Source organism: Micromys minutus, assembly GCF_963924665.1.
Source record: "Micromys minutus genome assembly, chromosome: 5".
NCBI classification, from domain to species: Eukaryota; Metazoa; Chordata; class Mammalia; order Rodentia; family Muridae; genus Micromys; species Micromys minutus.
In genome coordinates this window covers 84,259,521-84,331,609 of record NC_137974.1, presented here as the reverse complement: position 1 = coordinate 84,331,609, position 72,089 = coordinate 84,259,521, and the positions used below count along the sequence as shown (strand labels likewise).

The window sequence follows — 72,089 nt, the reverse complement described above, 5'->3', positions numbered from 1 at the left end:
AAGGCAGAACAAGTTCTACCCCAGTCTCATAGGAATCCTTTCAGTTTTTGTTTTGTTTTGTTTTTAAATGACAGAGTGTCCGGGTCTGTAGTAACAAGGATGATGTCGGTCCAAGGTCAAATAAGCCAGTAGGCAGATGATTCTGAAGGTTCTTTTTGCTTTTGGAAGATTGTGGTTCCAGACCTCAGTGTTCATAACCTAGCCTGCCTTGCCTTTGTTTGCTGGTTAGGGTTGGCAAAAGCCAATCCGTTTTCATTCTAATTCCCCATTTCTTCTACACTGCAAATCCCAGCAAGTGATCTGGGTATTTAGCGGCAGAGCTAACCGGCTGGAGGTTGTACTCACCTGGAGCGCCTTCCTAGACTCCAGAAGACAGGCAAGCAGTGGGGTTGGGTGGAGCAGGGAGAGCATGCACCCCCATGTGTGCATCTGCTTGCAGGAGGAGTCTTTGAAATGGCCACTCAGTGCTGAGCTTTCTGCAAAAAAGCTGCTGAGGAACTGAAAATGGCAAATTCCTTTTGGAAAGAACTTTGGCAGTTTACCTCTATCTCTTGCCCATTCACTGACATAAAGTAAGTGTGAGCACTTTACCTGTGAATTTCAAGAATAAGAGAATGTCCCCAAAGGGTCCTTAGCATTTGATGGTTAGGCATTGCAAGTGAATGCCCTGCTCCTGGTATCAAAACCAGGTTTTGTGGTCTCAGTTAAGAGTTGTGTGCCAAGATAAAAGAGCCCCAGAAAAGTCCAGTTTTGCTTTGGAACCTGACCAATGCACTAGGTAGGACCTACAACCCATATGTAAATGTCAATCAATCCGGAATGAGCGTGGTTGGGTTTCTTTATTTACATATTGACCTATAAAAGACTAATCAGGATTGACCTGGTACTGCCCTCTCAGGTTACACTCAAGTGGGCAGCGTATGGGATGTGTAGGAAGAAGCCAGAACTGGGGGAGACGTCAAGGGGCAAGCTGGGTTTCTATATAAAGCCAGTAATAGGAACTGGGGTGGGAATGTTCTCCAGCAGCCAGCCTCTCTCCTTGGCTCTTGGCACACCCTTTCTCCTAGTAAGTAAGGCTGCCATTCACTGTGGATTGCAAGTTATTTTCTTTCTTTCTTTTTATAAAATAAAGCTTCCACTTGAATTCTGTTCTGGTGAATCTTGTTGACATACCCTAAGGATAAGTGGAAAATGCACCATATGAATATGCTTGTGGCTCATTATTTACAGTATTATTTTTAAAAGGCGCATGTGCCTAATGGTATGAAAACCAGTTAAGTAAATTATGGAACATATGCTGGATGGATAGAATATTATGAGGTCATTAAAATTATAATCATGGAGCGTGTAGCGCCACAGAACGATGATGATAGCTATAAATGGAAGAGCAGTTTTTAAATTGTGTGCGCTCTGACGGCAACAAGGAGAGCCCCCTTTCATGCCAGCATACTGCAGGAGAAGCCCTAATAATTACCAGCTGTTGGCTGGGGATAAGACCAGGTGATTTTGTTTCCTTTCTCCATTTAGTAATCTTGTTTTGAATCTTAATGCTACAGTTCCAGGTCACCAGGAGCAAGTGGCCTCTGTCCACTACTATGCATTAACCTATCTGTTACATCACTCGATTTTTCTCCTCTCTGCTCTGACAGTAAGGACTTCCTGTGGTGGAGTCACTACTAGAATCTACTTACACCCTATGTCTTACTTAGGGTTTACTGCTGTGAAGAGACCATGACCAAGGCAACTCCTACAAAGGCAAACATTTAACCTGGGCTGGCTTAAGAGTTTCAGAGGTTTATCATCCACTGACATTATGGCAGAAAGCATAGCAGCATGCAGGCAGACAAGGCTCTAAAGGAGCTGAGAGAGTCCAACATCTTGATTTTAAAGTAGCCAGGAGGAGGGTCTGTCACACTGGCCAGGTGAGACCTCAGAGCACTACCTCCTAAGTTACACACTTCCTTTACAAGGCCACACTTCCTTCAGTGAGGCCATATCTCATAATAGTGCCACTTCCCATGGGCCAAGCGTATTCAAATCACCACAGCCTACATTCCGGTTTGAGCATTGCCAGCAACAGTGCTTCTGGTGGGTCCTTCTGAGATAAGCAATACACTCAAGCCAGTGGTTCTCAGCCTTTAATACAGTTCCTCATGCTGTGGTGATCCCCAGCCATAAAATTATTTTTGTTGATACTTCATAACTGTAATTGTGCTACTGTTATGCATTGTAATGTAAATGTTTGATATGCAGGATGTCTGACACACAGCCCCTGTGAAAGGGTCCTTTAATCCCCCAAAAGGTTGTATTCCACAGGTTGAGAAATTCTGGCCTAAAGGGGCCTGAGGGGATTAGAATAAGTAAACTGAGCATCAGAGAGACGAGCACTGCACATTGTCCTCCTTCCTGAGGACAAGTGAGAAAGAATACTGACCTCAGAAGTTGACAGTGTTCAGAAGTAGGGAGGTATGGGGAAAGGGACAGCTGGGGGAGTTTGGCCAATGGACACTAAGTTACAGTTAGATAGGCTTAAGCTCTAGGGTTTTTTTGTGCAACATGGTGACCACAGTTAAGCAGTAGTGAGTTGTAACATTTCAAAAACAGAAGAATTTTGAAGTTTCTCGCCATAACAATCCTAGAGGTCTGAGAGTTAGAGATAAAGCCTTATTAGAAAAATAGAGAAGCAAAATATAAACCACCTGTTCATAAAAGGAGAGAGGAGAGAGGAAAGGAGAGAGGGAGAGGGAAAGGGTAGAAGAAACCAAAGCAACTACTTTGGCAGCCCAGGCACCATGCCAGGCTGGGTAGTGGGTAAGGCTTTTAAACCCAGCACCTGGGAGGCAGAGGTAGGTGGGTCTCTGAGGTTGAGGGAAGCCTGGTCTACAAAGTGAGTTTCAAGACAGACAGGACTACACATAGAAACCATGTCTTTGGACCACCACCATCCTCCCCCAAAAAAAGAAAGGAAGGAAGGAAGGAAGCCATCAAGCAAACTGCTCTTCTCACCCTGTGATCTGCATTGAGACTGAGCTTTTCCCTGGACACCCAGGCCTTGTATGACCACCACCCCTCCCCTGCTCAGAAGGGGAGTGTTGCGGTAAATATTAAAAGTTGAACCCTTTTATCTTGTGCTAGTGCTGGCACCCGGGCTCTTTCTCTACCATGTGGTCCCCTCACCACCCTCTCTCAGCTCTCTCTGTTTTAGTCTGGAACTTTGGCTACTGGTTTCTGATCAGAGCTACAGGCCACCATGCTGAAACGGCTCACCCCAGTTGCTCCTCTACCAGCCAAGAACTTAGCTCATATTTTCCACAGTCTGGTAAAAACATGACTTACAACCATCAAATTATCAAACAGGTTTATATGTTAAATTTTCATTCCACAAACCCTCTACACAATAAGCTTACAACCAATGGACAAAGATATAGATTGCACATCTATATGAGATACATTAGATCCATAGAAACCCTTAGAAATAATCCTAACAACCTCGCCAAGCTAGAGAAACATGCACATCAGCTTCCATGTTGCCTCTGGAATCTCAGCCTTCCTACCTCCTTTTCCACTTTCCTAGATCTTTCCCCGCCTACCTCTCTACTGTCCAATCATGTATCTCCTTAACTTCAACCTACAGGAGAGTCTTAAGCTCTCAGCGTTTGCCTTCATCTAATTTGAATCAAATGCCTTCTATGTTTCCTCTCCACCCCACTTTTTGGTACATTAGTATTTAGAATTCTTACATGCGATCCAGATCACCTATCAAACACAATTATGAAATGACAACTGACGTCTGGTGGTTGTCATTCAGCTCCAGGGACTGCACAGGTTTGAGATGAAGGGAGTGGATACCTTGTGGTAGTGCTCATCAGGATGGTTTCTTAAGCCCCAGAAGGTTGGCTGCAAGTCTTTTCTAACAGTTTACATAGTCATTAGGATTTAATGGTGCCACAATTACAGAAGCATAGGGAAAGATGAGAATATATGGGTGCTTCTGAAGTGGGAGGGTTTGGAAAGGTAATACATACAGCCGGTACTGTTAGAGGTGGAAAGTGTCCAGGAATCCCTGTGCTTACATCTAGGGGAGGCAGAAATCACATCCTCATATTGAAGTTTTCAAGTTGCTTATTCTGTTGTACACTACTCCATCTTGTGGTTAAACAAGGGTACTAATTAGGATGTTACTATTTCTTGTAGGAAAACCAATGCACAGTAGCTGTTCCCCCATCAGAGAAAGATATATTCTGAGACCCTAGTTCATACCTGAGTATGGATGGCAACAAACAACACACTCTTTCTACTAAAAAAAATTATATGATAGAGCAACTGCAATATTCTGTAATTAAAGACCCATGAATGTACTCATGTTTTCTCTGCGTGTCTCCCCCTCTTCCCCTCCCCTTTTCCTTTCCCCTCCCCCTCTCCCTCTCCATTCTTATGTGTTGTCTGTCTGAATTCCCCACATCAACACTCTTGCACCTTGGGGATACCGTTAAATAAGATGATTGTTCCTTGGGTACCGGTCCTTGTGATATCAATTTAGTTGTTAGCCTAATAACTCACATGGCTACTAAGAAACCAAAGGTATTGTACACATCATGAGTGTCCTGGACACAGGAATGGCACCTTCCAACCAGGACACAGTGATTCTGTTCATCAGGCTACCCAGAGAGGGATGAATTAAAAATGTGTGAAATGTTTACCTCTGAAATTTCCGACTTAACTTTTTTCCATCCTCAGTTCCCCTCAGATAACTGACACAATGGAACTCAGAATTTCAGAAGGATGGTAACTACCACATCTTAGAATGCTTAGCAAATTATGTGACTCTTCAAGCATGCATGCACAGAGCCCTTGGTTCAATCCACAGCACTGCATACTGGTGCACACCCGCAATCTCGGAATGTGGTTGGAAGCAGGAGGGTCAGATGTTCAAGGCCATTTATGGCTACACACCGAGTCTGAGCCCAGCCTGGGCTTCATGAGATCCTGTCACAAAAAAATACACCGATCAATTCAAACTATATAAAAAATATGAACAAGATGTATAAATGTCTGAACATATATAAAGGGAAAAAGCTTTTAAATCATTCATAATCCCGTAGTCTAGAGACACCTGCACACTTGTATCTTAGAAGTCAAATAAAGTGCATACTTTATTAAATAAGAATTTATCTAAGAATAGTAATTGTCCCTTTTAAAATAGTGCTTTTATATGTATAAGTGTTTGCCTGCACGTATGTCTGTGAACCATGCGTGCTCATTGTCCAAGCTGACCAGAAAAGGCCATCAGATCCCTGAGAACTGGAGTTAGACAGTAGTTTGTTAGTCTTTGTGTGGGTGCTTAGAATGGAATCCAGGTTTTCTGGAGGACCAGCCAGTACTCTTAACTGCTAAGATATTTCTTCCCTGCTTTTTTGGCTTCAGTGAATCACTGTCTCAACTCAGTTCAAGGAGGAGAGCTGGTCAGTAGGATGGGCTGACAACTGAGTAATTTCATGACAATTAGGTTAAGTAGCCACTGGTTAGACAGGAACCTCTTGTTAGAGGGAGTATGGAATTACCAACCGGAGCTCAAATCCAAATTTAATGTTTTCATAGTAATTTTGCTGACAGTGCTTTTCTTTCATCTCTACCCACTGGTCTTGCATTGGTCCATGTGTTTATTTTGCTTGCCTGGGAATTGATTTGGTGCGACAGCTGGATCAAACATCTGAGACATTTAACCAAGTGGTTTCTATTCTGAGGATTGTTTTCGTTTGTTCAATACAGGTCATTTCAGTGCCTGGTTTGGTTTTGGAATCCCAGGCTGCTTCTCTTGTCTCCTGAGTTTTGGGGCTACAGATGCTCACCATACCTGTCTCTCCTGAGAACACTCATGAAAGTAGTGCTCCTCGGGGATCAGGGAAGAAGGACTACAACTTTCCTTACAAAGCCTCCAGGTAATGCTGGTGGACATTAACTTGTGTTATCTCTGAGGTTCACTGACATAACTTCAAAAAAAATCCTACTCTTTCTGATTGGCCTGGTTTTCTCCATTGTTATTAATTCTCTCAGTTTTCCCTCTGCTTAGAAATAGACTATAATTTGGCTGTGATCACAATATACATTATATAATTTATCATGCTGGTGGTTATTGGCAGCGCCATCAACTTACAGGGTGTGGTAATAGCCTTTAGATAAATCAAGAATCCCTTCCACTTGATTTTGAGATTAGGCTTTCAAATCAATCCAATTTGTTTTGATCAATCAATTAAGCCAGTCTGTCCCCTTTTCTGCCTCAACTGTTAGTACTCTGGTCTAAGCCGCTATCGGCTGCGACTTGGTACAAGTGACCTGTTGTGTGAGCTCCCAGATTTCTTTAGTTCCCCTGTTCCCTAAAACACCCAAGAGCAGGCTAATCTGTATTCTGGTCACACCGAGCCTCCTGTCACCATGGAATATCAGAGCCTTAAATGAATTTAGTAACTTGCCGAGCTGGCTGATGAATGAAGTACTCTTACCCTATCCCACTGTACTACAGTTCTGCAGGCTTGGGCTTTCTCCTAAAATCAAGGTGTGGGATGAAGACCAGAAGCTCGTGGTTTACAGTGGGGTGTCATGTCCTTGATCAAATCAAGTTGGATCCCTACAAAGCCCCAACATCAACAGGGATTTCAAACAAGATGTCTGGAGCAGGATTCATAGCCAATGGAACGTTGTTAGTGTGGACTTTCAATTGATTCTTTTCACAGGAAAGAGAAACCCCCCAGCCAGGGACTGTTGAGGAAGGAAAGCCTGAATAAACACTCCAGGGAGGTGAGACTCGAGTTCTCCTTTGGGTGGTTTTGAAGTCTGTCCAGGGCCAACAGTGTCAGGGTTCACTTAGGTTTCCTGTCGCCATTCCCAGCAAGGAGAGGCCCAGGCGGCACAAAGACTGACTTCCTGAACATGTATTCTGTGTCACATATTTCGCCAGCCCTTTCTCAACCTTAGGTGACAGGTGAGGTCATATCCCTATCACCTACCACAGCGGTGGCCCGTTCCCATTCCCACTTACAGGCAACACCTCACAGCTAGGACTCAATCACCTTCCAATTGTTTTCTCTGGATTTGTGTTTCTCTAATTAGACTGTAGACCCCGAGGAGAGAAACTCGACTATTTTATAACTTTCTTGATACTGAACATCAACCCGAAGAAGAAGCCAGACAGCACAAGTTAGGGGTGACAGCTCAAGTCAGCAACCCGAAGACGGTTGGCAACGTGGCCCTTTCACTAGCAGGCAAACACTTCTGTGTACAGGTTCTAGGACAGAATAAAGTGGAGTGGAGCCCTACCTGCACCTTGGCTGGGCTTCTAGACAATGACTCTAGGTCTCTCCTCATAGACACTGTAGCGAATGGCCAGGGGTGAGCACATAGGACCAATGAATAAGGCGGGCATGTTCGGGTTCATCCCTACAGAGGGCTGTTAGACATGGTAGGGAGAGGGGTATAACCTGGGACAGGAGGTAAGACACTGTAACCTGGTTAAGACTCAATAGCTGTGGCTTCCGGAGGATTCCGATCACAGGCTATATGCCAGAAATGATGAACATACATCCCCAGAGCACCTTTTGGGAAGATAAAGGGATGTATCCTGGGAACTGTACTTCTGCTCCGGCACAAACTTAGCCAGGATGGCGCTCTTTTCAACCGAGGGAAGCTTCCGTGGGGCGGGGCGGGTGGTGATTAAGAGTAAAGAGGACGGAAGCAGAGAGCGGAGGAGCAGGCAAGCTGCTGGTCTTCTCCAATAAATACCCCTCAGACAGGTCAAACGGGGCGGGGCCTCTTTCACCTATACCAGAGTCCTGAGCTTTTCTGCTGTAACCCAGACTGCAATAAGAACTCAGCCCCCTGGACTTTATCCACTGACCACCGCCATGAGAAACAGGTGATCCTGCAGCTCTCTTCAAATATACAACGTTCTCTGGGAGAGGCCAGCTCCCGGCAGGAAGGAGACCACCATAGAAGGTAAGGCGTCGCTGTGGAGAGTTCCAGAAGCAGCTTTCGTTTGTCTCACAGAGAGACCTCCCACTGTGAGGCCGGCTCCCTGGAGGTTTCAATCAAGTTTAGGAAGGCAACCCAGAGACCTGGGAAATGGGTGTGGGGGGGAAGAACCAAAGCTGATATTCTCCTGCAGTTTTCATTTAGGAACTGTGATTTAAGGGAAAGTAGTGTTAAGACGGAGCCCTGCCTGGATGGTACACCGACTCTGCGGACATCAAGAAGGGTGACAACGGTCCATATGTATTCCTCCTAGGGTCCCCAGAGCCATTGCCAGTAACCATCCAAAGAGTAAGATCTCAGTCTGGAGAAAGATTCCATCCTACCTGGCAAGTGCTGGCTCAGCAATCAGCTCAGCTCCATGCTCTTTACCTCTGTCTGGACCCTACTCCTCTCCCTCCTCCCCCTCCTCTTCACATTACACACCAACAGAATTGGAACCTCAGGCCCTGCTGGTCCAGCAGTAGAACAGAGGCCAGAGTGTCACTTTTCCGTTCTTGTCTCCTTGACCATCAGTCATTTCTTTACCACCTAAAAGGCGCAGGCCCTGTAATCAACACAGGACGTTCATTCTGCTACCAAACCGGGCATGAAGAATGTACGGTTTTTCAGAGGAGGAACTTTAGGTACAAGGTGGCCTGATTTGGAGTTGGAGGATCAGGTTCCAAATTGATTTCCCCAGGGTAGAGCTTTACAGTCCAGTGTTTTACCAAAGTAGGTGGTAATCATCTTTGTGTGTATTTTTTATATTAACACTAATACTTAGCAATGATATTAATAAACATATTAATCCTCAACTCTTTCTATAGACATCAGTATTTATAAAACAATGTAATAGTCTTTTAAAAAATAAATAGCTGTATGTTCCTGGCCAGGAGCTACCTAATATGGTTCTGATGGCTGCCAGACTAAACGACTTTTTGTCTGTGGGGTCCTCTGGGCCAGGACTAGCCTACTCACGTCAACAGGCACGCACACCTGATCTAAACCATCCACCTGCCCTGGCACTCATGTCATTCATTCCGTCCCCAGTAGTCAAGTAACTTGATGCTGAAGGATCAATGCATTAAATGGCTGTCAACTATTTTCAAGAAGACCACCAGCCCAATCTCCTTCTTCTCCATTTTTTCTCCCAAACTCTTATTAGCCAACCATGGACTTCCACTTGACTTGGATGTTAGAGAAAGGACACTCACACCAGCATTTACAGACAACTGTCTGGGAGCCGAGTGTTTCATATGTAGGTACTGAATCCTGGCACCATTTACATATGTGCTTTCTCTCAACCTCACGAGCCACTGAGGTTAGCCAGTGCTGGGGCCGGACTCTGGTCTCAGGGTGGCTTGGGCACTACCTGCATGGCTTAGCAGAACTTACTTGGCGTTGCTGAGTGACACTTTACTCAGTATCTACCTAACAGACTATTGGGGATGGTCAGGCTGAAGGAGGCATTATAGGAATAGGGACTCCCGGGAACCGCTGGGGGTGGCATCTGCCCATGTTTCCATGTTTCCAGGGCCTCATGCCCCTTTCTTAGGCTTGACATTTTGACTGGGCTTCCCTGTACTTCCAGCCAGCTTTCAAATCCCCTCACTGGGACAGCCTCCCGAGCCCTCAGCAAGAGTCTCCCAGTTATCCTGCTTCTAAATGTGGATCAAAGATTTTAGGTACTGTAGCCAGAGGCACATAAACTCAAGCTGACCTCAATGGTCCCTAGCATTTTACTTCCTCTGGCTTTTCTCAAGGTTCTGTCTGATGAGCAGCCTGACTTTATGTTTAAGATCTGCACCAGTTACTGTAATAGCATTACCACGCCTGCCCAGGTGAGCTGGGAAACATGTCTTCCTCTGCACTTCACCGTCTGGACTTGGGCAATTCACCTCTTTCCTCCTGCAAATGGGTTTCTCGGCTTTCTGAAGTTTTTCTTTTTTTTTAAAACATGTTTTCTCTAAGGCTCTGACTGACCACAATTGCTGCTTAGGAAGAGCAGATTTAATAAGGCTCAGAAGCTTGTATTATCCTATGGTGGCCTTAAAGGACCCTCTTACTGAAACCACTCTTCTACTCAGGTCTGATGCTGTTCTGGGTGTGGTCACGTCTCATGGCAGGCTGGCTCTCCAGACTTGCCTCAGATCTTCCCAACCAGTTTTTACAAGGAATTCTTCTCTGGGTAAAGGGCCTGGACTAAGAGGCTGGGTGGATCCCAGGTCAGGCGTACAGACCCTGTGAGGTCTGCCAGGTAACACAGCTGGACAGGACCATCACAAAAGTGTGCTCCTCGTACCACCCCTCCCCATCTTCTGCTTTCTCCCCCTCCCTCTCTCCCTCTTTCTCTCTGATGTGGCCTCCAGATGTTCTTTCTGCCTAAGTCAGGGCTGGCTTTGGCCCTTCCTTGGCTTTATCATCACATCATTTTTGGTTTCCACAACAGCATCGCATCCTTGGCATGGAAGTGACTCAGGTAAGGGTCAGATGGGGACACTCCAGTCAGCACCGTGTCCTCCCAAGGGGAAAGCCCAGTCAGTGCTGGGAGAACCTATGCCCTCTCCACAGATCCACGCCTTAGAGGAACGATGTTGCCTCTCCCGTCACACTGAGCATGCCTAAAGACTATGGCTAATAAGCGCGACTGACCAGACATCACTAGAGGATAGAGCAAGAGGCGCAGGGAGCTCCCTGACTGCAACTTCACCCGACACACTGGACGCTGACACACGCCTCTAGTCTGTTTTCAGTGTAGTGATACCTCTGAAGCATTTGGTGAGGATAAAACACCTCAAAACTCACCCGAGATTTCAAAAAGTAAATTTACCAAGACATCACTACCCGAAACCTCTCTCTAGTAAGGAAGATTGAGAATTACTCTGGAACTTCTGAAGGGGTCGTTTTGTTTAACTAAAGCAGTTGTGTTGTAAGACAGGATCTTCAGCCATCAGGAATAAATGAAATTTAGGTCATTTGTAGTAAAATAAACAGAAGTGGGCATTAATAGGCCAGATTCAGAAAAAAAAATGTTTTTTGTTTGTTTGTTTACAGTGGATCTTACGAAAGACTTGGAAATAAATGCAGGAGGGGTAGAGGTTTGTAACTTGCCGGCTGAGTACAAAGTGCTGAATGTGCGCATTTGAGAATGCTGTACTGAGACATACTTATAAACATAGATAAGCACCCGAATCATTTAATTTGAACTTCTCTGCCACAAACTACTTAATTTTCCCTCAAAGACCCAAAGCAAAGCTGTAAGAAGATAAAAATAATTGTTTCTTCATTTAAGCCAGGGCAGTCAGGACCCTCAGAGCAAAGTTAACTGTCAGCTGTGACAGAAAAGTCCAGCTCCTGGCCAAACACCTCTGTGATGGGTCCCATCCAACCACTCCGCCTGGCAGATCTCACAGGGTCTGTGCACCCGGCTGGGGGTCCACCAGGTCTTTGGCTCCCACTGAGGGATGTCATTTGCATAGCAGCCTTCTCAGCCCAGGCACTTTTACCCAGAGGGACCCTGGTGAACCAAGTCCTTTTCCAAGCACCTGCAGTGAAGCTCCCCTGGGGAGGAGCTCGATGAGACCTGACCCTCAGCTCTCCCCCGTGCTGGTTGGAAATGGATTCCAAAATGGGCCAATATAGAAATCAGTATGTGGTATTGCTTGTTTCATTGCTACCGTGAAATACTGAGATCAAAGTGCTCACAGAAAGGTTTTCTGGGGGGTCTGCAGCTTGGGATTAGAGGGTACAGGGCATTGTGGCAGAGAAGGGCTGGCAGCAGGAGTTTGAGGTACTGGAAATGAGGAAGTAGACCGGTAAGAGCTTTCTGTCCTATGTGATACTGTTACACCAAGTCGGCATAAGGCAAGCATAAATACGGAAAAGTATCTTTTATTCTGGAATAAACGTCATCGCCGAGCCTTATTGCCTTAGACAGTTAACTAGGCCCAGTCCCAGAGGCTTCTAACCTCTGCAGTCTTATCTAGGCCGAGAATGTTTTCAGCCTCTGAGCCTTGCTGCTGAGTAAGGGCTTCCCTTTCTTGTTCTTACTGAACTCTGGTTGGCTGGTCAACTAAGCTGCTCTGGCTCAAACTCCTCTCCACGCTGACCAATTCAATCTGGCTTCTCTCTTAGCCTGACTGAACTACTGTGCTTGGCCTCAAGCTAACTCAAGAACTCTGTTCTAATCTTCTAACTCATTTTCTAGCTCTTGCTGTCTTTACCTGTCTTGCTTGTTCTCTCTTCAACCTGTCTCTGTAAAAGTCTCCTGGTAAATCTCCCCCCTCCCCCGCACTGTTGGACACATGGGCATATCCTATTCAGTTGAATCTAATTCCTCATTTTGTCTCAATTGGACATCACTTTAAAAAGTGGGTGCTTACTTCTACAAAATAACTTTAAATTCACTGTTTGGGATTAAAGGTGTACTGTGAGGGTGTATCAATATTCTAGCCAGAAGGCTTAAAGGTGTGTGCTAAAGATTATTTGTATTTGTGTGTGTGTGTTTGTACGTGCACGTGTATAAAAATTCAGACTTTGAAAAGATATCCTATCCATCTGACTTGAACCCTGGGACACAGTTGAACAAGAGGACATGGAAAGATACTGCACACAGTCACTTAGCTGTGGCGCCTAGCGTAGCTGAACTGTGAGAACAGCACAACAGCAGCTGCCACACTTGGGGGTCGGTGTGGCAGTGCGGACCTGGTGAGGGGTAAGAAGTCTAGGCAGCACAGGGCGAGTCTACACAGCGCACGCACAGCACACGTTAGGAGTCTGCCCCCCATTGCACGCACAGAGGAGGGAACCGTTTGAGATAATGGATGTTATTTCTCTTGACTGCATTAAACTTTTCATTATGTATACCAAGATACTCTACTGTATACCTTAAATATGTAATTAAAAATTTATAAAACTCAAACCCCAAACTAGTCCAAAATGAATTAGCCTCTTCCCTCTTCTGTCCAGAAACCAAAAGCAGACCTGGGCCTCTCACTGGCTGTAGTCCACCAGCCACCCACCACTGGAAGAGCTCGCTAGCTCTGCTGAGAGCCTGCTGTAACCAAATCCTTCCAATCTTTGAACTCTTAGCTCTCAATCCCAAAAGCACACTGCAGGAACTACTGTGTGGACAACTACCTAGCATCAGTGAGCAGTAGTCCGCCTCTGGTGGGCCGCTTCACCTGCAAAATGAGATGACTGTAACTTTCACGTCCAATAGACAAAGATTTTCTAAGTTATACCATTTTATTTCTTAAAAAGTTAAAAAAAAAAAAAAGGAGAAGGAAACCAATATACCTTTTATTGTTTTCAATGGTGATCATAACAAAATAGCACTAAGAAATGAATCGCGTGATAACTTAAAAATGTGTAAGTGCTGCCTCCCTCGGTCAGTGTATACCATGGCCAGGCACAAGGGCACGGAGCTCCTCACTCTCCCGTGAAAAGCCTCAGCGCTTCTTCCAGGTGAACTTTCTTCGGGCACCCTCCTGGCCCGGCTTCTTCCGCTCTCTGATCCGTGGGTCAGGAGTCAGTAGTCCGGCTGCAGCACAAACAGAGAAACAAGTGAGCTGCATGACACCACAGCAACAGATCCAAGAAAGCCCCAGAGGCAGACTGCTCCCACGAGGTACGTGAGCGATTTCAGACACAGCTGACAGCGATGTTTTACCAGGCTTTTTTTCCTGCATCCTAGAATTATGAGTCTCTCGTTGGCTTTTAATATTCTTCAACTGAGGATGCAGCTACTCTTCATATGCTGAAATGTATTCTCCCTGTCTCTGAGGATGACCCTGGAGTTTAGATTCTCATGCTGTCTCCCGGGTGCTGGGGATGCAGGTGTATGTCTGTCACTGTGCCTGGTCAGTGAGGAAGCACAGACAGACAGACACCTGCCACCAGCACAGCTTCTGTGAAAATGATATTCCTTGGCGTTTTATTTGAGAAGTTAAGTAAGTCCAGAGTTATTCTTTGGATAGAACCTGCACTAGAAGAACAACTGCTGCACCTACAGATGTTCTTCCTGTGGACAGGCAAAGCTTGAATGGCCTGTCATGTTTCAGCACGATCTAGCTGAATCACGTACTGTACCCTACCATACAGAGCCTTCTTCATTCACTGCCCACGGAACAGGGCCACAGAGTGGAATGAAAAAGAAAACCAAATAAAATTGCAATAACATAACAACAACAAAAAAGAAAATCCCTAATACTGTTGGCAAACAGTTAATCTGCCATAACCTAAAAAATTATCACTGACTCTTATGATAAAGTAAAACATCCAATTTGTTTCAAAAACTATAAGCTGGTTCGACTGCACAAAAGATTATTCCTTAAGGTCAAAATAATTCCTACAGGCTGCATATTTCAGCAGAGACAAACGTCAGTGGCTGGGAGGGAGGACCGTTTCTTGTCCTAATCTTGGTTCACTTTGTAGAAATCCAGCCTGAAAATGACAGCTGTGGTTTTGGAGAATGGAAAGAGCTCGAGGTATCCTGACATCTCAAGAGAAGTTTCCTCACACCAGTGTAAGAGAGCATCAACAAAAAACAGCAACTTTCCCCACGCCCCCACCCACCACGCCCCCACACTCCCACCACACCACGCCCCCCACACTCCCACCCACCACGCCCCCACGCCCCCACCTCCCCACACCCACCTTGTCTCATCCACTCAACCTCGTCCTCGGTGATGAAACTGCATAAAGCTCTGGCCATTGCCAAGCGTATGGCTCCTGCCTGCGCTGACCTCCCTCCCCCGGAGACTGTGCAGGTTACATCGTGCTTTTCCAACCGGTCCAGGAAGTGGAAGGGAAACATCAACTGTTCTCTAGAGCACATCACAACACACGGATTAAGCCTCCTATGAAAACTTGACTTTGAGAATAGTTACAAAAACCAAATGATGCCTGCCACAGTTAACTATTCACAGAAACACAGATCCTTCTGGGGCTTAGAAGCCTTTGCTTATGCACAGTTTGAAGATTTTTTTTTTTCTTTTAGTGGTGGTAGTTCTCTAAGATGCATGCACAGTCAGACCTGCCCCCCTGGTGACCAGGGAGCAAACCAGAGTTGGCACCAAAGAGCAGCCACACATGAGCACGGCCCTGAGCCCCTCTCGCCCAGGAGAACAAGTACCTGTGAACACCATGACATCAGTGTGACGCTCACTGCCATCTCTACAGAAGTTGGATTTTGCTAGGCAAGTGCGCTACCCCCGTGTCACAGTGTCTCCTGAGCCTTCATTCAGAGGAATCCATCTGTACTGCGTGGTCTGCTCTGTCTGCCCCTGCAGCTTCTAGACCTCCAAAGGAAGCTGACTTCACAGTGAGCTGAGAGCTGAACACAGCTGGAGACTCAAATGCAACTTCTCAGCAAACAGATGAGGACGAGTGGACCCACAGAAACACCTCCAGCTGTGTCTGCAATGGTGACCCAGGGACAGAAATCCTAGCGCAGACATAAGCCCACCCTCTTTTGTGACAGAATACTACGGCAGCCCAAACCGACCCGGGCAGACCACTGCAAGCAGTAGTCATATTACGGAAACCAAGGAAACCACAGACTGACAGCCAGATGCTGCCACTGCTCTTCTCCTGACAGGAAGTGAGTTTGCAACAGAAGTGAAGCTACAAAAGAGGCTTTTGAACAACCACTTGTTTGGGACCATCAACATTAATCTGTCTCAATTCTTAAGGCTTTATGATTCCCAAATATATGCTTATGTAATCAATCGCCAGATCAAAATTCAGAAAAAAGTGAACTTCAGAATAAAATTTCTGGAGCTCCCTTAGGCATGGAGGCAGAGGCATGACAGTCTGCAGAGCTGGAGGTTGGCATGACACTGTAAAACAATGAACAAACCTCAGCCCAAACTTCAACAAGGGGTCAGGATGCTTCCACTGGCCTCGGTTTAAACCAGCACATACGTCCAGGCTCACCACGGGAAACTCCTTCCTCTTCTCTCAGAAGCGTGCATGAAATCCTTCATTACAAAAACCACACTGCCTTTGCTGTGGTTGTATGAACTGGCATGCTTCAAACATTTACATATAAATGATTTGCTCCTTTACATGTTCTCTGAAAGCTAGTCCTCTGGTACCAAATACAGATACTGACTTTTGTGTAACTGCTTCAAATGCAAGCATGTTCCTTCTACTACATGGCTAGCACATGTGTTGGTGATTTTAGTTTTCCAGAAAGGTTATCAACGTTTTTTGTGCTCCAAATTACACACAGCAATCCATGTTTGTCATAAATAAGAACAAATAAAGTTCTTATGCACTACAGCGTCCTCACATCAGCTTTCCATCTGTGTGAAGAGCAGCCCATACAGAAACAGCCCCGGAGGACCAGCAGGTCCAGTGCTTTTAAGAAAAGCAGCTCAGAGACCACCATGCTCAGCTCTCCCCCAGGTGCAGGTGTGACCTCGAAGCTCCGTGTCTGAAGTTACACAGCTGAGAACAGGCCTGGCCCTTGCTTCTGCCACCTCCCAGTGACAGACGTCAGTGATCCCTTCACTGCTGACTCAAAATTACCAGCCTTGCTTCTCTGGAAGGAAAGGGTAGTTCATGCCTAGCACCCCTCCGTCCCTACTGCTATTTTAAGTCACTCAGAGGGTCTGAGTGTCCCTTCCCACTAAAGCAGCAGCACCGGGCTTCCCAAACACATGTTCCCTAATAGCAGGAATCATCTTAGTCGGCAATGACTTCTTTCCCACGGCTCTGACACGAAGGGCCACAGACAATGTTGCTGGTTGAATTCAAACTAAAAATGTAAGCTGCCAGGAATAATGTACCTATAATCACAGAGCTTGGGAGGTAGAGGCAGGTGGATCTCTGTGTCTCTGAGACCTGCCTGGGTCTCACAGAAGTTCCAGGGTAGCCAGAGATATGCAGTAAGAGCTATGCACCCTGTCTCAAATTGGTGTGGTGGCAGGAGTTGGGGGGGGGAATATAGGATTTAAGGTGTGACTGAATTGCTTACCTACACTATGGCTGAGGCTTGTGGTTAAATCAGAGTAACTATGTCTGAACTGTGACAGACAGGCTGCCCATTTGTGCTGTTTCTAGTGAAGTCACCATCCTGTGCTGTGGGCTTCTCTGTGGCTTTTCCTAAGCGTCCATCTATTCCAGTGTGGATGATGGCAGAGTCAGTTTAATTCGTAGTGAACAGAGTTAAGAACAGATCCCTCTTGACACAGGAATACAGGGGATGTGTTTTCCCTAGGCAGTTCCTCTGCTGACTCCTTACATAAGACGGCATAGAGGAACGTCAGCCCCTTTGCCTTAAACAGCACACTCTGGACACAGAGGGAGTAGAAGCTAGGAGATAGTCATACAACGCACAGAGCCAAGCCGTGGATCAGCTGCTGTCGACAAGAGCTCACATGCTGCTCACTCAGGGCTCCGGGGGTTCAGTGAATGGACGGAGGCCGTGTAGTGCCTGCTTGTGACAACGCCTACCTCTCCAGGAATAACGCACAAAGAACCAGGAATGGACCAAAGCTTGTGTTCTGACTTTACATCCACAGGTTTCTTTGCTTCCTTGATATATTCACAGTTAATTCTCCCAGCAGGAGGAAGAGGAAAGAGACAAGGCAGACATTTTCTACTGTTCACAATTAGGAAAAGGAGCCTAAGCTGTGGAGTTCCCCTCTCACCTCCCTGCTTCGCCAGAGCTGGCTTCAGGGTTGCTCCTTTCTGTGAACACCCGTCTTCTCATCAGAGGTGGGTCTGTGCTTCCCTTACTCTCTGGCATGTTCTTCTGCATTTCAGATGTGAGATACACCTCAAACTCCAGTAGGCTCTGACAGAGTGAGTCAATTAACTTCTAGGGAGGGTTTCTAAAGCTCTGAAAAACTACTTACAAAGATAGCAATAGTTTCTGCTTAGCTAGTTTATTAGTGAAGAGAAAGAATCCTTCAGACAAATGCTCAGAGGACTGTGGTCTTTTTAATTATGATGATGGATTATAAAGCATACTTCCCACAGCAGCGAAATCAACTGCTCACCTGTCCTGTGTGATGGGAAAGTAAAGCAGATAGTCAACACCGTTCACGCATATCTTCCCGCTCCCCTGCTCGTAAACAACCGCCCGTGCCGTGGCGCTCTTCCTCCGGCCTGCAGGAATGGAAAACCGTCAGTGAGTTCAGGACTGCTTTCGAGTGCCACAGAAAGATCAAGTTTCCCTGGGTGAGCCTGGAAAGAGAAAACTTCTACAATGGCTACAGTCAAGTTAAGGTGGCTCACACTATGCCTGAGGTAGTAAAGCCGACTGTGAGGAAATTATGCTCTGCAATTCCATTTCAGAAACACACATGACTTTAAATTTGTTTCAGAAACCCAGTCTTTCTCACTTGTTTGTCTTGCTACAAAAACAGCAACCAACTCACGGTATTTTTCTTACAACTAATAAAACTGAATCAAGACAAAGTTCTAAAAATGTGTGAATTTTAGAGTGAAACACAACCGGAAGAAACGAAAGGAATCGGTGGGAAAGGTGACACTCAAAGGTAACTTGTAAATATATTTAACAGGTCAGTTTTCAAAAGAGCAGTCACATCTAATGCCCTCACTCATGATCCAAGGAAACGAGCTGAGGCCTCAAGTTTCCACGTCGACTGTTTCCATCGGAAGAGCAGATTCACTGAGCACTGAGGAGAAATGGTTTACTGATGCTTGGCTGTGGGCCCGCACTTTCTCCTGCAACATTGTAAGTTCAGGTAAAAACAAAAACCTCCAGTACAGTCTTAACATTAGGAAACCCAATGTAACAGCAGCAGAGCCGACAGAGCGAGTATGTTGTGAGAGCAACTGCCCAAGCTCAGTCCCGTCTGCGTCCTGACGACAGCCGTGTCTCCCTGGGGTCGTTACCTTCGCTGCTGCTGAAGGCCATGCCCTGCTCGTCATACTGCACGGGCTCAATCAGCTGCTTTTTCGACTGAACAGTTACACTTCTGCGGAACCTCTGCACAAACTCTTCCTCCGCAGGACTGCACGGCAGTGCCAGTAACTTCTCCATCAGGCGGATGAACTGTTCGTACTGCACACAATAGAATTCATTACAAGAAGCAAGTGTAATTGCATTTGCTAAAGTTTTGCTATTTATATAGACTTGATCTTTCCAATGCTGCTCTTCTTGATGAATTTTGACAGGATGACACTTCTGCATCTTCATGCTGCTTTTAAAACAGCACGCAGATGCATCGCTTTCTCCATGGGTCTTAGTACTTAAGCTTTCCTCTCACAAAAACAAAGGGGCTTATCATTCAAAAACATCAATTTCTCTGCATTATGATTATAAAATTGATATTTAAATTTATTTTAAAAAATATTTAGATGATCTTCAAAAGTGTAACTTCTATTCTGTCAACAGAACTACATCAAAAGGAACATTAGAAATAATTTCTAGTCAGTTATAAATAGCAAAAGAGTCTGATTTTGAGAAAATGTTCCCCTTAAGTTATATTTCATAATACATTTGGCAAATATATTTTTGGCTGTTCAAGCTGTGTTACTTTAATGTTTATGATTTCCTTTAAAACCGAACAATCAAGCTATTTAAAAATTCAAGAGATACTTGACTTAAAGGGCAACCTCTTGAAATAAATTATCCTTGCTACTCTGTGCGTTTTTTTTTAATAGTTCTTGAACATGTGATTAGAAAGTAAACAACTTGGTATTAACCCCTTAAAATTAGCAGGCAGAATAATCACTCCAGAGTGTTTGTGGGGAAGGAAACGACTGTACTTGAGAGCCTTAGTTAATATGGATTGTGGGGCCCAGTTTCTGATGACTTATTTGTTCCTTGCCAACCCCATAAGTGATACCCAGCTTTTCCATACCTGCCTTTCCAGTGAAAAACCCATTAATGATAATGTGAAATATCTGAGGCTCTTAGCAGCCTACACAGTATTTAAACAACTGTTCAAATACATGCATCTTCCTGGGAGACCAGAATGAAAGGGCAGGCACGCAGACTCTAGGTCGGGGAGAACCTACACTCGCGGGCATGCTGCTAGCCCATCTCCTCTTCCTCTCCAGTTACAGGGCTCCTACACACCCTTGGCCACGCTGCTGCCGCTGCTACCTGTTCCTCTTCCTCCCCTGCAGTGTCCTTTGACTCAGGGATTCTCACCATTCCTTCTCTGACCCTTTAAAAAGGGTCTCCATGTAGGATGTGGCTGTGGTCATGAACTACTAGGCTGTGGTTTAGGAAGTGGAAGCCACAGTCTGCTCCTGCTGCCCTCAGCTTTACCAGAGGCACAGGTTCCAGGACTTGTGTTAATAGCAGCCACACTGAGAGTATAGAGGATTATTCCTTATGCTGTGTTTTGGTTTTATAGCTATATGCTGTTATTAAACTCCTTAGAGCATTTCCAAAATGGAAAAAATAGACAAAAAAAAAAATCCACAGATTTTATGAAAACCAAAGTGGCGGTTGGGAAGCAGAAAGAAAATGAAAACGCACTCACTGAAGAAACAAGAGATCTTCCCAATTCAGTTCCAGCATGGCAGGACTCGGGGGTTGAGATCCTAGCCATCACTTCCTGATTTACCACCAGACAAATTCCTGACACCGTATCTAGGCAACCCACACCTTTCCCTGCCACTCCCTTCTCCAGGGTTAAAGGAAAGTTGTGGACACAACTGAAAACCTCTCAGTGAGGCTCTGGCTCCTACAGGTGAGCTGCTGCCACAGCGGGAGCTGAAGGGTTAGTGCAGCCAGGACTCAACACAGCCAGCAAACCGAGACCTAAAGGGGGCTGTGGACGCTACAGGACAGTCACTGAGGGCGTTTGTTCACTTTGGATCACTGGACGGCTCTGCCAGGATTCTATGTCATCCTTCTTAGTGTCTGTCAAACAGTGGATAGGAAGGTCCTGAGACAGACCACGGCCCTCACAGACTGCAGTAACCATGCGCTGAATCCTTCTCTACCCATGGCCCCCTGCATTCATCATTAGCTCATACAATTAACTACTGGCCTTACTGAAGAGAAAACAAACAAACAAAAAAAACCAACATCTGCTTTACTCCCTAAAACAACTGGCAGAAGACATGAGGGCACTTACAAAAGGAGGAGGAGGATCTGGAGACTGGATGTCACTTGTGACTGCAGAAATCAACAAGGGCTGTGTGAGAACAAGGGTGAGTGTCTGGGGAACACCTGGCTCTGAGGAGCATCACTATTAGGATCTTAATACAGCAATTGTCTGCATTCTCATGACACAGGTCCCCTTAAATTAAAAGATTAATTACTCACATCTTGATCTGACAGTTTTTCCACTAACATTTCTTCTAGTTCCTCCTTAATCAGCCATCTGCTGCCGATCAGGTCTCTGTTAAAATATCACATATATTTTTAATTAAGCATGCAATTAGAGTTATATCACAAAAGATCCCACATATAGTAGCAATACGTGATGTAGAGTCAAATTTTCATGCTAGTCAGGAGCACTCCTGCATATGCCATTTTGGAGAAATACTCCACTCTTTCAATCTACCTGAGAAAAGACACTCTGAGTAAACATTTTGCTTTAAGCGTTAAATGTGTTATTATGAAACTTCAGTTAAAAGCTACCCAATTCCTTAAAGTTTAAAAGTATGCCTGTGCAATTTACGCAGAAGGCATACAGAAGACAGCATTTTCTTACCAACTGGCTGAGGTAGTAATAAAGTCCCAATTAAAAAAAAAAAATCCTAGCCACAGCCAGCTGGACAAGCCGACTACGGCGTCTCCTGTAGAAGAGCAAAGGTAAACGTCTGAGTGGGTCTGTCATAAGCTGGGTGTGTGCACAGGTTAGAGCTGACTGACCTGACACATCACACACTGAGAATGACTAAATACCGCTTAATCCGGAAATGTGGCATGAGGTAACACAGAATAAGTTCAGTACGTTTTCTCTAAAGTAAAAATCACCTATTTAGAAACTTAACTTCAGTGACTAGTACTGAAATACTGTGCAAACTGTAGGCATCATGCTAGTTAGTAATGGCAGGCAAGCATTACCTGGACTCAGTGTTTTCTGAAGGCGGACCTCTGCGCTTTTCCAGCTGCAGGACCTTTCCGTACACGTCCTAAGGGAAACACAATACACAGCTAAAATGAGAGGATGGAACAATGTCCCTGATCATATAGCTTCTCATTTCTTTCAAGCACCCCTTATTCTAGCCCCCCCCCCAACCTAGCATCCGAGTAAATAGTTCTCATCTGAGCCAAGGGGCATTAATTTCAGTGAGACTTTATAACATGTAACTGAGTTACAAATGTCTACAACTTTTACATCTTACACCCTTGAGTATGGTTAAAACAACAAAGCTCTTGAAAACTATGTCTTTTCTTACAGATTTATAATAGAATACAGATTTTCCTTAAAAAAATCTGAGTTTATGAAACAATATACCCTTTACACTTACAGCCAGCGAACTTACGGCACCTCTAGCTCAGTACTTCCTAACACTGAATCTTAGAAGCTAACATCTTAAGAGACTGTGGTTAGGGGGCTTCTAGGCCTTGTGTGTAGTACTGGGGACTAAGCTTAGGTCCTATAATGCTAAGCAAATGCTCTGCCACTGGGCTTGTCAGCAGCTAACCCAACACATTAAGGCAGCAATTCTCACCCTGTGGGTTGAGACCCCAGGGCAGAACCCTTTCACAGATCATTGGAAAACACAGATGTGTACAATTCATAACAGTAGCAAAATCACAGTTATGAAGTAGTAATGAATTAATTTTATGGCTGGAATGTGGAGAACCACTGAATTAGGGTAGCAGTTCTCAATACTTCTCAACACCCTCAACAGGTGAACTCTTCCTCACCTGTACCAAGAGGACACACAGCGTGTCAAAGTGCACTTGGTGTTGTCATGTGAATGTGCCAACTGGCCCTTGGACATGAGGCTGCAGTGGCTGGAGACATGGCTGTGAACACAGGCAGATATGTAAGGGACAAGAACACTGGCATGGAGAACACACCGTCCTCTCTTCAAACTTTTCTAGAGTAAGCAAAGCAACTATTTTAACACTACTGACCTTCCCCATAGATGAGTTTCAAGTTCAGACTGGAAAATTAACCATTTCCCAATGGTTTTAAAGCAGTTTTCACTTAAATCTTTTTCTAATTTCTACTTATTATTGTGTGAGCATGTGTACGGTCTGTATGTGGGTGCATGTGTGGGGGCCAAGGGATGCTTCTGGAGAGCCAGCTCTCCCTTGTCACTTCCACACGGGTTCCAGGAGTGAACTCAGCAAGTGTCTTCCCTTCGAGACGTCTTGCCCATCCAAGTCTCACTTGAAGTCTATTTCCTGTGGATATTCCCTCACTACCCCACTTCTCTCTGGTGTTGTTCATGTCTAAATCACTCACATGGTTTAAGGAGAGAGATGTGAAAGAGAGCATGGCAGAGTGCCCATCAAATGCCGAGTTCCAGTTGCTGAACACAAATGTCTGAACAGCGAAGCCCAGCAGCTTGCTGCTCCGCGGGTGTCTGGAGCGGGAGGTTCTGGGACAGGAATCCAGAGCCTCGAGCACGCAGGCTCCCTACCCTGACCTATACTCCCAGCTGCAAACACGCTTCGATAAGGAAATCCAGACAGAGAACTCAGCACGGGGCCTGCCTATAGCAGTGGCCAACGATGCTGTCCAAAGTCAAGTGAGCAAAGGCACTGTGCTGGGTCACTATCACGAGTTCTGTTAGTAAGAAACGACTCAAGAGTCTGCCTTGTAGTTCAGCTTAAAGCATCAGTTCTCTGCGAAGTATATTCTATAGCTTCAGTTCCCAAAGAGATATGTTCCGATTTGCATAGAAAAATTGTTGAGGGCATAAAATATGCCAGGAACTGTCAACATCACAGATTATCACTGGTAGCTTTTGGTATATTATTACATTTCCACTTGATTTTTTTTTTTAGGGACACCAGAGAATTAGAATGACCCCACCTACTCTAAGCTTATATACTGTACTTAATAGTGTAATTTCAAAAATGACAGGAATAACCCAGATGTGAAATGCTGAATCATTAATCACAGCTATGATTAATATTTCATAAAATCAAAGGAAGCCTATCCACCCCTTGTGCCATCAGATTTCCATAATGTATGAGTCAAATTTAGAAGGTGCCTTAATTTGAAAATACCAGATGCTCAGGTTTAGAAAAGAAATTCTTAAACTAACAGCCCTTCTCGGGGGCCCGAGCAGTAAGAATCTCAGTATCGTTCACAATTTGTTTGGGTTATACTAATCATGTGGAAATTCCGATTTTAGGACGGGTAAACAAATAACAGTACATTGGAGGGCAGCACAGGAGAAGTCAACCGTATTTGGTATACCAAATAGTAAGTGATGGTAAGCTCCAGTTAGACAGCTCAGTCACTGACAGCTGGTCATCTCTTACTGCCACAGAGAATCAACCTCTTAATACCCGCCCCAAATGCTTTGACCACTCATGTAAACAAAACCACAGAAATAAGCTCCAGTGTAATTCAGCAAGGTTTTGATATACTGAAGGTTGCAAGCGACATGCTTCTGTTAGACTTCTGTGAATGCTCTACCTATCAAAAAGGCCAGTCAACAAAATATGGCAAGCGTCTTTGCTACAGGCCATTTGAGCCACGCTGGGAAGTTCACTGACAGCACCGAGGACACAGGAGTGCTTAGGACTCACATCCCGTAGATTTTACATCTTAAATTAAAGCCATGATTATAAATATGTGTACAAAAGAAGTAATCTCATTGAAGTAACAGAGGTAGCAGGTTAAATCCTATGTTAAAACACCATTTTCCTAACCATACACTGAGTATATAAAGTACGCAATAGCAATTACTCACACATGAAGAAAACCAAGACACCTCTAGATGACTGAATTAATGACTGGATTAAATCCTGCTGCCAAGAAGTCTTAAATAGGCACACATATGTGTGTTTTAATTTTTATTTATTTTCACTTCATGTGCACTGGTGCTTTGCCTGTGTTTGTGTCTGTATGAGTGTCAGGTGCCCTAGAACTGGAACTGCAGACAGCTGTGAGCTACCATGTGGTTGGTGGGAACTGAACCCAGGTCCTCTGGAAGAGCAGCCAGTGCTTAACCACTGAGCCATCTCTCCAGTCCAGTACACAGCTTTTTAAAAACAATCACCCCACACAGTTGTTAAACAATTACTCAATAACAGTTATTTTAATTCCATTTTTAAAGACAGGAGCATTACATTCAAGAGGTTTAAATATTCACAAGGTTATAAGGGACATCTGGAAACATTTAAGCCTAGCTCAAATGCCATGACACTTTATCCCAGGACCCTAGCTTGCAGTCCACAGTGGCCTAATCAGGCAGCCCACTGCCAGGGGGTGGCTGTTGTCCTCAGGCAGAAGAACTGGGGTTACTTTAAGTGGTTAGAAAAAATCTTGCCCAATCTTTGAAATGCCAGTAACGTCTCTTACAAGGCAAAGGAGCTTTCTGTATGTACAAACTCGAATTCTGTAGTAAAAACTCACAGTGTCCCAGTGCAGGTTCACGGGACAGACAAGTGTTACAGAGTACCCTCCTGGGTACAGAGGACCGTAGGCCACACCCCTTAAGCAATAATGTGTGAGATGTAGACTCCTTTGCTCACACTTTCCCCTGAGGCAACACTCTACATATTGTACACCCTTAGCAGGTGTCCCAGTGGACAACAGGAAGCCCTTCGAAGCTGAACCCACTGAGTCTGAAGTCCCCTTTCTTGAAGAACTTTTCAGGTAAAGTGCACTCCACCCATGTCTTAGTAATTAAATTAGACAAAGAGGTCCCCACGTCAGAGTCTGATAACCCCTCCTATAGTGAGTTGTAAATGGCCTGTTACAGTCTGGATAGTACAGTCCGTACAACTGTCCATACAACCCGGGCCCAGGTATGAAGACTTTGTCTCCAGGGTGGTCCTATTGGGAGACGTACAGGAATCTGGGACCCATAAAACACCTTATGGTCATTCTCCAATGACTGAAAGCAACCATGGCCCCTGCTCTCCTTTTCCACTTCCCAACTGCAAGATGAACAGCCAATTTACCACCGACTAAAACTCCCAAAACCTTGCCAACAAAACATCTTGTTATCACAGGTAATTTTTAGACGTCATAAATTAAGGAAAAAGAAAACCTAACCCAATTTTCAACTCACTTCTAGTAGGTGAGTTCCATGAATGCAGCCTACTCCATCTCCCGTCTGGGCAGGGTCACGCTGCTCTGGGGAAGCAGGGCAAGGCCAGAGGCCACAGCAGCCTCCGTCCTGGCCCAGCCCTCTGCCCACCTACTGAGTCATATCTGAAGGCCACCCTAGAGCAGCCACAGCTAGCATATCTGCTGTATGGCAATTTCCCATCTCCTGCATCTGTCAGAGCCACACCCTGTTTTCTTTTTCAAATACTCATCTAAATACTCTTAGAATCCTCAGTTCTCTGCTTAGCGTTTTCAGGAAATTTGTTTTCTCTTTCCTTTCTTCTGTTCTTGAGACCCAGGCTGCAGCTTCTCAGGCCTGAGAAGTACACAAGTCTTCCTGCTTCAACGGCTCCTTCAGAATGGAAGGCTGGTGGCGCCGGTGTTGCCAAGCACCTGGTCCCTCAGCTAGTCAGTACCATTCTGCAAAAACCCGGACATCTCCTAGTTCTTAAAACTACTTTTCATTTTTTACGTTGTGTCAAAAAAATTTTTAACAGCTTTTCATTATATATGTACACTTGCTAACTTGGTTTTTACTGACTTTTCCAGGACTCTGAAGACCTAAGAGTCACTATGTCCACAGCGACTTTTGGGGCGCAACAGACCTACAAATGAACCCTTAACAGGTGACATAAAGTAGGAACACCACAGATCCAGGGTTCCCTTCACTTCCTCATAGGAACACGCACGTGACATGTTTCTTTCCATGGTCAGTTTTCCTGGCCCATCTCATTTGTCGGGAAAACCTATGAGCCAGCTGTATATACGCAGGAAACAGTATTCATTAAAGCATCATACACCACCTCTACTTTCGAAATCTGAGACAGGGTTGTGTGAATTTCTCTGCTGGCCTGGAACTCACTGTGCAGACCAGGCTGGCCTTGAACTTGCAGCAACCCTTTTGTCCTTGCTCTGCAAAACGCTGAGCTTACATTCATGTGTCATGCCTAGCTATATACTGCTTTCCCTTTATTTTTCAAAGGCAGGGTATTTTAATGTAGCCCTGGCTAGTCTAGAACTCACTATGCAGATCAGGCTGTGTTCAAACTCAAAGATCCACCTGTCTCTGCCTTGCAAGTGCTGAGATTAAAGGCATACATCACCATGCCTGGTCTATATGCTGTTCTGTAGTGTGCATATCCAACAGAAACCCATACTAAAAAGACTCCGTGTGATTGTAAATAATAAGAAAGGTTGATAGGCTCAGAATGGTGTCCTCACAAAGCTGCACACAGGCTTGAGATCAGTTTCCCTGTCAAAAAGCCTGACCACGGACTGTCCTGCCTTACACAATGACAGCTGCTCACAGACACGGGAAAGGCTGTTGGGCTGAGTGTCTTTCCCCGTCATCCTGAAAGAAAATTGTATCTGCAGAAGCAAATGGTCGCAACAAAGCTTCATTCCTAAGGCTTTTCCGCCTGTCATTGTACAGGGGCTGCTTCGTGCACTGCTTGGGGGCAGAGGGAAGGCGCCCACTGCAGGATGTTAGGGCAGAACAAAGGGAAGCCCAAGAGCTGGCCGGCTTCTGTTGGACTTTATGTGCAGTGCTTCTGCAGCATGAAAGTGCTTCTGTAGGCTGAGCCATGAACACTGGCCGTGACCTCGGAAGCCAGTGATGTGTGTGCTCTAAGGGACGACATGGGTGTGACTGCAGCTCTAATTAATGGCATTTGCCATAAGTGATGCAGATGTGAATGGCAAACATGTAGAATTTCCTGAGTTAACAAAATTTAAAAGCCCAAAGAACTCTCCTGTGTGCAACAAGAGTCTGCCCAACCCAGAAGAAGAGCATTTATTAGTCAAATATAATTTGACATTTCAGTCAGAGTATGGTAAAATCCTATCCCATCAGTTTCTGGAGCAATACCTTTTAAAGCACACAAGCAAACTAAAAATAAAGCCAGGCCTCTTACACAATGTGTAATTTCTTCATTATGATGGAATGCAACAAAGGATCTTGCCCTTGGGTTGCTCCATTTCAGCCAAAACAAATGCAAATGGCTTGTCAGATGACAGCTGTTTGATAAGGCTCCTCGTAAGACCTGCACACTTTACTTTTTTCCGTGAAACTTGGGATGAAGGCAGAAGGCAGGAAGAGAATTAATGTAGCACACAGTCTAAAGGCAACGCTACAACCGTGATTAAGTAGAAAAGTTAAAAGGCACAGATTTTCCACAGCTTCGCTGCGTGCAACCCATCCGTGTAACAAGTTGACAGGCCTAGCGCGTCAGCTCCATCATCCCCTCCGACAGCTAAAACGCAGCGCTGCACCCCTTTTCAGGGGAAATTTGCGTCTGCACCATGAAGCGTTGTACATTATTTCTTAGCACTGCAGGGGGCTCAAGTCCATATGGAACCTTCACAAATATTACCACAGATCAAACCAGCAGCGTTTGGAGGCAGATTTGACATACCTATTTAAATGAGCGGCAGGGGTCCTCGGGCAGCCGCAGGCTGTGCGCGCGGGAGGCTCCTTGGAAGCTGGAGCACAGCCCCATTACTCAGCAAAGACACACTCAACATTTGTCATTCATTTCATTTCTGCCAGAGCACGAAGCTCATTTGCCCAAGGTCAACAAAAAGCGAAAAGAAGGTTTTCTTTTTCCCTAAGAAATGAATGTACCTGACAAGTGGGGGCTTTGTCCTTTGGGTTTGCGAAGCACAAATAAACAGCAATAGGTGTACAGGCAGAGGAAGGGGTACAGGGGCCCAGCCTCTGACTATGGATGGGGGAAGCCCCACAAATATCTCTATAGCTTTAAAAGTCACAGTATGGATAAAACAGAACTTGACACCATGGTCTAAAAATATAATGTGTTCTGCCTTTAAAAAATAGATACCGGCATCCAACTCTCTGAAGGCAGCAAAACAAAAACTTCCCAGTATATTGAAAAGCCAAAGCACAGTAGGACCTCACTGCCAGGCCTGTGGAGACCAGGATTCTGTCTCACACACTGTACTGACCAACAAAAGGTCCGAATTGTAATATGAGTCCCAGAAGCAAAGCAGATAGCTGTCTGGAGGCAAACGTAAGACCTGGCATCCCGACAGCCTAGACAGGGCTTGACTGTGTGAGCAGGACACCTTATGGACAGAAAGTCTGGCATGGTGGCAGGGAGACAGCACAGAAAATCTCATCAGCAGTCACAGCAAGTCCTCTGCCCTCTGAGAGTCAGTTCTGACACTGACAGAGGTCTGCAGCACAGTCTATAGCTTAGGAATGAATGTACTTACGTGCATTAATGAGTAGTATGATTGTTTCCCAGTATAGAAGAGAAAATGAAATGGACGGCCATCTTCTCCCCACTGGATTGCTAAATGAAAACAAACACACAGATATAAACCACACGTTGAGTCTAACTACAGTATGGGGTACATCTGTGATTCAGATTAGCATAGCAAAAGTACCTAAAATATAAAAAGTATTCAGAGTTAAAATGCATGTATTTAGCATATTTAATATGTAAATGCTTAGGATAGTTATTGTTTCATAGCAGTTAGCATAAATCAACGTATTTAATAAACTATTTCATAGTAAAGATCTATTTCATTTGTTTCAAAAATATCTATAAGATAAAACAAATCATGCTGTTAAAATAAAAATATTAAGGTTCCTCAGTTTTTAAGTGAAAACCTACAGTGAGTGAGTCAGTGCACTCCGAGACTCGCAGGCGGCCCAGCACACACCTGCACTGCCCAGCCTGCCTCACACCATTTCTTCCAACCCCAGTGTAAGCTCCCACTGAAAGCGGAAGACGCCACAGCATAAGGGGCCTCAGGAAGGAGTTACACCTGGTTTCCTTTGAATACAGTTACTCAAGTAACCAAACAAACCAAGACAGAAACTCCAAACTCTTTTGCTCACTCTCGACTACTTTTAGTGACTCTGTGTGACAGGACAAGGACTCCTCCCCCCACCTGGGTGTGGTGGTGCGCATGTGCAATCTCTACGCTTTCAAGTGCAGAATGGATCCTGAGTTTTGAGGGCAGCCCAGGTTGCACGGAAAAACGATGTGTCAAGAGAAACAAGGAAAACTCATGTTCCTTGGCTTACTACTTCACACAAGCTTCCCCATCGTCCCCCTACTGCTCTAACCTGCAGCAGCTACTGTCAGTGCCACAGTGGGACTGGTGCTTCCTGGCCGACTCACAGCCATGCCCACTATCGAGCCCACTCTTCAAAAACATTCAGCCTGGCTGGCTTCTCGTGCCTTTCTTACAGAAGACACACTGACAACTGCTGTGTGCTGTGGGTCCTTGGAGGGCTACAAGCCCCTCTACAACCAGGCTTCCTTACCCATCTCCACGAGAACACATACTTAAAGGCTTTGGGTTAAACTTATTTTCCTATTTTTTTCCCCTGGAATTCTGATCACTGGCATATTTTGGTGTTCAATGTATCTGGAATTTGTACTTGGGAAGCAGAGCGCCTCTGTTTGTTTTTAAATAGTAAACATTTTTTTTCTGTTGAAATACCTGTATATGCAGGAGTTTTTTTCTTCTCTGAGGATAATTATTATTGAGCTGTGAATACACTTAAAATGGATTAACACTGAATGAATGTTGAAAAGGTTTAGGCTGGAAAGAACACTACGTTGTTACAAGTTAAGGTCACTGGCTAGGCATTTCCACAAGCTCCACAGCATCTTCCACATTACCTGGTACTGAACCTGCACTATGTCCGGGATTCTCAGTCCACTGTTCAAGTTGTCAGTAAGAAAGTAACCAAACCGACTAAGCCAGACAAGCATCCCACTGTCGAGTTTGGGTAGAACCTTGAGTCACAGCTGTGTGCATCTGTGCTTGAAATCTAGACTTCTTGAAACATGCGTGTGCGCACACACAGACACACTCTCGCTGAACATACCTGATGAACTGAATCTACAGTATCATAGAGCCTGAGATGCACTACTGTTACTTTGAGAGAACGCAAAGCTGACCGTACCACAGCATGCATCAGAACTTAATTCTCAGGTGCATTCCGTTCTGACAGCTGCTAACATGTGAAGGGTTCAGACTCACAAGGTCCAGCTGAGCGCACTGGCGTGGGCCGCCCTCTCTTCACTGGTCTGTCTGTTCAGCACTCAGCAGAGCTCTCTGCTCTGATGGTTACAGCAAGACGTTCTCACTAGTCCTCACAGAACCCCTCACTGCTTAACACCTTCAAACTTAATACAATTTCCCCCAAACGCCTATTAACTATGGTCAATTAGTAATTCTGAAGACAGAACGGGATCCAGCAGATTAGGCAATTAAAAAACTAGTCTAGGCAACCAGCAAGAATGCAGCTGGGCTGCAGTGACACTTTATCTGAGCATTAGAAGACACTTTGGACTATTATCTTTCTTTCCCTTTCTCTTTCTTTCTTTCTTTCTTCCTTCCTTCCTTTTCTCTTTTTTATTTATTTTTTTGCTAGCCAGGTGTTCACTTAAGATTTTTAGCTTAATTTTCCATGAAACTATTGTCCATGTTTCTGTAGTTCTACTAAGTAGAGTTTGTCTGCTGTTGATACAGTCAGTCCCCTCTCACTGAGTTCCCTGTCATAGATTTCAAAACCGGTTAGCTAAATTACATGAGTAACATACCACCCTCATAAAGATTCAAAGTAAGAATGTCTTGGCCAGAGGCAAGGTGAAAGTTCACATTTGTAGACTCTTTTTGTGCATTCACATATGAACACCTGCAGAATGGGCCAGCAATTGCCTAGATATCTGTTGCTATAGTGTGTGTGTATTAACATAGTTGGGGGGCTGGAGAGATGGCTCAGAGGTTAAGGGCATGATTGCTCTTCCAGAGGTCCTGAGTTCAATTCACAGCAACCACATGGTAGCTCACAACCATCTGTAATGAGATCCAGTGCCCTCTTCTGGTGTGTCTGAGAACAGCTACAGTTAAATTAAAAATAATAAATAAATAAATCTTAAAAAACAAAAACAAAAAACAAAAACAACATAGTTGGAGTTGGTACTTTTAAGATGGTTTGTGTCTCTCCACAGAGAAAGACAGCAGAACATGGGCTGTCAGTAAGACTAGCATCACATCCAATTCACAGTGTTCTCCTTGTGTAGTTTTGGCTACCCTGATGTCACTGGGCAGCAAGGTCCTCATAGAATTTCCACATTTTACGTTTCACCCTTAAGTCTTCTGTGGCATAAGAACTTTTGAAAAGAACGTGATTTAAAATTTCAGAACCATTTAATGCTGTGACTTCAGACACCCAAACAATCCTTCCCTGTAAAGGTCTAATACAGTTCTTCGTTCCCATTTTGTTGGACCCCCCCAGCAGGCAAGTGTGATCTAGGAACAACAGAACTGAGTTCCTGGTACTGTTGCTTGTTCTGCAGTGCTGGGGGCTGGGCAGGGCCGTGCACATGCTCGGTGCACTCCATCACTCCCTGCACCCTCAGTTTTGTCCCCGTAGCCTTGTTTGCCACACGATACTGTGTGCCACTCATTCCTAGCTATCTGGTTTAGACCTATACTTGATGCAGTTTGTGGTGCTGGGGACAGAGCGTCAGCATCATGCATGCCGGGCAAGCACTCTACAGCCGAGCTGCACAAACGCCCAGTCCGCATGCTTCTATGAGACCATAATGACCAGGGTTCCAAACAACTGTCAACAATGCATGCTGTTTCCGAATGTCTGATTTAATGACACATGTTTGTTTTCTTACGAAATGTCCTACTCAAACAAGGATTCTTTACATTTCTAGTTGAAACCTTTTTACCAAAAACAAAAGGCTCCATTTTGTTAATTGTTTTCTCTATGTAAATGTTTTCCTGAATCAAAACATTTACATTAATACACTGAGTAATGTTAAGCCATAGTTAAAATTCCGAGGAAAATGTTATGTTCTCTGATAGTTTCTTAAAATGTTCTACTTGCGAAATCAGGGGGCAGCGGCAAGTCAATCTCTCTGAATTTGAGGCTAGCCTGCTCTACATAGCAACTTTCAGGTTATCCATGAATATACAGTGAGACCCTGTTCTCTTAGGGGTGGGGCTGGGGAGGACAGCTTCACGTTTTAGGTAAGTCATGTCCAAATGTAGTCATCATGTGATTTTGCAAATGAACTAGCAGTCTTTGGGTTTTTTTGTTTTGCTTTTGGTCTACAACAATATATACAATAACAAGTTTTCTGTTGGGGGATAGGAAGGGATTGGTGGATAACACCTGAATTGTAAATACAGATAATATCCAATAAAAAATTAAAAAAGTTGTGTTACTTCAAGGCATAATAGGAATGACTAACTGGCCCACTGCCAGGGCAGTGTTTCCTCAGCAAAGCTGATGCCTGTGGCTTAGCTGGTTTTTGTTTACCCTGAGTTTTCCTGATTGAGGGAACCGTGGCAATGAACTGGGGCACACGTTTGCACCACGAATCATCCCTGCCTGAGCCAGACTGCATGTCCAGCCACTTCCTGTCAGGGCATCCTTGGAAACTTAAAATGGGAAAAATAACAGTTTGTGCCTAAAAAAAAAACTGTTAGAAAGCTTTCAGATAAAACACGAAGCACTTAGAACTGTGCAGGGCTGACTCTAAAGTACAACAAATGCTACCATTATTACTTGAAGAGTTTTCTAATTAGCTCAAAGTTACTGTTTTATATTTAGACAATAGCAACACAGACATCTTATGTCCTTAGAGCAGTCGGTGAATTCTGCCATTTAAAATGTCAATACTGGACCACAGGCAGCTTTGTGGTGATGATGTTCGTGAGACTGCTTGGCACACAGGAGACCCACAGTTTGATCCACACACACAAAGTAAGAGTGATAAACATAAGCAAATGCTTGTAGTATTCTTCTTGACTGACTTCACCGGCTTTTTCAGAGTTGACTGAGTGTCACGGCCCCTCTTTTAAATCTGCCGTTATATTCATCAGCCTAGTTCTTCCTCTACTTTGTCTCTCTCAGTTACTAACAATGAATTCTGTATCTCAGGATACAGTGACCATATTCCACAGGACTTGAGGGAAAGTGTCAAATATTTACAAGCAGTGGGTATTTTCAATTTCGATTCTGTAATACAACAGTGATACAGTTCCATTGACTTTAAGTCAGAAAATTTAACTGATAACTTCTACTCGTGGGCCTTTGTTTATTTTTCCTCAATGTTTCCTTTCAGTAAGCATACCTGTATTATTATTTGGTAATCATGCACAGAGAAATATCCTCTTTGGGTTTGTGTCTACAACTACAAAACTATGACACACTATTCAAATTCTTTAGCCTCAGTGGAATGCAGGATGCAAGTAATTAGTGTGGTATCATCACAGACACAGCTTTAACTCCAACTTTCATATCCTACACAGAATCTGCCAAGTCTAGCCGTTAATTATTATATAGAGTACTTTATATATGGCACTTCCTCATGACAAACTGCTGATGTGTCACCAAAACTAATAAAGAAAAATAAAAACTCACCATCTCAGTCTTGAGCAAACTTACCTCTTTGCTTTGGAAAAATTTGTTCAGGATGCTGTAAAATAAATGTAAAGTGTTATTAGACAACCTCTATAAAACATAAAAAACAATTTTCATAAAAATTCTTAAACAAGTAGCTGGGATTACCTTCATCATTGGCCTGGCTCGCTTCTCAAATAAACCACTTGGAAAAAGGTAAGCAATAGCTCTCTGAAAACATATACAAAGGTTAATTAACAACTGTTATAAAAACACATTCAATTTATAACCAAGTCATAAAATGCTTACTTAAACCAGACACTGAACTAGTTTCCTATGTCTTATGTCAGTTCAAATGGCAAAGCACTGTTACTACACACATATCACAGTTACTACACACATATCACCGTTACTACACACATATCACCGTTACTACACACATATCACAGTTACTACACACATATCCCCAAGAGAGAAATAAACTAAACCAAAAACAAATGCAGCAGTTATTAACCTGGCTATGGACAACTTTCAAGTGTCAACGTTAAAGGTGTCACTCTTACAACGTGACATCACCAGAAGTCTACCTTTGCCGGTAAAGACTAGTGGTGTTCCTACACAGCCCTGAGCTCTGTGTTGGGTAGTCATCCCAACACCAGGCCAGAACAGCACACTGCAGCAAGCTGGCTTGTGTTTCATTCTTTTTCACACACTGGAGACAAACAGTTTAAAGGACAGCTTTATCTTGTCTCATCATTTCATAAGGTGTGTGTGTTCTGAGCAGAGATAGAATACTGTGTTGAGAAAGTGTGGCAAGAACTTTTTACCTCATGGTGGCCAGGAAGCAGAGAGAAATGCATAAAGGGAAGGGGACGCCCTATGTCTTACTTCTAGCAGGCTACAGCCACTGTGAATCCTAGTCTCCTACACAGCCCCTGCAGGGACAGAGCTCTCAACACACAAATCTGGGGGCAGTTCTCACTTGGAGCAGAGTATCCACCGTGGTCCCTTGACAGTTTACCCTAGAAATTTTATCTTGGTCCTGAGCACTGAATGTAGCCCTCACACACACTGAACACACTCTAAACTGATCAATGCTGGCCCTGGTGAGCTTTTAAAACTACATTTGTCAAGAAAGTCCTCCTGTGCGTTTCTCACAGTGCCACTACTGAGCAGACATGCCCTCCCTCACTTGGATCTCTGAGCACTCCTCACTCATTCCCATTTCACCCCAACACAGAGGACAATCCGAACATCAACGAGAATGGCAACGCCCTACAGCACTCTTAGTGAGCAGGTGCCCACAAACACTGGAGGAAGAGGCAGGGAAAAAAAGAAAACTGCTTAATAGGAACAGTGCCAACCATAAGAGTAGCAGAGATGGCACAGGCAGAAAGACCATTACTTTACAATTTCCCAGTCAGTCATGATCCAGGCAAAGATCACAACCCCCCTGGCTGTCTTGTCACCAGGGACCAGAAAACTCAGACTGGAACATTACCCCCTCTCTCAGTTACTTTTCCATTGTTGTGACAAAGGCAGCTTATTCTGGCTCACAGTTCCAGAGGCTCAGAACCATTACGTCATTGTGGGAAGCATGGCAGCAGTCAGGCAACTGGAGTGACATCTGAGTTCATGCTGAAGGACAGGCAAGAAGCAAGATCAAACTAGCGACGGCACAAGTTTTTAACCCTTGGAGCCCACTCCAGTGACACACTTCCTTCAAAAGGCCAGGCCTCCTAAGCCTCCCAAGCAATGCCACCAACTGGACATCAAGTATTCAGATATGAAGAACACCGTCAGGAATCCACCACAAGTCCAGATTGCTCTCCATGAACAAAGGAAAAGGGTGCTTTCCTAAGAGTTCTAGTGGAAAAGGGGTCACACCATCCACAGTGAGGAGTCCCTCCATACATCCTAACCTTGAGCATGAGGGACACAACTGTGGTGTAACAACTAGACAATGAGGGACAATCTAGAAATTCTAAATAAAGAGCCTTTCCATAAATGACACTACAGAACTGTTTTATTAGAAGTGACAGTTGCAGTGTAGGAGACATTGACAGGAAGGTGTATATACTTAGGTGGTTTACTGATATGCTTAGGAACTAAGCTTGTGAAACCTAATTTTCAATGGGTCAGTCAAAAATTATTCTACGCATAGGCAAGGGAAATGTGAAAAAGTCAGATTTATCCATGTAAAGAGCGTGTACTAAAAATGAACATTCAAATTTTGTGGAAATTTGTAGAAATCCGAAACATTTCAAAGATGAAAGGTAGGAAAAATGTCAAAAAATTAACTAATACAGATTTTCCTACACCTAGCCTGCTGTCTGAAGAAGACCTTCACTAGTCTAAAGCATCTGCAAGGCCCTGTCCTGACCTCCACAGAGCAAGTCCAAGGCTGTCAGCACTGTGGCGAGGGCACAGAAGACTGAGTGCGCCTGTCAGCCCAGAAACCATTCACCCTCCAATCAGTGGCAGGCCATCACGGCATCACTTGCAAAAACTGACTGAGTCACATGATCACCAAAAAGTCCTAAAGGGAGACACTTGGTATTTCTCAAGCGTGGTAAGCAGTGAAAATCATGAGAAGGTTAATTGGTAGAGGGTAGTTAAAAAAGAAAAAGAAACCACTGCAAGGGAGAGAAAAGCTCTTCGACATAAAAACAAGTGAACAAAGACCCTGACGGAAAATTGTGAAATCCAAGAGGAAGGCGGTTCTGACTTAAAGAGAGAAACCCGATGTTATGATCTAGTTAAACGATTAAAAGGTGAGCAATAGATAAAAATGGAATGGGAGAATAGTAAGTAACAAAACATCCCCAACAGTGAAGAAAGGCTCGCAGCATGCTGCCTGCATCTGCTTAGTATGCACAGGACAGTGCTGGTGTGACCTACGCCATCACTTCCATCCTCCTATGGGCACTGTGCAGATCTCCACCCACCACACACAAATTCTGCAGCAAACAAAAGACCAACTGGCTTACCTGGAAAAAAAGTGTTTTCTGTTGCTTTCTGGGTTCACTTAACAACCAGTTAGTACACAGTTGTTAAAAGGTAGGTGAATGCACTTTGAACAAACAATGAAAAAATAAGAACAAGACTTTTCATTTGTGTTGCCTTGAACAGCCTATAGTGTGTTTTGGGCAGAGCCCTAGCACTACAGGGAAAGCTGACTTCATTACACTGCAGAGCAGGGGCAGTGAAGGACACGGCACGGGGACAGCTCAGATCCCTGGGCTTCAGGCACACTGCTCCAGGAATCTGACTGCTGCTTGTGGCATTAAATAAAATCCTTTAAAAAGGCAGGGCTAGGTGGGCTCTCAAATACTATACACATACAAAAGTTTCAGTTTGTAGAAACTATATTATTCCTCATACTATTTTAAGAATAAGTCATATATCTATTTTACAGAGGAATTTTCAGTTAAGTAACAATACAGTCAAAATATTCCTTGAGTCAGAACTGAGACCTGTGATTTAATTCTGGAATAGCCTCTCAGATCACAGATTTACTTCTTCACTGGCTTTAAAAAGCACAGCTATTTAGCAGTAAGATTAACCAGAAAATTCCCAAAGAAATGTACTCTTTACTTTGGTAAGTTGTGTTTAACAAACACCACTTTAGAAAGGTAAGAAAGATATGGTCTTCCACGTCATTCTGTCAGGAGACAAAAGATTCTACAGAGTGACTCAGGAGCTGACGTCACATAAAACACCAGTTCACTGTTATGGCAGCACCTCCCCCTGGTTTTCCTACCACTCAGCTCCTTTCTAACAAGGACCTACGCTTACTGTCTGCCACACTACACTTCTGCTTCCCACTTCACATGCCTGTGGCTCCAGCTACCTTTCCTCCTTCCACAGGGTGGGATGCTCGGTACACGCCCCGTGCCCTACCACTTCTGTCAAAGAGCCTCTTCCCTCTTCCCGCCCTGTCACTGCTAGCATGGTTCACGTGACTTATGGCTATCACAAAGGCTCTGGAACATTCCAACTGTTGTCACAGTTGTGAGCAGACTAATTCAAATAAGCCATCTCAATTAGATTGTCCAAATTACGGTGGCATCTAGGCCAATATATAATTCTCAATGCCCAAACTCAATCCTGTCCTTAGGTTTACCATCTACTTCCTGATTTCTGTCCTGCCTCACTATTCAACCCTGCAACTGATGAACCAAAACAATTTAGAGAAGAAGTTTACTCGGCTCCCCGTTTCAAAGGACAGAGTCTGTCAGGCAGGGAGGTGTAGCTGTGAGTGGCAGGCCTGGTGACTAGAGCTGGAAGCTGACGGTGTACACCTTGAATCTGAAATGTAAACTCTCAAAGCCTTCCTCCAGCAGGCCAAACCTCCCAAGCCTCCCAAAATTTCATAATTTTCTCTCTAAAACATTTGCTCTGAAGATTGGATAAACCTAGAAACAGCCTTTTAGATAGGACCACATATGTTTACCACCACACCTGGTGAGTTATTTCAAATAAAGTAATTATTACAAAGAATAAATAACAAATACAGTTGCAGACAAAAAGCTGTTGCCAAATGAAATTTTTAACTGGGGTTAAAGATTATGGATTATGTTCCCCCAAATCTACATTGGCATAACAAATAATGTACAGCTTCATTATTAGGATAGGTGGTGTCTGCTCAGCCGGAAGCCCACAGGAGGAAAGTGTTGAGTGGGGGCTGCTCCCCAGCTGCCTGCTCACTTGGACTGCACTTGACTCCACAGCGCTGTGGGAGTCAGCAGTCATGAGGATCATCTCCAAATTGTTACTTACCAGGTTCGCCAACATTTTGTAATTCTCTTCCTAAGCCATCTATATTAAACATAGTTACACTGAACAGTTACTTAAACTAGCAAATACAAATCTTCTTCCACAGAAAGAAAACTGGGGTGTCAGCTGCAACTCCAGCAATGACTCCTCATGTAGCTTCACGTGATACAGCTGGCCACATGCCTGTGTGTGTCTGACTTAGCAAGTGTGTTTGTAAGAGATTGTTTCCCTGTGTGAGAACCAGACTCTGGGAATGGCCTGCCTTATATACTAGTATTCAACCACCTCCAATCCATACGTACATGTTGTAGTAAATATTAAATATGATTTATTGGCCCCTGCGATCTCACTCTGCAGATGCCGCTTTAGTGTGGAGCCGAGCACACGGACTCCATCACTTGGTCTGCAAACTACACTCTCCACATGATTCCCTTTCCAGGCACTCACTCTGCCTGCCCTGGTGCTTCTGTCCCACGTGGATATGACCATCCCACCATGTTTCTGTACCCCACTGCCCAGCACAAACATTACTCTAAAGCCTGATAACTTTTCATGTTAGGTTTATATATTAAATTCTCAATCCACAAACCCTCTACACAATAAAGATTAAATCCAATGGACAAACTGTCCTTCTATATGAGATATAAAGACCTATAGAATTCCTTAAGAATATTCATATCTATCTCTTGCCAAATATGGCCACCAGGATCTAGGTCTGCTTTCTCCAGCTCCATCTTGACACCCCCCCCACCCCCACCAATCTCTGCTCCTCTTCTGTTTTCCTACCTTTTCTCCTCCTACCTCTCCACTGTCCAATCATATATCACCTTAACATCAATCCACATGTACATATGTGCCTGAAACAATTCAAAACCTCTATCCTAGTCCATGATTAAGGCTGTCAGTTTTAAATTCACCCAAAGAAATGTTGGCTAGAAGAAAAAAAAAAAAAAAAAACCAAAAGGGATTTTCTTGTGGGTTCTGGTTTAATAGTTTGTACTTGAAGTACCCATATTTGTATGAATGACAAAGTTCACTGATGTTTTAAATTAATGTCACATGTTAAGAAACTGTTACACATAAAGTTTAGGTTCAATGACTGGCTGCTCTCCCTTTCCCAACATACACACACACACACACACACACACACACACACACACACACACACACACACAGAGAGAGAGAGAGAGAGAGAGAGAGAGCAGTAGAATACACATTCAGTTTAAGTACACAAAGACCCTTTCAACATTAGCACAAACAATACAGTATGATGCAGATGCCTAATCTAATCCCAAACAAATGGGCCGACTGAAAAGACAAAGAACTGTAAAACCCAAAGTCAGTGAGAAAGTGATCATCATTAGCAAATCTCTTTTTAAAATATTTGATTTCTGTTTTAATTGTAAGATTGGCACCTCAACAGTTTCCTAAAATGAAGGCACTGTATCTGGCTACATTTTTAGGCTTCAGTCAAAAGTATAAATGAACTGTAGGCTCAGCCCAGGAGCACTGGGTCAGGAATGCAATCTCTATTAATTAGGTATCCCAGCTGGGCAGTGGGTTTGCAGCTGTTAACTTGATCAATGACTTACCTAAATGTCATCTCTACTGATTCGCTTATAAATTAGCAGCAAGTGAGACTAATGTCCAGGTGCTGCTTTACTTAGCCTGTTCTCCACAGTTGTACACAGCTTTATAAACTGCAGCTGGCACCTAATGTTAGCTGTCAGTTGTGCTTAGACACGCCTGTCCTAACGACTCTGTTCATTACAAGTGAGCACAAATTATGAAATATTGTGAAAAATGATACATCAAATGGAATGGGCACAGCAAATCAATTAGAGAGACTTCATACAGCACATTCACACTAAGGAGAATAAAACGTTCTGGTTTAGAATAAGGTCTATAATACCAATTAAAAAGTAACTTGGTAGGCTTCAGCAGTGTTGCACTTCAGTTTGCTGACTTCCTTCCTGAAATTCTACTGTAATATAGAACTTAATTTCTAATTCCCAAATAAAGGCGTTAGTAAATACAAGTACATGTCTGTATTCACCATAGTTAATATTAAGCCAATGTCTCCAACCTAAAATTTATTTCCACTATATGCTTAGTCAAAAGGAGACCATAGCATGAGGGCATGAATGTAATACAATAGTTTTCTGATGCAGATGCAAAACTAAGAGGCGCACTGACACCCTGCAGACTGGCAGGTTGGTAGTCAGCGCTGCTCACGTCTGCTCTAGCTGGACAGTGTGCCAGCGTCCAGAAGATCTACAAGCCCTGATCACACCATTCACCGGCCCACCTCTCCTCCATGCAGGAAGGAATCTGAACGTGCACTGTGAAATGTCCCACACCCATGAGCTATTAGTTCCGTACAGCTTTCAGTCTAGAGACACCTCTTCTCTAACTCCTTCCCACGACATAAACCCACTCGCCCACTGTTCTAGCTGACGAATACTTTTACAAACCCACCAACATATGGCAGTAGCCTGTGGTCTACATAGTGAGATCTAGAACATCCAGGGTAACAACACACGTACCAACTGTTTCCAATATCTGACCTTCTCCTCCTCTAGCTTCTGAGTGTTCTCAGCAGCCCAGCCAGTTCAGTGAGGGAGAGCCAAAGGTTCTTATGCTTCTTTTTAATATAGCTCTTAAAGTTAGTAGGCAAAAATTAAATTATTATATTGAAGTAAGAGAAAATCTCTGTCAATTATTAATTTCATTTTAATTTGCTATTATACTAAGATGATGGCTGAAAAATGGCTCAGTAGTTAAGAGCACTGGATACTTTCAGAGGACCCATGTTTGATTCCCAGCACCCATGTGAGAGCTCACAGTCTTCTGTAACTCCAATCATAAGGGGATCTAACATCCTCACTTAGCCTTCATAGGCACTGCGTGCACAGACAGATATGTAGGCAAATCACTCATACACATAAAATAAAAATAAGTAAACATTAAAAACAAAAAGGGTAAAGATACATTTCCCATATAAATTAAATACAAAGATTAGCAAAGTTTTTAAATTTTTTGTTGTTTCAGACAAGGTCTGCTGTAGCTTAGGCTAACCTAACAACTAGTATATACCAAATGTCCTGGAACTCCTAATCCCTCTCCCAGATACTGGGATTGCAGGCCTGTACCAGCACAGTTAGATGCAGCAAGTAATTCCTAAGAAATTCCAAACATTTTATTACTGTAGCCTTAAAAATAACACATCTTCCAAGTGATATAATTCTAAAGTTAATAAAAATAGTGTCAAGAACAGTTTTTATTTTAAAAAATTATCAGATTTCTTCTTAATTTTGCTATAACACTTAGTATCCTTTAAAATGCCTTATAAGAAACAATAGTAATATTAACTGAATTCAATTTTCTCACATAAATTATATATGCAACATTCAGTGAAGTCAGATTTCTACTCAAGCTCCATTCTCTAAGGTAACTTTGTAAAGTAGAAATCAATCGCTCTCTGATGTAATTCACATTCCTAACAAATTCAGTTATGCCAAAAGCTAAGGTAGAGGTAGATACACAGACAGAAAAAAGGGCAAGAATCAGTAACGGAGCAAAGCCTTTCCACTCATAACAGGGTCGGACATGCACTACCAGCTCGGGGCCAGCGGGCGAGTGGAAGGGGAGGTCCTGAGACGAACACTGAGCTCATTCTGTTCTATGACAGCAGCCAACCCCAAACACTGAACCCGAAAACTGCACAGAACAGTCTTCAGACAAGGCTCACTCCCGAGCCGCTGTTGGTGACGATTATCTGTGACAGCAGCTCACACACAGGGTTTTAGTATGTGGTAGTTCTTTCCCTTATCTGGGAAACTCACTTTTGTGAAATATTCAACTCCTGATCATAGTAAAAATGAAAAATTTACAGAATTTTCTTTTAATTAATATGTTAGAAATAAACACGTCTTTGAGAAAAGCATTATGATGTCTAAATACATAACAGCAAATGCAATGGCTGCTTAATTTTTTTTTTTTTTTTTTTTTTTTGATAAACTGTTCTTGTCTTTGGAAACACCTAAGCAGCTTTTCATGTGGAATTTGCCAAATACGCTCATGACCTGTGCTGCCTCCCTTTCAGTGTGTTTATATACCCAGGCCTCCCACCGGTAAGAGGAAACAGACCGCTCTGAGATAACTACAATGCTCTGCTGGGAGCTGGCTGTCACGTCAGCGTCCGCTTTTACAGCTCCTTCTAAAATGCCAAAGGGAACCCACCAAATTAACAAAAGGCCAGGAGTTAATTGTGATAGACTGAGATTCAGTGAAGCTGATCAATCACGTGCAGCACAGCCTAGCTGCAGAGTTATGTCACTGGGTATGGAGGAAGTGGCAAACACTCACTTCCACTTGGGCTTCTGGATCTGGATCTAGGAAGCCACACCATCCTATAGGAGACCAGGAAATCAATCAATGGCAAATCGATATATTCATCAGTCTCTCAAGTGGTTCTGCCAAATGCACACTTGAGGAAGGCACAGTGTGACAAGGGATTCTGGGCATATGTAGTGGCTCTAGCTGCTGTGAAAGGTATTTGTTACTACAACACGGATGAGAAAACAGTAACATCATATCATGTTCCTGCTCTTTATATTCTGATGAGAAAATCAAGGTGACCTGTTAAACACCACAGCACTAGAGACACTGCAAGGAACCTTCTCAGCTGCTGTACTCCTTCAAGTCTAACAAGTTTATCACAAACACAAACCAATAGAACACCAAGAGTCCGCATACTGTGCATCTATATTCCTCAGAGAAATCAACTCCATTTTAAAAGTCGATTTTTTAAAGCAATGGGATACTTTTTATATTAACTCATGATTTCATTACTTAATTGGCTAACACTGCTATAAAACAAGACTAAATAGTCTTCAAATATATATCTGACATTGACAATGCAATAAAAATATTTTATGATACCACATTCCACAAAAAGTTGTTTAAAGTTTTAAATGTATTTGCCTAATACATAACATGTTTGGGGTCCCTACTACTTCACCATTGGCACAGTAATAAGAAAAATCAATTCCTAAGAAAATATATAAAATAACTAATAGTCTCAATGTCACTTAATTTACCTATGTGAAAATCATAGTTACTGTAAACTTTTAACTAGGTAACTGAATGAAGTTATAGGCCATGTCTACAGTATGTAAACAGTTACCAAAAACAGTTTTAATTTCCCAAACTAATATTCAAAGTAAACATTTAAGCAATGAACTAGCAACTCCAAAAATAACCCCACAATTCATTTTTAATATAGTGTGAAAATGTTTACCTCCCCCTCCATAGATAAACCGTCTTTATTTGATTAAACAAAAATAAACTAAGCTGCACAGAAACAATTTTGGAGCCCACAGAGACACCAGCTTTGTTTCAAGGCCACAGGAGCTGGTACAGCATCTCCTCACTGCTTCTCAAGCCCTCAGTGGATTCCAGACACATTCAGAAGCCTCATCGCAAGGCAGATCAGGAATGCTTTCCTACTGGCTAGTCACTGTCTGTCACAAGTTTAGAAAAATGCTTATTCTTTAAATAAAACAATGAAACTGTTGAGTGATTTTCTTTCTTTTCAAAGGCAACTTATGTTCCATGCATATGAAAAGGTAATTAACATGGACATGTTAGCACACACCTATAATCTACCACTGGGGAGGCTGAGGCACATAAACCAGAAGTTCAAAGCCTCCTCGAGCTACATAGAGAAACCCTGTCTCAAAAAACAGACCCCAAACCCAAAGAGCTATGAACTAGTATCAGACTCAAAAATCCACAACAAAATGCTCACAAACCAAATACATAAACACATAAAATTGCAAAAACTGATGGACTGGAATTATCTCATGAACACAGATGTTACTTTAATATCTGAATATTAATTAGCATGATATACTAGGTGAATTAATAGAATAAAAGACAACATATGGACACAGAAAAAGTGTTAAGCAATATTCATCATGTTAACAACAAAAAGATTCCACAAACCAGGTATGGAAAGTAACTTGCAGAATGTGGCAGAGCAGCTACTAAATGCTTGGGCAAGCTTCCTGCACAACTGTAAACTATCACAGACTTCCTCCTAAGCCCCAGTGCAGGACAGAAATGTCTACCTTCACATTCTCTTCCTTTACAGCAAAGTAGACAAGGAAAAGAAATGAAAAGGCATTCAGATGGAGAACAAATACATATTTCCTAAGTGAAGCAACAGAAATCCCTGGAAAATAGAACACTCAGTAAATCATCTCGGCAACACTGCAGATTTAAGGTAAAGTTACAAATCAGACATCTTTGTACCCCCCCCCCAAAAAAAAAAAATCACATTTACATACTTGAAAAATACAGAAGAAAGTAAGAAAATAATTCTTCTTACAGGATTTTTTTTTCAACAAAGGCAAAGAAATAAGATTAACAAGCACCAAGCTTAGACTGTGGGAACTACAAAATGCTACTAAGAGATACTAAAAATTTAAACTAGCCTAGCCTATTGTTCTCATGGAACAGAATTTAAACTTTTGGTAGCAACAGTTCCAAACAACTCTAGGTGGCTTTCTGCAGAAATCAACAAACTACTTCTAAATTTTCATACAAAGATTCAAGAGGCAGACAATAACAAGAATTATCTTAGGAGAACGGGATACAAGAACATCTACATTTCCAAATGTACTACAAAGCTACAACAATCAAAACAGACTTACACTAGCAATAGATAAAAATATAGTGAGCTGGGTAGTGACAGTGAACACTTCTAATCCCAACAGAGGCACACTCTCTGAGTGTAAGGCCAGCCTGGTGGGGCTACACAGAGAAACCCTGTTGGTGAACACCAAAACAACAGAAAGATAGATTAGATGGATGGATGGATGGATGGATGGATGGATGGATGGATGGATAGATAGATAGAACAGAAGTTCAGAAATAAAACCTTCACATGTTTATATACTTGATATTTGGTAAAAATGACAAAAGAATTCAATAGATAAAAATAATTCCTTATAACAAATGATGTTGGAATAACTAAGTATCCACATGTAAAAGAAGATGCTGGACCTCTTCCTTCAACAACTTAAATGTACGAGGTAAAATCATAAAACCCCAAAATCAAAACAGGAGGGCACATCTTATGACTTGGGCGTGGCAATGACAGAAGTAAACACCCAAGAGTAAAGAGAGCGCCGACACAACAACGTGTACTTATACATACCGTGGTAGACATCCTCACGGCTGCAATACTCCCGGGAGACAAACACCCCAAACACCCATCAACTGATGGCTAAGTTTTCCATCCCAACAGTGGGAAATCAGTAACACAGAGCAATGGAAATGCTGCTACAAACAGAGCAGATCTTAAACCACTGTGCTAAGTCGGAAAAGACTGAATGTTGTACGGTTCTATTTATATACAGTTCCAAACAAATAATAGAAAGTAAATGTCTAAGGGTAGGCAATAGGGCTCAGTGATTAGGAACACTTATTGCTTGCTCTTGTACAGGACCTGGGCTCAGTTGGTAGCTTACTTGATGGGGATATGATATCCTCTTCTGATACACACACACACACACACACACACACACACACACACACACACACGTCAGTGGGAATTTAGAATCAATCATCGTCCATAGCTACTGTACTCCGTCACATGGTGAACAATGTTTCAGTCAATGGCAGAGACCATATATGAAGGCGGTCCCATAAATTATATTGGCTCATAATACCATAACCTTTTAGTTTGTGTAAAAGCACTTATTTCAAAATGACAAAATTATCTAATGATAAATTTCTCAGACTATATTCATATCACTCAGAAGATTAAAATTACAAAAAAAGGGGGAAATGCTATTTTCCCCCACTCCTAGAAATGTTGCACGTGTGGCTGATGTGTCACATGTGTGTCAGTAAGTGGCAGAGAAGAGAGGCTATGTCAATACTAAGTGTTCTGATCTGTGAACATCTGAATGACTAGAAGCCTAACATTCCCTAAAAAAAGGCAAATTGAGAAAAGCACCAGTCCAGTACTGTGCTGCATAGGCCCAGACTGGCTTCCTGGACCAGGAGCACAGGGAAGGCTAAAAGAGCCCCGCCTGGGACAGGAGTGAACCCTAAGCAGACAGACGATTTTCACATGGAGACCTCTGTATAGAGCCACTCAGGCAGGCCAGGCAAGGAGCGTCCCTGAGATGACCACCAGACCAGCGCCATGGGGTCTGCACAGGGATCTACCATGAGACAACCACCATTCAGGCACCGAGCAGGTAGGGCATTGTGTGTGTGGGGACACATGACAACACACAGAGCATAGAGCATGCCAGAGATGACCCCTGCTCACACCATAATGAGTGAGCAGGAAACAGCACCCTGAAAGCACTCCTGAGAAGATCCTGGGCACCTCTAAGAGGAAGAAGCAGGAATGTGGGCACAATGCAGAGAGGCAGAGCTGAAGACTCGGGACATCCCTGGTCTGGGCTGTGAAGAACTGGCCACACCCCTCACCTAGACATCATAGAAGAGCTGGCCCTGGGGTCATGATGGCAGGCAGGCTGTCCCTGCCCTCACCAGCTGCAGCGCTCAGAAGAGCAGCCGGCACCTTGCCTGGGCAGCACAGCAGAGTTGACCGTGGTGCCGGTGGAGTGGGGCGGGGCATGGGTGAGCCAGCCCTGAGGGACTGAGAGTGGGAGCTGTGGTGTGTCACCATGTGCTCCACAGTACACCCGAGGAAAGTGTATCTACTCTCCCTTGTTTGCACAAGTTCATTGCAATGACTTGTTTTGTCCCGGTGTGGGGCCTCTGGCTTCTACTTCTCCCGTGAACTGGAATCTCACTGGGACTCCTCTTGAGTCCCTATTGTTCTGTGTCAGGTCTTTAGATCGGAAGGACCAGCCCCTTCAGGCACCCCAGCAGTTCATCGATGGGGTAGATGTCAGGGTGGGCCATTTCAAAGCCCTGGATCTGAGCCTGGATGGGCCTGAGAGGCATTGAGTCTCTCATCCTCCCACCCTCAGGGCCTGGTCTCCTGTGATGACCTCAGGGTCAGTTCTCCTGTCTGCCATTGGTGGCAAGGGGCATGTGGGGGTGATTGCTCCCTCACTCTATGAATACCAAGTGTACACTGGTAAACATACATACACACAGGCAAAATGTTCAGATATAGAACACATCCTCACTTTGAAAATTTAATAGACACATTGGCAAAGACTTACTTATGGAATTTTCCTTGACCCTACTTCTATAACCACACATACAATCATCTAACCTACACAACAAAGTAACATTCCCAAATACTGTGCCAGTACTTACAGGGGATTCTATGGCTGTGAATCAAAAATCAAGAAAACCACTCATTTGTAGATATAAAACTTAACATAGTTTGTGAGGCTTCAAATAGAGTGGCGTATCTCTCTGAAATTATGGTTCTGAGCATTAAACTTTTTCTCCCTCTAGCCAAAGGGAAGACCATGGGAAAGACAGAAAATAAAAACAAAAAGGAAACAAGCCAAAGTAAATTAATCAAAGCAGAATTAATTTTTAAAAATTACTCAAACAACGTTAAGACTCAGAAAGGAAGAAAAAAGAAAAAGATATGCTTCCAACCTGTCACAGCAGAGGTGTCTTTCCTGAGTCTGATAATCTGATGTAAACTTGCAGAGCCAAGGGTCTATGCTAAGAGCAGTGCTGTCTAGAAGGACAGCCCTGAAGAATCTCTTCCCACTGGAGTTAACTGTACTCACATCAATATCCGCTTCGGTGAAAGTTTCCGGGTCTTCTCCCATCATGTTGGCCAAGTGCCTCTTCCCTATGTTGAATTCTTCAATCTGCTTTTTGATAAAATCCTCTGTATAGGATTCCTGTCTTGAGGCGTGGACATTTTTCTTTGTTGTTACAACTGTGGTATGTATTAGCTTTAATAGCTAAGGGACAGAAATGAAAAAGTATTGGAAATTAAATAGTGAATTAACAGGCCATTGTCTCTAAATCAAACATAGTGTGTCATCCTTAGTTAACAAGTGTTAAGAAACAAAGAAAAGAGGTCTAGCACCTAACCAAGGTGCTAGAACTAACCTCTGCTCAAAATCTTACGTACATTAATTCAATAGCATCTCAACATGTCTGAGTCAAAAGGCCTGAGAGCAGTCTGCTGTGCCTCTTGAGTGTAAGCACCACATTTGGTCCCATTTGGTGGTGACAGTGAGCTGTCATACTAGATATATAAGGAATAAAGAGAAAATCCCCACTTAAAGCAAACAAACATACAAATCCAGATAGCACACCTTTAGCCAACACTCAGAAGTATGAGACCAATCTAGTCTACAGACTTGATATACTGCCAGGGATACTAAACAAACAGGCAGTGCATGAATGAAGCAGATGCGAGGTACTGTGGCCTGTGGACACTCCCTTGTTTGAAGGAGAAACACAAAGGTATGGGTTAGAACTCTATTCTCCCCCTCTCTCCCTCCCTCTTCCCCCCCATCATATACATATAAAACAAATATAATGAAGAAAATGACCCCATAATAACTCAATGTTAGAATTTCTGGTAAACCTAGCTCAACATGTTCTCTATGCAAATGAAGGCTTTCTGCCTTTTGTTTTCCTGTCAGCGAGGCAGCAGTAATCACAAACTTGCTGTTGCTGGTCCTCCTACAATACAACCAAGGCAATCACTTCCAAGGCAGCAGCCCCTCACCTTCAATGAGCAGTGTCAAGTATTAAGTAAGACAAGCCTTTCTAGCCTTCTTTAAGATCTGAACTGTGCCATTTTGTCTGTGCCCAGCAACTCTAAACACTGCTAATGACCCTCAGACTTCAGAGTGGCACTCTCAGTAATACTCTTACTTCCTGTCTCATACGCATGAAAATTCCCCTCCACACACACAGGCCCATCTGACATGTTTTGCCTTCCTTTCTGAGAATCCTAAATTCACACCATTCTACAGTAATGTGCCACTACAGTTGCAACAAAAATGAAAGAAAAAATAGAAAATATTACAATACTCAATTAACAGTAGAACTTACAGTCTGAATAGCCTCTGAATTAATTGAGTGAAAACTATTTTAACCCACTCTTTAGTTGGGAAGAGACAACAATTTAAAATTCCATAACACCTTAGTTTATTTTTGCTTAGGAGAGCAGAGCTTCACCTTTGAAAAACATAATTACTCAACAATTATATTCTCATACGAGGCTTTGCATGGTGTCACTACTAATGAGAGAAACAAGACCCCAGGAGCTCAGCTCAGGCCAGCAGTCTCCTGTCTCACTGCCTTTCCTGGTTTGTCACCTGGGGGTGAGTGAGTGGAGAGACACAAGCATCCACCTTACACAGTGCATCTGTAAGCGCTGGATTTTGTTACTGGTTATGCCTTGAAGCTCTTACTGTGTCTAATTCATAGAGTGAACCTTATTGTACATATGTAATGGGAGGAACACAGCGTATGTAGAACTGGGCACAGGCTGTGGTTTTGAGCATAAAGTGAGCTCAACGCATCCCCTGTGGGAAGGGAGGCTGACAGAGCCAACCTGTTTTACGGACAGAGCCTACTTGAATTCCCTTGCTCTCGGTCAGTGTACCCATTTCTCCAATGTAGGAATGTTATCATATAATAATATTTTACATATCCTTTTAGCTGGTTGTTTTTATGATTCTAGGTCTAATTTCAGCAGTGAAGAATCTTACTGTGTAGGCAATAAAAATGTGTTTCTGTTTCAAAAATTCATTCTTAATTTGGGGGCAAAAGCAATACAATAGATTATATTTCAACTGTCTCAATACCAGGAAGATCCACACAGTACAAGGAAATGTTTGGGCCATGGTGAGGACAGTGTACTCAAATGCAGATGATTGAACCTCAGGTTTAAAGCAACCCACCCAGAAGACCGTCTCTCGGGTCACCACTACACTTCCCAGCAGCCATCCACAGGCCCCAGGTCTGAGCCTCAGGTGATCTGGAGTCCCTGCTCTGTAGTAAGGGATTCTAGGTGAGGCACAATTGGAATGTGAAGTCACAGTCCAACTGCAGGAGCTGAGGTTGAGATGTCTGATAAACACCCCAGAAGTAGATGTTCTGCACAGGATAGAGGTATGTGTCTGCTAAAATCTACCTCAAGTTGGATATGACAACACACAGCTTTAATTGCTACATGCCAAGTCAGAGGTAAGCCACAGCCTGTCTCAAACAACTTGGGTTGGAGTGATGATTTGGTGGTTAAGAGAACGTGTTGCTCTTCCAGACTGCTGAAGGCTAGGCTGATCCTAGGCTTTCCTGAGGCTCTGATGTAAGTGTGGAGGATAGAGCTCCCTCTTTAAAACCAGGAATATACTCAGCATAATAGCCTGGGGCTAGGGCCTTAGAGAAGTGGAGATCTGGAAATCCCAACTTTTCCTACCCTAAGGGGCTACTTACTGGTTATCAGTCTGAAGTCCTCCTTCCTCTAGTGCAGCATTGTTCAATTAGCCTCCCATTGACTTTTGACCCACCCCCACCATCAGCTTTTTGCTGACTCTGTCCTATTTTTTCCCTGCACAACAGAAAAAGCTGTTCTTAATAGGCTTGCTGGGCATAAGACCTGGCTTCTGCAAGATCTGATCCCAAACTTTTCTATCCCCTTATCCTTTGATCTCCTGGTTCTCTCTCAGAACCCTATAACTGAAGAACAACCTGCTGGTCCTAACACCCACACCAAGCAGCACACAAACACCTATAACTCTGGCTCCAGAGGACCTGGCACTCTCTCTAGCCTACCCAGGCACCCACATACATGGCATATAATGGCATATACTCACAGAGATACATAAAAATAAATCTTTTTTTTTAAGGTCAAAACTGCTTGACAAATGATGCTCACACTTGGGAGTATGGGAAATAACAGACATGAATCAATGATATGATCTAACTCTATTTACCATGTTAAAACCAGCTCATAAAACAGTAATTCATAGTAATATGGACAAGTCTAACTATATACTGTGACAGAAAAAAAACTATAAATGTGGTCTTGCTATTGAGAGTCAAGACAAACATGTTGGGAGCACAGAGAAGGCCTGCCTTGGGAGCTTCCATTCTGCTGAGTGTGTCCCTTGCAGGCTCAGTGTCATCTGGGCCACTGGCCCTTTACTTCTTTAGTTCCTACATTTTAGCATCTTCTGAAGTGAAAGAGTTGATTGTTGACTTGGAGACTTGTTTCCTTACTTGACTTGTTTCTTTACTTGTCAATCATATTCTCTAGAGTTTGTGACATGAGATGACAGCTTTCCTAATTTTAACCTAAGTGATACCTAAATAGATTTACAAACAGTAAACTTTTCACTGTTCACTTAAATAGACTTTTGGAAATGTCTTGAAACACTTTTCATAAAAACTCTTTAGGATCTTTTTTTAAACACATAAAAATACAACATCCTGAAATTCATAATACTTGTTATACCATAAGAAATAGACAAATGAATATGTTTCTTCTCAAAGATCTGAATTATTCCAACAGTGAATTTATATAATATATATATATATACACACATACACCAAACAGGGTCCACTACTTTTTGGTATAGTCCATTGAGGTGAGGCTGAATGAAAAACAAGGCAGAAAAGCAGCTCTTCAAACACTGAAATCCAGAAGAGAATGTCTTTGCCACTATGAAACAATACAGACAGGATCAGCTATAGGTTCCATAACCAGACACAGAGCGATAGTGCCCAATTGTCATCAGACTTTTGTTCAAGGACTAGCACAGACACACTGTGACAACAATCAGTGGGTCAGATAACTGTAATTCCAATCGAGCTGGCTGCCAAAGAGACAGATACATCCTGACAGCTAGGATGTGCCAAATTCAGCCAAATGCCAGTGTCAACATTACTTTAATGGTATTATAACACTAGTACCTGGTTTCTTTTTAATTTAACTGGATAAAAAGGAGACAAAGACTGTGGTGCCAATCTAAACAGGAAAGGTAAAAAAAATACTTGGAAGAAATTTTTAAAAGGTTGACTCAATTCACATTAGGGGAAAAAGGTGAATGGAAAGAAACTGTGTTAGAGGAATTATAGTAATCTTTTTGCTGTCTGATTTCACTGGGTAAACGGGGGTGGGTGGCCGGGGGATCAAACAACTGCTAGACAAGATGAGGAAGAGACAAGTGGAGGGGACAAGGGTGAGAGCAGGGAGGATGCGCAATATTCACCAGTAATATGTATGACGATGTGATAATGAAACCTGTCGTGCGTAATTAATATATACTAATGAGCACTTTACTTTCATGATTTTTAATGGCCCTTTAAAAATGTGTCCGTGTGTAGGCTTGTCTGTGTATACACCACAGGCATGCAGCTGTTCATGGCCAGAAGAGGGCGCTGGATCTCCAGGAACTGAAGTTATAGGCAGTTCTGCTCATTTGGCATGTGTGCTGGGAACTTAACCCCTGAGCCATGTCTCTCACCCCATTTTTTTATAAAGTTAATTAAGAAGAGACTACACAATTACATGTAAAATCAGGCAGGGGCTGAGGAATTCTCCAGAAAAGAAAAACACAAAGTCCAATGATCCACAGCAGGTTCAATACAATTAGAATGTGGTCATTAGTATCAAATGAGACGGCTGGAGAGATGGCTCAGTGGTTAAGAGCACTAACTTCTCTTCCAGAGGTCCTGAGTTCAATTCCCAGCAACCACATGGTGGCTCACAACCATCTGTAATGGGATGCAGCGCCCTCTTCTGGCGTGTCTGAAGACAGCGACAGTGTACTCAAATGCATTTTTTTAAAAAAAGGTTAAATGAGACACCAACTATTGACTCTTATGTTCAAGATCCCAAGAGAGTTATTACCTGGGAGTACTAGGCTGGGTCATATCCCAGTTCTTCTGGAACATATCCAAAAACAAATGAACCACAAACCCAGACACTGGGCTCCTCTAGTGGTGCTCCCATGCAGATGACTAGCTGCTGCATTCTGCTGACTGTCAACAAAAGTTCACCACTCATTTTCACCCCACAATCATCTACAGTAAGACACCCAGTGTACTTACCAACCAAATAAAACAGAGACCATATCTGAAAAATGATTAAAACAACACAATAACAATCAAAAGTTATGAATGCAACTGTCAGAGAGATGTGACTACAGCAAGCATAATCAATCCTGTCAGATTAGCTACGATGGTCGGACAGGAACTATGTGTAAAGGAGAAAAACACCCATTCTCTGTTGGAAAACAGGATGGCTGGATGTACACTGACCACTCCAGGGAGGCAGAGTGGGTGGAAGGTAGAAAAAGAGAAAGACAAGATAGGGGGATGTGGATGATGGTAGAATCTATTACCAAGCTTTCTTGAAATAAATTTATAAATGGCTACATAAGAAAAAAGTCAGTTTTCCTGAACAGGTACTTTTAAAATTAAGGCAATAAGAGATGCACCGAAGTTTATCTAGGACAGGATGACATCTTAAAGGGAACAAACGCCTTGCAAAAGAGACTGTCTTTCCCATTACCAAAAAACTAGTCAAAAATATACACTCAAGGACTAGGCAGAGTATCTGATTAGCACGCACAGGCCCAGAGTTTGATCTATGTACTTTTGATGTGTATGTGTGTGTGTGTGTGTGTGTGTGTGTGTGTACGTGTACTTTTCATATATATGTGTGTGTATATAATACTGACATTCAAAAATTATTTAAGGGAGATAAATGATTTACAAAACTGAATACATGTCTGTGAAGATGGAAGTCAACTTTAGAATGCACCATTCAATGTACTTTTTGACTACTGATTAAAATGTAATTTTTTTATAAAGCCCACTCTATTTAAATTATCATCATAGAGGGTTTTTTAAACTCATGGGTGGTTTTCCCAGAGCATGAGGGAAAACTATTAACTGTTCTCAATAATGCCAACACTATTTTGTTCAGTTGTGACAATTGTTTTTCATTTTCTTTTTTAAAGATTTATTTATTTATTTATTTTATAAGAACACTGTAGCTGTCTTCAAACACCAGAGCAGGGCGTCAGATCCCATTATAGATGGTTGTGAGGCACCGTGTGGTTGCTGGGAATTGAACTCAGGACCTCTGGAAGAGAAGTCAGTGCTCTTAACCACTGAGCCACCTCTCCAGCCCTCAGTTGTGACAAATGAAAACAAACAAACAAACTCCTTCACTCCTGAAGGAGCAGAGCACACACCGATACTTAGGGAAACATCCAATCCCGATGCCACTGGTTCTACAGTGTACCGCTAACGACAAGTCACAACATTAATGCTGCTTTTCAACAGCTGGGAAAGAGCTCAAACCTTGTAAATGGCAGCTCTTTCTTTGTCCTGTAACAAGTGACCTTTGAACTTCATGCTAATATGGCCAACATGCTGGCTAACTTTTGTGACTTTTTCACAAGCTACAGTTATCTGGGAAAAGAGATCCTCAGATGAGGAAGAGCCTGCATCAGATTGGCTTGTGGGGCATTTTCATGATTAATGACTGGTGTACTGAGGCTCAGGCTCCTGGCACAGCTTCCCTTTAAATTCGCTGTAACTTCTAATCCCAACAGACCCTTTCCTACCCTAGTTTGCTTCTGGTCATGGGTTTTTAATCACAGCAATGCAAAGAAAATACAGCTATTCCGTGTGAAGATCCAGGATGCTGATTATATGGGATAGCCCACCGCCACCCAGGCACTGTCACCCACCTCTGATTACCTTTACTACACCCAGAGAGCTGGGCTCTGGATCTCATAAATACTATAACCTCAGACCTCACGGATGCACAGTTGAAACTTGCTCTCCTGTGTCCACTGCTCTGAAAGGTAAAAAAATCTTTTCCTCAGAATGCACTGTTTCAGGGACTGGCATACTAAGTAGTGGCCACAATCTCTGACTCAGTTCCTAAGCTCTAACCAATTGTCTGTGGTTGCAAAGCCTACTCTGACTATAATGTACCCTTTTACATTGCTGTGCAATTATTACCTTTTTAGAGCATAATAACTACGTAATATTTATAGATAATAAATACCTCACACAAGTACATTTCTATATATGAAATGACTAACTGTTGCTGACGCTTCCACTTTACTATAACCCTCTATTGATTCTAGACTGAATCAGGTAAATACATTTCTGTAAATATCTCACATCACATCACATATTCCTAGCATGTGTGGGTGCACTTTATGAAAAGTTTAGTCACTCATGTATGACCTCTATCTATAATGATATTTCGAATGCTCAGACGTTTGTGGTTGTTTTGAGGCATAAGATAAAATGATCTAAGGACCCATAAATACTGTAAAAACAGCAGAAGAGGAAGCCAGCTATCTAGGGTCTCAACCAGGAGTCACACCTAAGCAAAGCTTGCTTCCTTTTGTTAGCGGCATTAGTGTTTCTCAAAAGTTTTTACTGTCACCCACAGTTTCTGTTGATACACTTGCCAGCATAAACAAACCATGAAAACCCGTTATAAAATGCATTCTGTTACTCTACTACCTTGACGCCATTCAAGCCTTTGAAGAAATTCCATAATTAATGAGACATGACCCAAATATAAAATGGGGAGGGGAGTTAGTTGGATAGGTTTTACTTGCTCATAAAGTCATTATTTCTTCTTCTTTTTTTTAAATAAAACATGGGCCCCAAGAGAAATACAGCTATTAATGTTATATGCAGAAGAAGATAAGTGAGTTTTAATATGAACATTAAGAAACATTAGTATTTCAGACAGGCACTGTACAAAAAAAAGCTTTCTAAACTTCTTTGTGTGTTTATACGTGTAGGTGTGTGTGTGTGTGTGTGTGTGTGTGTGTGTGTGTGTGTGTGTGTGTATGAGGTGGAGGGTTGTTGGAGGAGGTACATCACTGAGGGCTGGGCTTTAAGGTTTCAGAAACCTGTGCAACCCTAGTCTCTCCCTCCCCCCAGGTCCTCCTCCTCCTCCTTTGCTGCAACAGCTTGTGGGTCTGCCTGTTAGTATTTCGTTACTACCGACTGCCATGCCTGTCTCCGTGCTCCCCGCCAGAATGATCATCACAACCCTTTGAAACTGTAAATAAGCCCCCAATTAAACGCTTCCTTTTAAACTTTTATAATCAGAAAAGTAACTAAGACAATGTGTATGCAGTCAATGATTAAGGGTCTAAAGTAGTTTGAATTTTTCAGCTATTATTTAAGATGGACTTCATATGGCAGAATTTATGTTGTGGTGGTATTCAGGAATTTGGAGGACCAACCCCCAAGAGAACCACTCCTTGAGAATGCTAAGGAATTCTCAAGTGTTCAGTAGACATTTGGCATACATATTGGGGTGGATGAGTCATTTCACAAATGGACAAGGAAATAATATTAGCAAAACCAGTGTTTAGCCATCTTAATAAGTAAATCCTGATGAAGGTAGAAAAGGGAACACTCTTGTCTTAATGATGAAATGAGAGCTGTTCACAGGCTTTGGGAACAGTGATATGGAATTATCATGACTTTAGAAAGTATACATCATTTGCAGCAATAACCTTACTTACGGAAAGTCTCCCCTGCAGAAATGAAACACAGAGGTTTACTTGGAGCATTAGTAGGAAGAAAGTAGTGAACACTTAGAATGTGCTTTGGACACAATAAAGAACACACGTATTTCCCCTATAAGCTAAAAAAGTAAAATGGATGTGACCCAGCAGGACTCATTTTTAAGATGTGCTTATTTACACATAATTATAAGAATATGGAGAAAGAAGGATAGGCACTAGGTTCAGAATGTAAGAGGGAAAGAGAGCCACCTGCCCCATATAAACATTACCAATAAAAACATTTTGTATGCTACAGTTCCTTTCATATGCAATTATGTGTATCAAAGTGATGTACAGAAGAAATTAAAACATCCAGCACATTTTCCAGTTTTCAAAACCAAAAAACCCAGATGTTTAACAACAGATCAATGGACAGATTGGTTTATGTTACAACATCAAGTGACAGAAAATGATGGCCAGTCGTTTTGCAGAACAGTTCAAAGATTCCGTATTTAATTTCTCTGCAATATCTGGTGCTAGTATTGCTTTACCAACATTTGGCACTCTATTCAAACTGTTCTGCTTTCCAGCACCCACTTATTTGACCAAGATGTCTTGAGATCTCTCTTTTGGCCTGTTTGTGCACTATTCCCTGGGTTTCGGTTAGAACCTATAATAAGGTCGTCCATCCCCTGTGTCACAGGCACACCCACCGAAGGGCCTACTGGGAATCTCCGGTGGAATATCCCACGGACACCTTAACTGCAATTACAGCCAAAACTAAACTTCTCCCTCCCTCTTTTAACGAGCCACTTTAAGCGGGACAAGCAAAGCCTCAAGCTAGAAACCCCAGCTTCACGCAGCCCTGAGGCAAATTTTACCCTCCGAGTGTCACTAGAAAGTTTCAGAAAAATTGTGAAAACTTAAATTCCACAAACGCCGGTTCTGCCCACGACATCTTCCGGGTCGCTGCAGAGTTCGGCTCCCCTTCTCCCCGGGACGGATCACCACACCCTGCTCCAGCTGCAGAACCCTTTGCCTAGCCACGCTCCTCAAGGCCCAGGGAAAGGAGCTGCAGGGTACCGGTCCGTGGCCGACCCCCGACTCCCACGCGTGACCTGGAAGGTGGACCGGCTTCACGTCACTCTACCACACAGACCGCCATCTGCAGCTCTCAGGATCTTACCTGGGACTTGGACCCCGTCTGCCAGCCAACCACCGGGGCTGTCCAGTACCCGGGCCTTTGGCAGAGGTTAGCCCTAACCCCGTGAGCGAGCCGAAGGGAAAGCGCTCGGCCGCAGGACACACAGGGGGCGGCCATGTTGGCCGTAAGAAAGATCCTGGCGGGAGGGGGAAGGGGCGGAGCCTACAGACTGCGCAGGCGCAGACCGCCCAGGCAGAAGCGCTTCCCTAGCAATTGCAACTAGGGGCGGTGTTATGTAGTCCGGCCCCTCGCCGCTGATTACAAGTGGCTTTCAACCTACTACTTACTAGCTGTAGTCCTAGCTGAGTTCCTGGTACTCACACTCAGACAAGCGTTTTGCAGTCCTGTTCTCACTCAACGAATTTCAAGCTGACTTTCTTGCCTCCTGCCTTCTCGAAAGGGCCTTCTGCTCCCCTTGAACTTGCCCGTTTTCAAGGTCTATGTCAAGACCTTCTTCCTCCAGCAACTAACTAACCGCTCTAGCTTCCAACCCGCTCTTGAGTGGACTCTTAGCTGTCTGAAACAGGCTGAAGACAATCATCTCTTTGTCCGGCTTCAGAGCTCTCGGTATAACATTGCTTTTGAGCTTTAAAACCAGAGTTGCTGCAGAGACTTGAATTGTCTTTGCCTTCCGAAACTTGTATCTCCTAACAGTAAGCCATAGGGTCATCTCTACCAGGTACAAGTTAAGTGGTTAAATAAACCACTCTTAAAAGGTTTTCCAAACAGGTTGAAAGGGTCAATAGAAGTTTAAAACACACAGAGAAGAATGAGATCAAAGTGACCAAGAGGCCAAGAAGTTAAGATGTTCATTCACTGGACCTGGTTTTGGACCCCATCTGTAACTACAGCTCTAGGTGATTTGACGTTTTCTTTGTATTTCAAGGGTGTCAGTCATGTCTGTGATGTACAAACATATATTCAAGCAAGTAAAACATTTACACATATAAAATAGAAAACTGTCTTTTAAGTTATGAAGTAAGTGCTGGCATTGTAAAGTTGTTACCTCACAAAACAGCTCTAGGAAATAGAAATTGAATATTTTCTGAAAAAATAAAAGAGGAAAAACTCCAAATAGGATGCTTGTAGTAAAGGGGGAAAAGATTACCATTTCCCCCGCTGTTGTCTTTTATATTAGTGAAAAATCTCTTTAGTCAGTGGCAGAAATTCAGGACTAGTATTTGGAGAACAAGGACAAGTTAGAGGTAAGGTAATGGCGACTAGGAAAGCAGGTAGGTTAGGTGCAGATCTTTACCTCTTCCTCTATTTCTCCAAATGCTCTAGTCTTATCTCCAGCTCTGTAGCAGAACTGTAGCAGGCTGCGGTGGCCTCTTCTCACTCTCTGATCCTATTCTCAGGGGACTAAACAGAGCCTGGTGAAACCCCTGCTTCCCCCACTCTGCAGACCCTTGTCACCACCACCACCCAGCTCATCTTCATTCCTAAATGACAGTTCTCAGTATCGAGCGACACATGGTTCCTAGAACCTCCAGTAGCCACCACTAGCTGGATCTCGGAAGGATCCATACCAGGTAACACACAGCCACCATGGCCTCCTAAGAACCAGAGAACACAACAGAAACCAAGGAACAAAACACCCACAACCAGGACGACATGTCTCCATTACATCCAAGCAATGGGCGCTGAGAATTGAAACTTAGTTGAAGACTAAGACTTTACAATAACCTTCATAATATGATAGAGCTATTAATAAGAAATTAATAAACCTCTTAAAGAATCTGAAAATACAAACAGTGGAAGAAAATCAATAAAACAGTCCACAATCTGAAAGAAAAAATAGAATTAAAAAAGAAAACATAAACTGAGAGAAATCTGAAAATAAAAAATTTAGGAACTCAAGCAGGAACATTAGAGGCAAGCCTCACAAACATTATGACCACATACTCATATAAAAAGTATCAACAGATACAAGAAAATTGAAATTGGGCTGGAGAGATGGTTCTGCAATTAAGAGCACTGACTGTTCTTCCAGAGGTCTTGAGTTCAATTCCTAGCAACCACATGTTGGCTCACGACCATCTGTAATGGGATCTGATGCCCTCTTCTGGTGTCTGAAGACAGCTACAGTGTACTCATATACATAAAATAAATAATTTTTTTAAAAAAAGGAAAAGAAAGAAATAAAATTGAAATTACACCCTATCCAATCTGACCACCACAAATTCAAGCTGGATATCAAAACAGACACAACAGAAAGCTTATAAACTCACAACTGAATGAAAGATATATTAAGACAAAAATGAAAGACTTTCTAGAATAGAATGAGAATACACAGCATGCTTAGATTTATGGTACACAATGAAAAAGATTCTAATAGACAAGTTCACAGTAAGTAGTACCTACATAAAAAACATGGAGAGATCCCATACTAGTAACTTAACAGTACACCTGAAAATTCTAGGAAAAAAAAAAGAAGGAAGGAAAGGAAGGAAGGAAGGAAGGAAAGAAGGAAGGAAGGAAGGAAAAAATTACATCCAAAAGTAGATGGTAAGAAATGATCAAACTAGGGGCTCAAATCAATAATAGAAACAAACAAAAGCAATACAAAGCATCAATGAAACAAAGAGTTGGTTGTTTGAGAAAAATCAATGAGATTGACATATCTTTATCCAATTTAATTAAAAGGTGAAAATACTATTAACAAAATTAGAGATAAAAAAGCAGACAAAACAAACTGAGGAAATCAGAGAACCATAAGGAGATATTTTTAAAAATTGTACTCCACCAAACTGGAATATAAAAAATAAACAGATAATTTCCTTGAGACATACTACTTACCAAGGTTAAATTAAGATTAGATGAGCAACTTAAACACCTATAATCTTTAGTGATATAGAAGCAGCATCTTGTATCTCCCAGAAAAAAATACCCAAGGCCAGATGGTTTTATCATAGAATTCTACTAGACTTTCAAAGAAGAGTTGATACCAATACTCCTCCAATTATTCCACAAAATAAAAACCAAAGGAGTATTGCTTAATTCATTGTATAGGCCCACCATTACAATAATACCCACACCACATAAAGACACAACAAAAAATAATTACAGACAAATTTCCCTTATGAGCATGAATGTAAAAGTACCCAATAAAATACTTGCAAACCAAATCAAAGTACACATAAAAAACATTCATCCATTATGATGAAGCAAGCTTAATCCCAGAGATGCAGGAATGGTGCAATGTAAAGGAATAAATAAAATCCACTATATAAATAAACTGAGAGCCAAACACCACAGGGGCATCTCACTTTGGCATGATCCAAGACGCCTTCATGATAAAGGTTATGAAGAGAATAGGGATACAAAGAACATGCCTCAACATAATAAAGGCATTTTAAAGCAAGCACATAACCACTATCAACTTAAAGGGAGAGAAACCCAAAGCAATTCCACTGAAATCAGGAATAAGACGTGGTTGTACACTTTTCTGATACTTGGCAACAGGGTACTTGAAGTCCTAGGTAGAACAGCAGTACAACAACAACTGAAGGGGATCAGGAGGATGCAAACTGGAGGATGTCAAAGTATCTTTATTTGCAAGCGATATAAAGTATAGGTAAGTGACCTGAAAAATTCCACCAGGAAATTCCTACAACTAATAAACATTTCCAGCACAACGGCTGGATATAAGGTTAACTCACAGAAAAACTGTAGCCTTTCTGTATACAAAATATACAAAATAAAAATAAAAACAGAACAAAGAGACTGAAGCAGAGAAAAAAAACTACATGAAGACACAGGGCATCATCTATGATAAAAGGACACACACACACACATACATGAGAGGGGGGGGGGAGAGAGAGAGAAAGAGAGAGACAGACACAGAGACAGATAGACACAGACAGACAGACACACAGAGACAGACAGACACAAATACACCACACACATACATATGAGAGAGAGAGAGCAAGGGTGAGAGACAGAGTGAGAGACAGAGCAAGATAGGGACAGAGACAGAGATGAAGAGAGACAGACACACACAAACATACACATGCACGCACACACACACAAAAGAAAGACACAGACAGAGAAAGACAGACAGACAGACAGAGAGAGAGAGAGAGAAAGAGAGAGAGATAGTGACAGAGACAGAGACAGAGACTGAGACTGAGACAGAGACAGAGACAAAGACAGAGACATAAAGTGAACCAGAAACAAGAAACTAGCGAAGGAGCATGGGGAAGGTTTTATTCTCATGATTTCTTTTTTCAAATTGTCTTTTCTTAGTGTATATTCTCTGTATTTTCACTTCAAATGTTATCCCTTTCCTCCCACTCCTATTCCTCCCACCCCCTCCTCTTGCTTCCACGAAGAGGCTCCCACTCCCAACCACCCACTCCCACTTCAGAACACTGGCATTCCCCTACACTGGGAAAACGAGTATTCACTGGACCACAGGCCTCTCCTCTCATTGATGCCAAACAATGCCATCTTCTTCTACATATGCAACTGGAGCCATGGGTCTCTCCATATGTACTCATTGGTTGGTGTTTTAGTCCCTGGGAACTTTGGAGGTTTTGATTGGTTGGTATTGGTCTTCCCATGAGGTTGTAAACTCTTTCAGTTCTTTCAGTCCTTTCTCTAGCTCCTCCATTAAGGTCCCTGTGTTCAGTCTGATGGTTAGCTGCAAGCATCCTCCTCTGTATCAGTATGGCTCTGGCAGAACCTCTGAGGAGGCATCCATATCAGGCTCTTGCCAGTAAGCACTTCTTGGCATCAGCAATAATGTCTGGGTTTGGTGGTTGAATATGGGGTAAATCCCCAGATGAGGCAGTCTCTGAATGATCTTTACAATCCCTGTTCCTCTATTTGTTCCTGTATTTCCTCCTGTAAGTATTTTATTCTCTCTTCTAAGAAGAACTGAGGCATCCACATTCTGATCATCCTTCATTTTGAGTTTCATAAGGTCTGTGAATTGTTTCTTGGGTATTCTAAGGTTTTGGAGCTAGTATCTATTTGACAGTGAGTGCATACCATGTGTGTTCTTTTGTGACTGGGTTACCTCACTCAGGCTGATAGTTTCTAGTTCCATCCATTTGCTTAAGAATTTCATAAAGTCATTGTTTTTAATAGCTTAGTAGTACTCCATTGTGTAAATGTACCATATTTTCTGTATCCATTCTTCTGTTGAAGGACATCTGGGTTATTTTCAGCTTACAGCTAGTATAAATAGGGCTGCTCTGAGCATGGTAGAGCATGTGTCATTGTTATATGTTGGAGCATCATTTGTGTATGTGTCCAGGAGTGGTATAGTTAGGTCTTCAGGTAGTACTATGTTCAGTTTTCTGAGGAACCACCAAACTGATTTCCAGAGTGGTTGTACCAGCTTGTAATCCCACCAATAATGGAGGAGTGTTTCTCTTTCTTCACATCCTTGCCAGCATCTGCTGTCATCTGAGTTTTTGACCTTAGCCATTCTGACTGGTGTGAGATGTAATCTCGGTTGTTTTGATTTGCATTTCTCTGATGACTAAGAATGTTGAACATTTCCTTAGGTGCTTCTCAGCTATTCAGTATCCCTCAGTTGAGAATCCTTTGTTTAGCTCTGTACTCCATTTTATAATAGAATTATTTGATTCTCTGGAGTCTAACTTCTTGAGCTCTTTGTATATATTGGATGTTAGTCCTTTATCACATGTAGGATGGGTAAAGACAATCTTTTGGTTCCCAATCTGTTGGTTGCCATTTTATCCTATTGACAGTGTCCTTTGCATTTCAGAAGCTTTGCAGTTTTATGAAGTCCCATTTGTCGATTCTTGATCTTAGACCATAAGCCATGGTGTTGGAAATTTTCAATGAAATGTACTATTTTCTAGACAGATACCAGGTATCAAAGTTAAATCAGGATCAGATAAACCATATAAAGATTCCTGTAACCCCTAAAGAAATAGAAGCAATCATCAAAAGTCTCCCAATCAAAGAAAGCCCAGGACCAGATGGGTTTAGTGCAGAATTCTATCAGACCTTCATAGAACAGTTAATACCAATACTCTCCAAATTATTCCACAATATAGAAACAGAAGGAACACTACTCAATTCATTGTTTGAATCCACAATTATGATTATATCTAAACCATACAAAGACCCTACAAAGAAAGAACTTCAGACCAATTTCCTTTATGAAATACCTTTAAAAATGAAATAAAGTTCTTGCAAATCAAATCCAAGAACACATCAATATTAGCATTCACTATGATCAAGTAGGCTTCATCCCAGGAATGCAGGGATAGTTCAATATATGGAAACCCATCAACATAATCTACTGTATAAACAATCTCAAAAAATAAAACAGCATATGATCGTCTCATTAGATGCTGAGAAAGCATTAGACAAAATCCAACACCCCTTCATGATAAAAGTCTTGGAAAGATCAGGAATTTAAGGCCCATACCTAAACATAGTAAAAGGAATATACAGCAAAGCAGTAGCCAACATCAAACTAAATGATGAGAAACTTAAAGCAAATCTCCCTAAAATCAAGGACTAAACAAGGCTGCCCACTCTCCCCCTACCTATTTAATATAGTACTGGAAGTCCTGGCCAGAGGGATTAGACAGCAAAGGGAAGTCAAAGGGATACAAAGTGGAAAAAGAAGAGGTCAAAATATCACTATTTGCAGACGATATGATATTATACTTAAGTGACTTCAAAAAGTTCCACTAGAGAACGCCTACAGCTGACAAACAACTTCAGCAAAGTGGCTGGATATAAAATTAACTCAAACAAATCAGTAGCCTTACTCTACTCAAAGGATAAACAAGCTGAGAAAGAAATTAGAGAAACCCTTCACAATAGTCACAAATAATATAAAATACCTTAGTGTGACCCTAACCAAGCAAGTGAAAGATCTGTATGACAAGAACTTCAAGTCTCTGAAAAAATAAATTGAAAAAGATCTCAGAAGATGGAAAGATCTTCCATAATCATGGATTGGCAGAATTAATACATTAAAAATGTCCATCTCGCCAAAAGCAATCTACAGATTCAATGCAATCCCAATCAAAATTCCCACTGAATTCTTCATAGAGTTGGAACAAGCAATTTGCAAATTAGTTTGGAATAACAAAAAACCCAGGATAGCAAAAACTATCCTCAACAATAAAAGAACTTCTGTGGAATATCACCATCCCTGACTTCAAGCTTTATTACAGATCAATCGTGATAAAAAAAAAAAAAAAAAACAACAACAACAAAAAAAAAAACAAAACAAAACAAAAAAAAAAAACTGCATAGTATTGGTACAGATACAGGCAGGTAAATCAATGAAATAGAATTAAAGACCCAGAAATGAACCTACACACCTACGGTCACTTGATCTTTGACAAAGGAGCTAAAAACATTCAATGGAAAAAGGACAGCATCTTCAACAAATGGTGTTGGTTCAACTGGCAGTCGCCACATAGAAGAATGCAAATCGATCCCTTCTTATCTCCTTGTACAAAGCTTAAGTGCAAGTGGATCAAGGACCTCCACATAAAACCAGGTACACTGAAACTAAAAGAAAAGAAAGTGGGGAAGAGCTCAGAACCCATCAGCACAGGGGAAAATCTTCTCATGATTTCTAAGGAAATCCATTTTATTGACACACTGAACTTCCAGCATTAAGGAATAAAAAGGGATACATTTATGTTTTTAAACCACTCAATTCATGGTATTTTGTTATACAAGTCGCAGCAAAACACTAGCGTGTTGGCACTAAACTGTCCTGCTGTACTTGGCACTTGTTTCATTGAAAAGGAGAACCCTCCCTTTAAGGCTCCACTGGATGGAACGATCCTCCTCTGAAGACACCACAGCACGGAAGCTCTGGCACAGAATTTCTTGGTCTAGTCATAATAGATTCTTTGGCTTTTCATTTCCTCTTTTTTCTCCTCAGGGATATTTTGAGAGATATAGCTGCCTGAGATAGTTCCCTGTTCTCAGAGACCCAAAGCAAGAAACAGAAGAGTTCCACTAATATCCATCCCAGAATTGACCCCTCCCATTAAACCCAGGTATGACCATAGCCTCTAGCCACATCCAGGGCCATCCTGAGCCAGTACCGCAGACCTTAGGCTCTTGGGTGACATCACTGCAAGATAATATTTTAGACCACTATAATAGTACACAATTTCTGTGCAAGAATAGATCACTCATAAACATGAGACTTGGTTTAAAATGTAAGTTCTTCAGTCTCCCCCACCCCCACAAAACTCAGGGAAAATTTAGTTATTTACAGTGTATTATCAGATTCCATTGTATTGTGTACTATTAAGTATTTTTCTAGAACACACATGTTATTATCTTAACCATTCTATGTATATAATTCAGTGGCATTAGGCATAGTCTCTCTACTGTGCAAACACCACCACCATGTTCACATATTCACCTTCTGTCCCCCTTAGGCACTGGGGACCAGGGCTCCCATTCGTTATATCCCCAGACACTTTGAGACTTCCATTCTTTCATCTGGCCATTTCAGGACCTTATGGAAAGGGAACCATGCAATGTCTGTCCTTCTATGACTGTCTTGCTCCATATAAACAAAGCACGATGACCGATACTTCAGCCACATTGTAACACATGCCAGAATTTCCCTGCTTTAAAAGCTGAATAATGGTCCTTTGTGTAGATGTATTTTGTTTGCCTGGTGGTAAATGGATAGACATTTAGATTCTTGTTAGCTTTTGGATATTATAAATGATTCTGCTGTGGATGCGGATACACTATTTACAAATATCTATTTCAGCTCCACATTTTCATTCTTTTGAATATATACCTAGTAATGCAATTGAAGAATTTTTTGTTTTTAATGTGGATAGATTTTCTTAAAACTTCTATCAACTCAGGCATTCTACAAAAGAGACTTTGCATTCGACTTAAATCTGCAACATGAAAAGTCTCTCATTATCTACATCCCTCCCAGCAAAATAAACAGTATGTGTAGGATAAGAAAATGTGCGACGTAAATTCCCCTGAAATAGTAAAATATTTAGGAAGCAATTTCAGTGCAGAAAGGCTATATGTCAAGTTCCGTTGATACTTCAAAAATAAAATCTTGTCTGAGCTTTCAGTTCTGTTCTCACATGATGCATGCATATTGCCATATTAATTGAATTTTGATAGACTGAAAGTAGAAGACACTTGTTCTATTTTTACTTTTATTTATATTCTCTGGTTTTGTTCACAGTGTGGCTCAAATCCATCCGTTTGTGCTCTTTACCTCTGAGCTGTCAATTCTGTTTGCTGTGAAAGACACAACACACGCGGGGAGCTGTCAGTCAACGCTGTTGTGATGCTTCCAGCATCGTTTCTGCAGACATAGTTATCAAAAATAAAGCAACTCACATACAGACATGGGAACCAAACATGCCATTTCCTGCGTGACACCATACCTTCAGTACGTACAATCTCAGAGATGATGTGCTGGGACCCAGTGATTCCTTGACCGTGTCTGTTTGCTTTGGATAGGCTTTGTCATTATGAAAGATGCACTTGGGTGTTTGTCTAGCATGTGCAAGGACTAGTGTTTGATTCCTAGCAGTGTGTCTCCCCACTGTCCATGCTAACATTGAATAAAAAAGATACAACAATCAGGGGGTGAGTTTTGAAGTAGTCCCAGAGCTGCAAAGATCAGGGGTGCAAAGATCATTAAGTAGAACACTTGGCATGTAAAATTGAGGGTCTGAGTTTGATCTCCAGAGCTTACACAAATAGACAGGCATAGTTGTGCACACATGTAGTCCTAGCTTTGAAGGGATGAAGATAGGAGGAACCATGGACCTCACTGTCCAGCCAGCCTAGCTGAACCAGGGAATGTCAAGTCCTAATAAAAGATCCTGTAATTAAAAAAAAAATGAAGTAGATGATTTGGAGGTGTGATATTCAAGATGTTCCTATACATACACATCACATATGTGAGTGATTCCTGGACTGAGTTAAAATGCATGATATCCTGCCCCCCCCCCCACACACAGACACACATACACACTGCAGATTTAATTCAGAAACCTATTTATTCTAGGCAAGTGATCTATCACCGAAACACATTTCAGCCCCAAATAGATATTTCTTTATTCTCCCCATGAGCACGGCTTTGGACCGGGTACCAGACTCCCCTATGCCCGTGATCGATGCTGAATGGATACAAGGAAGAGCCAGTAAAACAGAGGTACACTGCCAATACTGTCGACTAGAATACTTAGGATGGTGGGACTTCTACAAATCAAAAGAGAAACGGATATAATTGAAGTCAGTAAAAATCACACAAGACTTGGCAAAATGTAGACTTAATAATAAAATTCCAGAAATGCAGACCCTATACTGAAACCCCTTGAGGCATAAAAGAGACCATTTCAGGACAGATGGAGGAGGCACCACTTTACACAGCAGGGAAGATGACTTAGAAAGTGCACTGTGATGGCACCTGGAAATGTAAGTGAGGAGAAGGAGGCAACAGCCCGGGCCTGCACAGTGAGAGACCTTCTCCAGTGTGACTTCTGTCAGCCTTTAAAGGAAGGGAAGTACAGACAGAGGCGAGAGGGATTGTGTGTCTCCTTCAGAATAGGATAGGAATGCAGTTAGACTGTCGGGACAGTTATGAGACATGTAAAAAGGAAATACAAGCACCTAACCACACATAAGATATATGTTTATAAACCTCTAAAAATCAGATATCTATCTATCCATCCACTTATCTATCCATACCATATATATGTGTATATATATATACACATATGTATATATATGTATATCAGTACAAAGATAAAGAATATTAAATAGGGGCTATAAAGATTGCTTGATGCTTAAGAGCACTTGCTATTCCTGCAGAGGACCTGGGTTCAGTTCCCAAACCCCACAATGGTTTATAACTGTTGGTTAATTCAGGTTCCAGGGGATCTGACATAATGCTCTGGTCTCTTTGGACACCAGACATGTACATAATATGTGTACATGTGTACCTACATCCATACACGCAAAGGAAACAATACAAACAACAGAAAATAGTTACTTTAAAAGGGCATTCTGCAGCATTTATTGAGCACTGTTCTAAATTCCTTAATAGTCTTATAACATGTGGTTCCCATATTTTCCCTATGAGGAAAGTTCTGTTAGTGTCTGAGGCATGGAAATGTTCAAGTTGAAAGGGAAGGGGCCAAATGACATGTGTCTGGGATCTGGAGCACCTACAATCAATCCAATCCTGCTTAAGGACAGGTATGGTGAGCTTCCTCATAGTGACTGCATACTGGTACTTCCCTTTGCAAGGAGCGAGTTCACCAGCCCTGTTTCTGCATCTAGTCTAATTCTGTGTCAACTGCTATTAGAATCCTCCCTAGTGCCTACCTGAAAACGTTATGTTTATCTGGCTTGCTTTGCAGTGGTCAAAACCTGACCTATTATATGTCTTCTCTCTCTCTCTCTCTCTCTCTCTCTCTCTCTCTCTCTCTCTCTCTCTCTCTCTCTCTCTCTCTCTGTGTGGTGTGTATGATGTGTGTGTGTGTGTGGTGTGTGTGGTGTGTGTGTGTGTGTGGTGTGTGTGTGTGTGTGTGGTGTGTGTGTGTGTGGTGTGTGTGGTGTGTGTGTGTGTGGTGTGTGTGGTGTGTGTGTGTGTGGTGTGTGTGTGTGGTGTGTGTGTGTGTGTGTGTGGTGTGTGTGTGGTGTGTGTGTGTGTGTGGTGTTGTGGTGTGTGTGTGTGGTGTGTGTGGTGTGTGTGTGTATGTGTGGTGTTGTGGTGTGTGTGTGTGTGTGTGGTGTGGTGTGTGTGTGTGTGTGTGTGTGTGTGTGTGTGTGTGAAATTCAAACATGAGTGCTTTCAGCTGATCGAATACCACTTTTACCATGGCCTTCCCATTTTCCTTCTTGGTGTCCCGTATAGGTTTGTCCTCATGCTGTCTGTGGTCTATCCTGAGTGGCACACACTCATTTCCCCAGTGCCCCACCCCCCAGACACGAGTCTCAGAACTGCTCACCTTTTGCTTTTCCCAAAAGAATTGGAATTCTGAAGTTCAAAGGATTCTAGAGAGGCCCTCCAAAAGACTAATTATTTCATTATTTGGAGACATGGGCTAACCTGTTTGGTATTCCTGCCAACCTGCTTGCCCAGCTGAAGTTGGTCGTTTCCGAAATCGAAGTAAGAGGTTAATCTACACAAAGTCTTTTAATCTTTATCAATATGTATTGAAACATACTTTTGAAAGGCTCTGGTGACAAGAACCATCTGAGTAGTGAAGATGAAACCTGACTTTCAGAGGCTTATAACCTTATAGGGGGAAGTTTATTCCCATAGATATAATTCCAGAGACACCGTGATACAATCACAAAAGAATTGCAAAGTAATTTAAGAAAGCAAGAAGGAAAACATTGCTTCCTGCCAACTGGATCAAGATGGCTTTGTTTCCTAAACGTTTTGCAGAGCTGCAAATCAAAATAAAGAAACTGTCTAATTTATTTCTCTACTTTGGTGCAGAACTAATTCTAAACTTCCCGAGAGCGACTCAACTACCCCCATTTTTATACCTACAAAGTAGAACTTTCGGTCTCAATTCATCAAATCATGTGATTAAAAATTACCCTTCAATATCCTTAAATGCCTCTTCCACATTTGCATGCCACCGTTCCGGTTTCCACTGAAGAACATTTCTAGCCATTTTCCAAGTGTTTTTCCAAAATCAAGAATCAGATCTGGTATTTGAAATTGTGTCCAATTTCAAAGATCATATCACTGCCTAGCGTGTGATTAAACTCTTTATGAATAGGTTTTGCTGTGATTAAATTGTAAACACCTGCATGATGCTATTTTGACTTTAGACTGTCTTTAAGGAACACTTTTTTTCCTAAGAAATATGGATTTCTTGAAATAAGCATATTATTTTTCAACCAAGCTGGTTAGGGATACAGTCTTAATAACCCTTGAAGCTTAGACATACTTACATTTATATAAAACTCCATGTTTCCTGTCATCCTAATTATATGGTGAACATACTGTAAGTACACATGGCTGACCT

General features: G+C 42.6%; 1 protein-coding gene across 1 annotated transcript; it reads right to left on the bottom strand.

The window, feature by feature from the left end:
* Positions 1-13,285: 13,285 nt before the first annotated feature.
* MRPS9 (mitochondrial ribosomal protein S9) lies at positions 13,286-59,212 on the bottom strand. Its single transcript, XM_080916760.1, has 11 exons — positions 59,065-59,212; positions 49,134-49,313; positions 34,774-34,836; positions 34,651-34,681; positions 29,433-29,512; positions 22,016-22,083; positions 21,269-21,344; positions 18,877-19,045; positions 18,015-18,123; positions 14,662-14,831; positions 13,286-13,546 (listed from the first exon to the last, which is right to left on the bottom strand). Exons 1-11 carry the CDS (start codon positions 59,197-59,199, stop codon positions 13,455-13,457), a joined length of 1,173 nt encoding a protein of 390 aa, XP_080772886.1. The 5' UTR covers positions 59,200-59,212; the 3' UTR covers positions 13,286-13,454.
* Between the last annotated feature and the right edge of the window lie 12,877 nt (positions 59,213-72,089).

Coding starts and splice junctions, on each gene's coding strand:
- MRPS9 (XM_080916760.1), bottom strand. CDS start 59,199: ATGGCCGCCCCCTGTGTGTCCTGCGGCCGAGCGCTTTCCCTTCGGCTC. Junction 49,314..59,064: donor AGACGGGGTCCAAGTCCCAG/GTAAGATCCTGA, acceptor TCTGTCCCTTAG/CTATTAAAGCTAATACATAC. Junction 34,837..49,133: donor TCACCGAAGCGGATATTGAT/GTGAGTACAGTT, acceptor ATATGTTTTCAG/AGAGCTATTGCTTACCTTTT.